Below are 71,586 nucleotides of genomic sequence, written 5' to 3'. Positions count from 1 at the left end.
TTCAGTACATTCTGCTCCTTACATTCCAGAAACATCGTATATAGTGCCAAAGATACCCAGCATAAGCGAATCCAGTTTTTCTGCCTAATAATAAGAAATTCACTCACTGTTTCCCCCAAAGGTGTGCCCATGTGGAAGCCATACCTAGATACTGCACTGCAGAACTGTATAAGTGTTCAAGCTTAGGGTTCAGGAAGTTGTATGGTTAACAAAGAGCCCAGGTGATTCCTGTGCAGCCGGGCTTTGGAGAACAACTCAAAAAAATTATAGAACCAAACCAAATTTTTTAATTATTAAAAACTATACTAATGACCATCTTCAGAAAAGAATATAATGAAGAGGAATAATCCTTCGGTCTTCAAACATTTCACTGATCACTCAGAAAAAAATATATATGCACATTAGCTTTTGCTCTGTTCATGGTCATAAATTCATTCTTAGAATATTGCTACCAATGTAATGCTCTTGCATTCAGCAAAAGTTCCTGTAGTATAGTAGGATGACTCCAACCTTTCTTACCTGTTATCCTCATTCCCATTTTGCCAATGCAGATGCAGAAGCTGAAGTCCACAGTCCCATCGCTGGTAAATGATGGGAATGGATTCCTTTGCTCTGGTCACCTTGGTCACACAGGGCATGACTTTATATACTATTTCTCTCCGGGCCCCCATGTGTCCCAAGAATGCTATTGAGCGATAACACCCTGGGTCCAAATCAGGTGGAATAAAAGAGAAATTCAGATTTGGCGCCCTTTAGTGGCAATTTTATGAATATACTAAAGATACCCTCAAAGGGAAAGCACTAGACCTTCTTGTGGAATATCTTATTTAACTTTGGTATGATTAGAAGTGCTGTTTGACTGTGTGCACCGAGGACCTCTGTGAAGTTGTAGATCCCCACAGTTAAGGTCCAAAGCTAAGAACTACTGACTTTATAAAAATCAATATACGTATCAATACACTTTGAAGAGTGGCTATTACTAATGCAAAGTTTGAATAACCTCATTAGAAGATAACCGTGAATCATGTAGACTTCACACCTGGTCGTAATGATTTGAAACACAGATAAGCCAATTGGCACTTGGGCAAAGGATGTTTTATTTTATTTACTTCAAATCAAAGCTAATGACCCAGGCAAATTTAAATGAACCCAAAAACTTTCATTAACCATGGTGAGGCTTGTCTGGAGAAAATTTACGTGTCTCTCTGTAAATGGGCCAATTCCTCCATAAATGCTACATGTGACTTAAACTCCCAGGGTGCAAATAAGAAAAGAGGCAGCCAGAGAGGAGATAGGCATGGATTTTGTGGGTGAAACTCTCAAGTTAGATCCAGTTTCTAAGCTCCCCTGTAAAGAGGAATGGGCTTCTTTCTCAGATACTAAGGCTGTTCTGAACTTGTAGACTAACTGGTCCCTAAACACAGAACATAAACTCCCCTCTAAGATAAGGCTCTCCTCTATTTAAAGCCAAGACTTAAAAAGACATTCCCAAGGGTAAAGTAATTTCAGCAGGTACTGAAATGATGGGCTGTCTGTCTGGGTTTGCGTTTCCCCCAGGTCACCTTTGCTGCTTGGGGGAGAGTCCAGCAAAAGGACCACTCCTGGGATTCCTCTTGTAAAAACCAAAAAGCCCCTTTCTCTTCGGAGGACCAGCCCAGATGCCTTCTTAGTATTTGCATATGGCTTTGGGGGCAAGACAGGACAGGGTTTTTTTCCCTGCCATATCCCTGGAGCCCTGCACTGTGTCCAGCATATAATTCTACAAATAATTTCTGATTGATGGAGATCCCCCAACCCAAGGAACTACACTCCTGACCAGCTCCCACTACTTTGTCTCACCCTTTTCCATTGCTTATGACCCCCGAGACTCAGAAGAAACACTGACACGAAACGACACGCCTGGGTGCTATCCCTGCAGTTACTTTCTATACCAGAGAGCAAATACACACGCTGACCAGAGAGGCTGGCTGGCAACACCATGTGAGTGGGTCCACGGGGGAGGGTTCCAAGCAGGGAGGTCTGGTGTCTCCGACCCCCTGAGAGCCGCTGGAGCCTCACTCGTCAGAAGCAGAAGGGATGGGCTCCTCCTTGCAGGCGCCGTGCTTGGCTCGGTGTCGCTGGAGGTGGTTGGAGCGGGTGAAGGCCTGGCCACAGTCCCCGCACTGGTAGGGCCTCTCCCCGTTGTGCACGCGGACGTGCTGGGCCAGCTCCGAGGCGATGCGGAAGGCCTTGCCGCACTCGGCGCAGAGGAAGCCCTTCTCCCCCGAGTGGATCTGTTGGTGCCGCTTCAGGGTGGAGGAGCGGGCAAAGGCCTGGCCACACTCCGCGCAAGGAAAGGGCCTCTCGCCGGTGTGGATGCGCTGGTGGCGCACGAGGCGCGAGGGCTGCGCGAAGGCCACGCCGCAGTCGGCGCACTTGAAGGGCCTCTGGCCGGTGTGCAGCGTCTGGTGCTCGTACAGGTTGGAGGACTTGGTGAAGCACTTGCCGCAGGTGAGGCAGGGGAAGGGCCGCTCGCCCGAGTGCACGCGCTGGTGCTCCACCATCCTGCTGGCCACCGCGAACTCCCGGTCGCAGGCGGGGCAGCGGAAGGGCTTCGCGCCCAGGTGCGTGCGCTGGTGGCGCAGCAGCGACAGCGGCTTGTTGAAAGTCAGGCCGCACTCGGCGCACGGGAAGGGCTTGTCGTTGCTGTGCATGTTGCGCTGGTGTTTGCGCAGGTCCGAGGAGCGCACGAAGGCCTTTCCGCAGTCCGGGCACGGGTAGGGTTTCTCGCCAGTGTGGGTGCGGATGTGCTTGCGGTGGTCGGAGGACCAGGTGTAGGCCTTGTCGCAGAAGGGGCACCGGTAGGGCCGCTCGCCCGTGTGCAGGCGCCGGTGCTGCTGGAGCGTGCCGCGGTGGGAGTAGGCCTTCCCGCACAGCTCGCACGCGTGCGGCTTGGCGCCGCCGCGCGTCTCCGCCGGGCTCGGCGGTTTGCGGGCCTTCTGGAAGGCCTGGCCGCCTCGCAGGCACCTGTAGGGACGCGCCTCCGCCTGCCCGCCCTCGCGCGCGCCCGCTTGGTTCTGGCCCTTCCTGCTAAGACGCGCTTTCGCCAGCACTGCGGCTGCCAGGCTGGCCGGGACTGCCGAGCCCTGGGCGGGTGTGTGCGTCTCCCGCGTGGGGAGGTCCCAACTGCGCCCTGGCCTGGGGAAACACGCTGGGGAAGAGATGTCTGGGGACGCTTCGATGTCTTTCTGCGCACAAGAATACTTTCCAGTGCCCGGTAAGCTGGATGGGACATCCACAGCTGCATCCTGGTTTGCACTCCTGCATCCATCGTCGCCCGCAGGTAGCGAGTCCCTAGGAGGTTGCATCTGACCTAACAGCTTATGAGAGTGGCCGCTGGGAAGGGCACCCAGGGTCTGGGTGATCTTTGACACCTCTCTTCCCCAACCGGCCTTCCCAGGCATCGCCGTCACTTTCTGCCCCAGGCCCTTCCCACTGAAGCAGTCAGATAATTTCTCTTCCTCTTTCCCGGGTGGATGCTGGGAGGCCGGATTGTCATGAGTTGCTGGGGAGCTGCCCCTTGCACGGGCCGCCACGTCCCCAGTGCCCTCTTTATCTCCTGTCTCCCCACCATCCTCCTCCTCACTGGCTAAGTTCATGCGCAGCATCTGGCCGCCACGCGCCCCCTGGGTCAAGCTGCCGAGAGGGGACACTTCGCCCCACCTGTCCTGGGAGTCCACTTGTGCCATGGTGTTCGGGCACTTCTGTTGCCCACTCCTCCTAGGAAGAACCTTTGCTTGGCTCAGGATACCTGAAAATAGGGGAGTGAAAAGAGGAAATCACAAATAATGTACTTAATTACATTCCTGAGCAGAGGACTGAGGTTCTCACTATAGCCGTTTCCCACTGGTCTCCCTGCCGGGCATATGGTCGAGCCTCCCTGGGGAAGGTGGAGCTGGCCCTACTGAAAATTCCACACTCATCCTTAGTCCCTTTGGAGATCCCACTTGCTAGGGTTAGGGTTAGGGTTAGGGTTTTGATAGATACTATTGTTATTATATTATTATTTCCATTTTATAGACTAGGAAACTGAGGCTTAACAAGAGCACTTACCTGCCCAAGGCCACACAGCTCATCGACAGCAGCCCTGGGGTTTCTCTCTAGTTTCAAGGCCGTTATGTTAGGCCCTGAGCCATACTGTCCCCCAGCTCTGGCCTCCAGACGGAGGCCTGCCCGGGGCTGGGCCCTGCCCAAGAGCAGCCGCAGCACGCTGGCGGGGAGAGCTGCTGCTTTCTGCAGGCATCAAAGCCCCTTGTGTTTTCTAGGCCAAGGAACCCTGGCTATGAGGCCTCACCGCTGGGCTCCTCCCTGCCCTCATTGACCCAGATTGCCCTGCAGGAGGGAGAGGCCAGTGGCCAGCTGTCGGAGCCAGGACCCACGCTGCAGAGGCCACTGCCGGGGTGGTCGACAGTGTCAGTCACCCAGTATTTACCTTCCAACAGCGTCCTCTCTGCCTCCGCCCACCTTCCACTGCCTTCTCAGGAGGGATAGGGGGAGTGGGCTTGGTACTTGGTGGGTCCTCTTACCCTATCCCCATCTCAGCAAGCTGTCCTTCCCAGCCCCTGCCTGATCGCAAGCCCAGTTGTAGCGTGTGGGTGGAGTGGGAGGCCGTGGGGAAGAATCCGCACTTTCTGTTCTGGATATAGAATCCGTAGATGGAGGGAGGACACATTGCAGTCATGACAGGCATTCAGCGTCTCATGTCCCTTCGTGCCCTCAAGCCCAGGGGCCACTCCTCTTCCCTTCTGCTCTGTCCCTGTCACATATTAGAGGGTGGCTGCCATGCCTTTTGACAGGGACCCAGGTTTGACATATTTTCAGCAGAGTGGATCTTAGAAATTGGATGTGTGTGTGTCGTTATTAATAATACAGAAGACACACCACTAGCCAACTTTACATGACTTACACCAGCTAGCCTGATCAGGGCTGTGGTCCCCCAGCAGGGACAGCGAGGGATGCTGGATTTGCGTGGTACTGATTTCTGAGGTCTCATTCTCTCTCTGCAGCAACATGCTGTGCATGTTCTTGTGGCCCTGTTGACAGGTCACTTACTTCACCCACTCCCCAGCCCACCTCCGGCGCACATGCCCCATCTCCGCAGCCTGGGTCTCGTTGCCTTCCTCTGGGCCAACGGGTGAGCCTCCGCAGGGCAGCGGCAGCCCTCCGCCAGCTAGCCAGCCCCTCTGGGGAGCCTGGGGAGACTGCCTTTGCAGATGGGGAGCCCCTCCTCTGTCTGGTGCCACATCCCCAGGGCATATGTCCTGCTTTCCTCCTTCTGTAGCTGCCAGCAGCTCTCTCTCAACTGCCAGGAAAACCTGGAGGTGGACAGGGGCCCCGGGTGGGACTTTCTGGCAATGTCTGTACAAAATATACCTGGTCTGGAAGAGGAACCCTGATGCCGTGGAGTGGCTGGCCCCTCTGCTCTCCAGATGTGCGGGCCCCAGAAGCTGACAGAGCACTGCCTTTTCCTGGAACTTTGTCTGCGCTCACCAAGTGCAGGCTCCAGCTCCCCCACCGCACACACGGCACTTTGCAGAAGTCTAGACTTCGGGCTTGTTCCAGCTCTGGCCCCTGCCCCTCTTCCTCGGTCCTTCCAGAGTGTACCAAGTCCATTGCAGGGCAGCCACCTCTCACGTTCTCCTCTGCCCACCTCCTCAGGCCTTGCTCTCCACCTCTGACTCAGACACACACAGTTGCTTACCTGGGAAATGCAGACAGCAGCAGTGTGGGGCTCCTGCCCTGGCTTCTGTGACACGCGGCCTCCCAGCACCAGGAACCAGAGTTGGGTACAAATCAGCAGAGATGGTGTCTCTGTCTCTTATGCTTTTGTGTCCAGTCCAGCAGCTGCAGAGAGAGCCTCAGGAGGTGGGGCCAGTGTAATACACTCAACCTTCCTGCCTGCATCCAGAGAGCAGCCTGGGAAATGGAGTGGGGCTGCCCTCTCTCACTGCCTGAACCGCTCCTCGCTCCCTCTGCTCCCGCCTCCCCTCCCTGCCAGAGCCAGCCTCCCTACTCCCTACCCCCTCCCTCCCTCCCTCCCTCCCCCCCTCCCTCCCTCCCCCAGTCCTCCTGCAGGTGGCCCTATGCCTCCTGTTCATTCTCACTCCTTCCTCCCACAGAGCAAGCAGTCCATCCTTCACTTCAGCCCTGGTATACCCATGGGCCACTTGTCACATGTGAGCTTGCCGAGCAGCTTTTTCTCTCCCTGGAAGGCAGAACAAAGTCCTTGGCCTAGACGTCCACTTCTCCTATTCTAGTACCTACCCTTTGCAGAACTGTGCATTGAGCAGGGGTGAAGGTTCCCAGAATTCTTTGCAGCAGCCCAGTCATTGGCTCAAAGATGCCCACAGTCATTAACTGGGAGTAGGGGTACAGGGAAATCGTGTTCTGCATTTTTCAGACAGATGCCAGGTATGTCAGGGTCCTCTCTTCATCTCTCAGCACTGCTTCCCAGGCAGGTTCATTCTGAAGGGAAGGGTTGGCTCAGGATAGAAGACTCACTATGTTCAGAATTTATACCCACTCAAGTCTAGTGAGCAATTTATTAGGATGACCATTCAGGACATTAAAATAGGAAATGGAAGTAAGGTACCTAAGATGTCACTAGGTGGCCAAAAAATATCCTGGTTGATTGCAGGGCCTGGGTCTATGTTTGAACCTTACTACTCACCAGCCACGTGTGGCCTTGGGCAAGTTACTTAACCTCTGTGTGCCTTAACTGCTCATCTGCAAAATGGGGCTCGGGATAGTAGCTCCATCATGGAGGTCTTGGGAGGACTGAATGAGGTAAAGAGCTTAGCACAGTGTGTGGAACAGAGCAAATGCCCAGAAAAGTTAGCTGCCATCATTGTTATTATTGATATCTTCACTATATCTAGGGAAGACAGGGTTCCTGGGGCTCCTTTTATATCCCCATGGCCCTGTGTGAGCTGAAACTCTGATAGGAATACTGGCACCCAACACACTTTCCTGAACAGCAATTTTCAGAGTGTGATCCCGAGAAGCAGGTTCCTCCGCCCGTGGGTGTTTTGTGGGCATGGCTTCAGAGGGACGAGGCAGGCAGCAGGGACACGCCTCAAGGTCTGTGAGTCTGAACATCTGGAACAGGGTTCAAATCCTGATGAACACAGAGCCCCCAGAATAAAGTGCAGAGTGTAGCAGATATGTGAGCGTGCACTCTTCTAGCAAGAGGATCCTTAGCAGTCATCTGTTTCTCAAAGGGCCATGATCCAAGAAAGGTTGAGAACCATTGGCACTGAGGGGGCAGGGGATCAGAAGAGCAGGTAAATCCTTAAAATAATTCCCATAGCAACGTTTCAGATGGTATTGCAACCAACCCATGTCCCAACGCTGTTGTTCCAATGTCCCAGGTGGCCAAATTGTACAGGCTTTGGGATTCAGATACCTTTGGCAAGAAAGTACCTAATTCCTCATGGATTGGTAGAGGGGCCCGTGGAGGTGGAAGCTGGAGCTGGGATGAGTGTGTGCGTGTGTGTGTGTGTGTGTGTTCACCCCACTCGCAGCAGTGGTGCGCCTTCATTGAGCATTCACGAGTGCCAACACTGTGCTTGCACACCACACTCGATGTTCAGTCTGCACTTGAGCCACTGCAACCTAAGATTCCCAAACCCTGTCCCTCAGAGCCTGCATCCCTGGCTCTGCCTGACTTCCCCTTCATTTCCTCCTGGAAACCCTTAGTCCTTCCACTCCAAGGTTGTGTGGCCTGTGTACATGTGGTCACTGTGGTCACTGCCTCAGAAAACATTCTTCTCCCAAACAGAGGGCTCCCACACATGCCTACCCATTCTTGTCCAGCCGTGACAGCCTGTTTTCCACCGTGCTTTCTTTCTAGAAACCATAACAGTTGACTAGCTATCATATATATGTCTTGAGACCTCCATGTTAAATTGCCCATGTGACTCGTTGGTTTTCCAGACACTCTGGTGTTTCCATCTCACTGGTATGGGATGGGCCACCTTGAGACAAATGGGACCAGGAGTGGCCTGGACACTGGCCTGGCTCACTGGATAACGTCTCCCTGAGTCACCTACCCTGAGAGGTCCCCCAAGCCATCTTGCAAACCCTGCTTTGAAGTGTCACATACCTTTTCTGTCTATGAGGCGTCATTGTCCTCACAAGTCACACTCAGGGGGCTGAGCAGGCCGCAGAACTGAACTCCGGGTCTTGCTGGGACCAGTGGTCAACCTACTGCTCAGATCCCAGAGGACAGGAATCCTTTTCCTTTCCTGGGTACTTTTCGCTTTTGACAGCATGAAAACATCCACCATCTCATTCAGTTTTCCCAGCAGTCGCTCTAAGGCCCACCAGACGTGGAGAGCTGAAGGGCCTCTCCCTAAAGGTCATGCCATTTTCCTTTCTTTAATAACTTTTGGGATCTGTGTCATTCTGCCCATGCCCTTACATGGAAACAAGACAGGTGATTTATTTATTTTTTAAAAAATTTTAAGATTGGCCGGGCGTGGTGGCTCACGCCTGTAATGCTAGCATTCTGGGAGGCCGAGGCGGACGGATTGCTCGAGCTCAGGAGTTCAAAGCCAGCCTGAGCAAGAGTGAGACCCCGTCTCTACTATAAATAGAAAGAAATTAATTGGCCAACTAATATATATAGAAAAAATTAGCCGGGCATGGTGGTGCATGCCTGTAGTCCCAGCTACTCGGGAGGCTGAGGCAGGAGGATCACTTGAGCCCAGGAGTTTGAGGTTGCTGTGAGCTAGGCTGACGCCATCGCACTCACTCTAGCCTGTGCAACAAAGTGAGACTCTGTCTCAAAAAAAAAAAATTTAAGATGTTAAATTGCCTTAATACATACCTTGTTTTGTCGTGTTTATTCATCTGTTGTGATGTGCAAGTCTGCCTTTAAACTCTGGCATTTCCCCTGTGCTGCCCTGGCTGGCGGTGATGAAAACAAGGGCCTACCTGCTGGGCTTAGAAGGGGAGAGAGGAGAGATTGAGCGAGGAGCCCAGGCAGGGGGGAGAGGGAAGGGCATCCGGCCCCTGCTGAGCTCCATGGTGCCTGTCAACGCATGGACTGGACAGGTGGGGCTCAGGGACATGGTGGAACACGGGCCACACTGGCCCTCCCTCGTGGGGGATGCCTTGGGCTCCGGGCTGAGTTTGCGAACCGTGGCCAAGTCTGGACACTGGGTGGAGTTGTGACGCAGGGGACCTGAGAAGCTTCCCTCATTCTGTTGATGAGACTCTGAAGCCAGCCCTCTCCCCTGAAGTTTCCCAATGCTCTGCTGCCAGCGGTCACTGTCGCGCTCTGCTGAGCTGCTTCCCAACAGTGGGAGAGATTGGTGAAGTGCCACCCAATCTGTCCCCTGCCCCATCCCTTCATCGTCCTTGAGGAACATTCACTGAGCCACTAATACTGTTGTTTTTCTCTTAGGCATTATAGGCATTAAACTTTGTCGAGTAAGAATATACATGCAGAAGGCAGAATTGTAGGGGAGACAGGAACTCAGTACACAATCCTGAGTCAGAAAGGCCTGGCTTTAAACCTCAGTTCTATTTGTTCACTGACCTTGGTCAGGTTACTTTCCTTCTCTGAGCCTCAGGCTTCCCGTCTGTAAAATGGAAATAGGAATACCTTCATGACAAGGTTGTTGTGGAAATAACATGAAACACTATTTTAAAAGCATTTAGCCCAGTGTTAGCCATATGGTGGTTTTTCAATAGATTATAACCCTTATTATTTTTATCCCGTAGGTAGTGGGAGCTTGCTGATGTCTTTATCCCAGCCCTGTTCTTCCAGAATGCTTGCCCTCAGTTACTGTGTTTCTAGAAGCATGCCATTCTTCCAGGTCTGATTCTGGTCTCCTGGCCCCAAACAGTTGCACGGAGGGACTAGCCAAGCAGCCTTTTTTGAGGCCAGTAATGTTCCCAGAGGAGGAACGTTGTAAACCTGGGCCCTGCATGGTGTGCACATATGGCAATGAATGACAGGATGGAAGGTTTGTGCTCTAGACGGGATGACAGGACATGGCCAAGATGACACACGTCAGTACTCCCTGGCACCTCCTGCAGAACAGTCCAGGCAGAGGGCCTTCTCTCCACTAACGAAATGCCACCAGCCCCAGTGGAGGTGCACAGTGTAGGGACCGAGCCTGCAGGCTTCTGGAGTTGGGCTACTTGGGTAAATCCTGTTTCTACCACTTGTTGCATGAGTGGGCAAGTTACTTAAACTTCCTGTGCCTCAGTTTCTTTATCTGTAAATTATGCTTCATAATAGTATCCACTTCACAGAGTGTTTGTGGGGATTAAATGAGATGATGTACTTTGCAGAGTATGAGGGATGGGCAAATACCCAGTCAATATTAGCTAATAATAATATAATTTGGGGTGGGGGACTCACCTGTACTTCTAGTCCAAATAGCAGAGCACCCCCTCTGGTGTCCATCATCCCCTCAAGTTGTCCTAAGGCTTTACCCTGTGGGTGAGCTGTAACCAGGTCCCACTGGGGCAGTGATCACTAGAGCCCCTTGGGTGTACCTGCCCTCTCCAAGCTCCTCAAGATCCACATTGTGCCGTGTGGCCCTCCCAGGCGACCACCCTGGCCCATGCCGCAGGAGGATGAATGGCAGGCAGCGGGATAGGCATCTCTGGAGTTCATGGAGCCCTCTGGGTACCACAGGAGGAAGATTCCCGTTCTCTGTTGGCATAGCAACACATTTCCTTGGCCCAGGGAATAACAAACCTTTCCAGGCCACAGAGAGAGACTTCAGGCCTCTCCTCCTCCACATTCCACCTCAACCTTGAGACCTTGGAGAAGTCAAAGAAAGAATACCACAAATGAGACTTCTGGGAATCTCCTGTACTTCAGGTTTACTTTCTGTCTTTGCTGGTGCTTCTTGGATCAGAGACGGGAGACCTGGGGAGGTTAGAAGCGAAGACACTTCAAATCTTTAATTAATGAACAAATTGCAACAGAACCCTCAGATCTCTTGTATCAGTGAGAATCCTTTAACTGAGGATTACCAGAGCCCAGGGGCATGATGAAACTGTTGGAAATTGAAAAAGAAAAGAAAAGAAAGGCATCAATTTCAGAACTTTAAACAAAGAGATCTTAGAAATTATCTGATGCAGAGTCTCTGTTTATCCAGTGTTGAGAGACAAGTACTCATTTATTTGTTCCATCATTCATTCCTCAAAAATTTAGTAAGCTTTGCTATGTCAATATTTTTCAAACTGCAGGACACAACCTGCGAATAGGACAGGGAATCAATTTATAACCCCATACATACGTGTGTGGGGTAATAATGAAAACTGTATTTCATACTCTGGCTTGCTTTGTTTCCTGGTCAAAAACATTTGAAAAACGCCGTACTTTGCATCAACCCTGTAGCACGTAAGAGTAACGTGGAGACCTGGTTAAATGTGACGATTTGAGGGCCACACTCCCAGAGAATCTTCAGGTCCAAGTGGGCCCCAGATTCTGCATGACTCCGAGGCACGGGCCCCGACTGTACCGAGAAGCACTTCTCAGGTCCAGACGCCGAGCCACCCGGATACAGAGGCACCGGGCGGTGTCATGCAGGGCTTCGCGGCGTGCTGGGGCACTCGGACAATGCTCCAGCGACAATGGTAGCAAGCAGAAGGAGGAATGGGCTTTGCTTGGGCTTTGGGGAAGTCTTCCCAAAAGAGATTCCCTTTGATCGGCCTTGAAGGACGAGTTTGAGCTTGTCCAGCAAAGAGGAGGAGGGAGGGGCCTCGCCGCAGTCAGGAACCCCCCACCCGGGTCCTTGATCCTCGCCGTCCTGCCCCCCGCAGGTGCGGCCTGCGGCGTGCGCGACTCTGCGCGGGGCTGCGGCCCGGCTCTCGGGCGCCCCCTCTGGCCCGCTTGAACATTGCCGCCGGGACCCCGGCTTCTGCCGCAGCCGCTGCCGAGCTCCTGGCGCCTCTGTCCTCCCAGGTCACACCACCTACAGGCGCTGGCCAGGGGACAAGGGGCCTTTTCTTTCCAAGGCCCCCATCGAACACACACGCCTTTCCTTGCAGCTGTCTAGCTCGGCTGCCTGAACACAGAGGCAATTCACAGGAGACGTGGAGGGGCGTTTGAGGTTTCCACTAGAACACACCTCCCTTTTCCCTTTGCAACGGCCGCCCTGATCATAACCGGAGAGGACCCCTCTCCATAGTGCTCTGGCCGTGGCTGTGAGGCCAGGTTTCTTGAAAGAGATTTTCTTCAGGGCTGCGGGAATGCGGTATTCCTCTGTACGCGTGGATTCCCCGGCCAGGGGGAACCGAGGCCCGGGCCCGCCTCCTACCAGGCATGCGCGCGTCTGCTCTTTGGAAAGACCGCGAAAACCTCTGCAAATCCAACTGCAGTGGAAGTGGGCGTGGAGATAAAAACGTGAACAAACACAACTTATAAGTAAGGTATAAAAAAATAAGGGCACACTTTACACAATTTTATGTCATTGTATTTGAAAACAGTGAAACAAATTACATTCTTCTATCTATATAAAGTTAAAATCTTAGATTCAAAATAAGAAGGATCAACAATCTGCTAATGGTGGGGTCTCATCAGATGAGAGTGCCTGCGCCTGCTGCCACCCCTCCGCCTTGCAGAGACAGACTCCACTTGACAACCAGCCACCCCCGCCCCAGGGGCTCGGGCCAGACAGGGAGGGACAGAGGAGTGATGGCACCAGGCGGGGCTTCTCTGGGGAACTCGGGGTTTCCAGGCTTCTGCTCTCCAGCCAGGTTTCTTCCCGCAGGAGGGCGTGGAGGGGGAGCGAGGGCAGAGGCCCTTCGCAGAGCCACCTGCAGTCCCTCTCTCCCAGGAAGCCCACACCGTGGTGCAGTCTCACCAGCCTGCCTCTGTGGGCAGGAAAGTGCGGAGGAAGAGCTGAATGAGAGCCCCAAGGGCACTGAGTCAGAGAGGGGGGAGTCACCTGGGGCTGGTGTGGAACCTGCCACCTGGTCTCCACCCCAAGGGTGCAGCTGCCCAGGGGCCCAGTTGGGTGTGCCCTGTCGCAGGCTGGCTCTCACATACTCTGGCGCGGGCAGTGCTGAGGACAGACGTGAGTTTTCACTCTGGGGAGGCCCTTTCTCCGGACCACAGCAGACCATTCTCCTGTTAACACGTGTTTCACTGTAAAGGCTGCTCCTTGGTTAGGACCCAGCTATAGTTTCATTCCAGTCCCAGCGACACTGTCTGAGCACCTTTAGTGGAGTTGTGGGCTTCCTAAGCCTCTTCAGCTACGTGTTTCCAGGCCGTGCACCATCTCCTTGGGTGGGTTAACCTCACCCAATCGGATACTTCCTCTTAAAAGGGGAAGGCGTCTCCAAACTTTAGAACAGGCTTACTGTAGCCATCTGTCTACTCAATACAAGTGGAGCATCCCTAATCTAAAAATCTGAAATGCCCCCAAATCTGAAACTTTGGAAGCACTGACATGATGCCACAAGTGGAAAATTCCACACTTGACCTCACGTGACAGGTCGCAGTCAAAACACAGGTGCACAACACACAGTGTATTCAGAATGGCTCCCCCTCCCCAGGGGACCTACTTCCTGGCCCCTCAAATGCTTCAGATGTTTCTTGTCACCTAAATAAAATAGAATGCAGTGTGCAGTAACCATTTAATCACAACACACAAAACGCAGCATCGTAGGTGGGGACTGAAAGCCCGCTGCTGTTTGCTGTTGCTATTGTTTGACAACTGATGCAGGCTACTGTGCTGTTGTTACCCTGAACACATTCATTTTTCATTGTTTTACTAGTATGTCAGACTTTTTATTGTAAAGTACTTATGTGTGAATAAATATAAGAAAACGATTGCTTAGCAGTAGCATATAAATTCAAGGTCAGGAACGATGGTGATGCCACACAACCACAGATTGTCCTTGTTGGGATAGTTGAGCTAGTGCCATCGCATCCACAGCGACAGGAGGAAAATCAAAGTCCACGGCCACAGGTGCAGGGGCGTGGGCACAAGCAGAGGCGGGAGCTCGAGGAAGCTCTCTTGCTGGGTTGCTTTTTCTCCGAGAAATAGGAAGCAAGGTCGTTGGCTGGGGTGGCACACGGGGGAGGAGGTGTGGGAAGTCTGAATAGGAAAAAGGCATGAGATGTTCGTCCAGCAGAGCGAATGGGTCCATAATTGCCGGCAGCATGAAAGGCCCGCCTGAGGTCAGCGGTCGTGAATTAAAGTTAGGCCAGCCAGGAAGATGGTGTGCTCTCCTCCAGCCGCCGACAGCGCGTGGGTGCAACTGTGTGGAGCAGGCACAGAACCCGGGTTAAGCAGGGTCAGAGTTTTGCCAAACAAGTGCAATGAAACGACAGAAAGGTACAGAAGATGAGGGTGTATGAAAGCGAAGTGATTAAAGCGACAGCCTGTGGAATTTAAGCCAAGTAAGATGGGGACGGAGAGATCCCAAGGGGAGCGGGACCCGTCACACGGTGCAAGCGTCAGGTGTCCCCTGGGGTGAGGACTGAGGGCGGTGGGATTTCGTAGGCCGTGAGCTGGGAAGGCAGGAGGTGCTGGCCAGAGAGGGAGGTGCCCCAAAGTGAGACCGTGCAGAGGGCGCAGTTGTGACTGATGACAGGCTTAGAATCTGGCCGTTTGAGTGTTTGATGGGGGAAGGAGACAGTCATCGGAGGAGAGGTATTCAGGGACTCAGAGCCAAGACTGTCATCCCAAGAATGATGACAAGGTGGGCTGGTGGGGTGGGGGTGGGCCATGCTGGGGTGCATGCACGGAGCGGGGAGTGGTCTGGGGCTTGTGGGAGATGCACGGATGAGCAGCGGATGCTGCAGGCTGCTTGCTGATGTTCAAAGCTGGGCAGTCTTAAGGGAGAGCCAGAATGATCTAAAACAGCACGGAGGAGGGAGGCAGACACCTGCCCCCGCTGGTGGGAGGAGGGGCGTGGAAGAGAAGTGTAAGCCCCCCTTGAGAAGGCTGCAGGGAACTGTTTTCACAAAAGAGCCATGTTCTATAAGAGCAAAAAGGGGAAGAGACGACATTAAAGACATAGGATGATGTTTCTGTCCAACCTAACAAGTCTCACTCACTTCCCACTATGCTTTGAACCTTACACCGAATCCCAGGCCACCTGCTACCTCTCTACCCACCAGCCACACGGTCCTTACCATGTTCCTTGGATGTACCAAGTTCTTCCCAACCCCAGGGCCTTTGCACTTGTTGGCATATTCTTTCCTTTCTTGAAATTGCACCTCTGTCCCCACCCTAGTCCCTTAGGTCCCATGTTGAGTGTCACGTCCCCTAAGAACCCTTGCTGAACATGCTGGTTAAATCAGGGTGCTGTGCTCAGTGCCACAGAAGCAATAGCCGTCCACACAGTCTCTGCCCTTGAGGGGTTTTCGGTCTAGTGACGCAGACAAAGGGCCGAGCAGGTGCGTGAGAGTGTGCTGAGGGCCACAGCCAGGTAAACCCGGGGACGTGGGTGCCCACGGGAGAAGCTCTTAACCGAGCCTCGGTGGTGAGGTGGAGGGTTCAGAAAATGGCTAAATGGAGGCCCGGAGGACGAACAGGAGCACTTTAGGAGAGCCTGGCAGGCTTCGGGGAGAGTAGGGGGAGATGCGAGCCCTTCAGGATGGTCAGCGTGCTGGGGGTGCCGGGCGGACCTGGGGGCACGCTGAGGGGTGTGGGCTCTTTCCTGGGGCCCACGGGGACACGGAGGGAAGACTCTGTGTCTTCAGAAGGTATACAGCTCCTTCGCTGAAGAATCATGAACAGGAGCAGAATGTTACCACTCTGGCCCCAGAGCAAGCGCAGAACCGCCATTTGGGAGCCAGGTGACCACAAACTCTGGGGCACAAAACAAGGACGAGTGCTGTCTGGGGGAAGAAGTTGGGCCAGGATCCCAGACCGCCAGAGCTACAGAATGTTCTGGTCTATTGTCCTCCCACCCACCCCCGCCCCAGACAGTTTCATTAATGAGCTTTATAATCGGTACACCTTCTCCATTTTATTCTAATGCCATGGAGTCAAAACCCAAGAAAACAGTGGATTGGAATCATTATAAATTTGTCCCAGTTCCCTCCCAAACAATAAGCTTCCATACGCCCTCCCTCTGACTTTACGCCACAGAACGAGGCCTTGGTGCTTTGCAAGACGACGGTGACTTATGTTTACAGAGTGTGTACCAGGTGCCAGGCCCACCTCACAGCCACACAGAGAGGGAGCTGCCTTCATATCCATTTTACAAGAGGAAACTGAGGCACGGAGCTCCCTTGTCACATAGCTAATAGGTGACAGAGCAAAGATTCAAAGCCATGCAGGCTGATGCCAGAGCCCAGGGGCTAAACCGACACCTTTACTGCCTTTAAATCTGGTGGTTTGGACAGTGTGCAGGTGAGGCATGTTTCACTGTGCTCAAGACTTCATATAGGCCGGGCACAGTGGCTCGGGCCTGTAATCCTAGCACTCTGGGAGGCCGAGGCAGGAGGATTGCTCAAGGTCAGGAGTTCGAAACCAGCCTGAGCAAGAAAGAGGCCCTGTCTCTACTAAAAATATAAAGAAATTAATTGGCCAACTAAAAAAAAAATATATATATATATAAATTAGCTGGATACGTGTGCCTGTAGTCCCAGCTACTTGGGAGGCTGAGGCAGAAGGATTGCTTGAGCCCAGGAGTCTGAGGTTGCTGTGAGTTAGGCTGACGCCACGGCACTCTAGCCTGGGCAAGACAGTGAGACTCTGTCTCAAAAAAAAAAAAAAAAAAGACTTCATATGGCAGACACTTGCTCCAGTGAAAAAGAAAGTAAAAAAGAATAATAATAATAAATAAAACCCCAACAAGATAAAAAAAAAAACAAAAAAAAACCCAAAAAACCAAAGACTTCATAAAACTGCCTTTCAGCATATGACATGCCACTGACCAGAACGTTCCACGGCTCGGGACCCTCGTTCCTGCCCAGGCATCTGAAGCCAGCCCTGCACAAGGCTGGCTGCTTCCCCGCACGCACGCTCACACCCTGTCAGTGAGAACACACTGTCACGTGCTGGGTCTCTACCGCCAGATGGTGGAAGTGCAGGTGTCTGAGGACAGTGTCAGGAAGGGCTTTGGGGAGTGTCTGGCTCAACATGAAGTTCTCTAGAAACGCAGTTGGGATTCTTGGGAGCTGTCTTTCCCGTCTCCTCCCCTGTGGACTCTCCTGAAGGGAGCGCAGCTCTGACGCCCCGCCACCCTCCTGCGGGTGTCCTGCTGTCCCTCCCACCGGCCTCCCTCCCCGCTGGGCAGGGCTGGTGTGTCGTCCAGGCACGCCCGGCACTTGCCCACACCAGCACCTTGCACGCACCATTCGCACCACCCCAAACCCTCTGCCTTCATCATTCCTCCGCTTCTTTCCACCGTGCAAAATCACATTCACAAAGCCTTTCCTGGCCATTGCAACAGAGCCCAGTGGCTGCCCGGATCTGTCACAGCACATGTTGTCTGTAGTCCCATAGACTCTCACAACAGGAAGGGGCTTCGAGATCAGATGTGCACCCTCCTCATCCTGTCCCCAAAAATTAAACGAAGGCCCAGAGGACAGACTAGTGGTTTATCCCAAACCACCCAGAAACTTTACTGCTCTTTCTGTAATTGTCTCAAGAGCAATTGTCCTGACCCTCTTTGTACCTATGAGCCATATGAATCAGCTGCAGACCCTGGTGTGCAAGAACATTGAGTTCCCTTATTTTCTCATTGTGGTTTGAACTTGTATTTCTCTATTTCTGGGACTATGTCAAGGTCCTTGAGCTCCTCACAGGGCCAAGGAGTCTGGTCCTTGGGCATTTGTTGACATTGGTTGCCATGGTGACATCTAGGGCTCTTTGAGCCTGGGGTTCACAGGTCTGCTGGCTCCAGGATGCCTCTCTGCCGTTCTCAGGACCTGAAAAGTCACTGCAAGGCTGGACTTCCAGAGCATTCTGACACTATGCAGCCATTTCCCTCTGGGGCACTGCAGGGACCAGTGTGGGGCAATGAGCTAGAGTCTTCTCTCCACACTAGCCCAGGGAACTCTCAATTAGGGGGGAAAGCCTTCTCTACCTCCTGCCTCCTTCAGTCACGCTCCTTTTAATCTTTAGACCTGCCAGTAAATGGAGGGGGAATGTTTGAATTCCATCCTTCTGAGGGTAGCAAAAAAGTATATTAAAAAAATATAGCAATTAAGTTTCTATATTAAAACAGCCAGGATATTCTATCTTGCTAGTCCTTTTGCCTGGAATCCTCTTTCCCATTTTTCAACTGGCTGACGCTGGCTTATCCTTTACGGCTCAGCTCGGACGGACATCACTCTAGATAGAAATCACCCATATTCATGAATAAGCCCCGCGTCTCACTCCCTTCTGCAAAAGCAGGGCCTTGCATTATTGCCAGCCCGTGCCTAGTTCCTATCAAATGCTTGCCCTACAGTGCATGCCAGAGTGAACTGAATTCGAGGAAAGGTTGTGGGTGAGCGAGGTCTGCCTGTTGACTGGTGGCTGCCCAGGGAAGATAGGCATAAATGAGAGGCACCAAAAAGGCACACGATGAGGGGGACACTGCAGGTCTCAGAATAGGACATTCAAGGGCAGAGCCAAAGAGGGAGGGCAGGGCAGCCCCTCACTGCTCCCTGCCTCTGTTTGAACCAGGCGTTCAGAGAATGCGGACCGTTTTTTAAGACGAACCAGCAGGTGGCAGCATTGCTCCTTGGATGAGGGCCTCCCTCTGCAGGACAGAGCAAAGGAGCCGTTTCCTGCTCTGGGAGGCGGTCGCCACCTCCCGGCCAGACCCAGAGTGGAGTGGAGCCAGGCAGGGCCAGGGCGCCTGCTGCACCACGCACAGCAGGGATCCAGAACCATGTGTGATCCAGTTTTTTTCTCATTCTAAGCCTTCTAGGGGCCGAGCATGGTTGAGGAAGGGAGGGAGGGAAGGAAGAGGAAGGGAATGGACTCAGGCCTCAACCTGGAGCCAGCGAAGTAGAGTCTCTCGGGTGGTACCGGGAACACCCAGGGGGTTCTGATGGAGGCAGGCCGAATTCTCCTTTGTGTGACTAGTTTCCGCAGGCCTTCTGATCACAAAATTGGATTTATGGATCAGGAAAACCTAGCGCAGCCCACAGTGCGCTCCTTCCGCCCTCCCTGGGGGTCTCCCTCTGGGGAGGCTGAGCCAGGTGTCTGTGGCCGCCGGGTTGCAAAGACAGCCTGTGCCCCAGTGGGCACTCCCCTCGCTCCTGGCGTAGGTGGCCGTCCTGACACAGCCCCCATCCCTCCAGCTGCTGTTCCCCAGGTCCAACTTTAACCCCCCTCCCTGATGAGTGCGCAGAGGCAGCAGGAAGCTGAGAATTACTTCGTGGTCAGCTCTGTCACCACTCAGGCAAGCAGTATTTTCATTAGTTCCCCATGAAATCGAGGCCAAAGGGGGCATCCTGGTGTTGATGTGGGGGCTCTAGTTGCATGGAAAATCTGGCCTGGGGTAGCTGGCTTCTGGTTTTAACAACAGGTGACTCCATGTTGCTCTTTCCGCCTGTAGCGTCCCTAAGTCCCTGCCCGCAGATGCCCTGGGAGAAAGCTGCAACGAGAGGGGGGCCTGGAGGGGGAACGCCCAGGTGCCCGCAGTGCCTGCTTGGAGGAGCCAGCTGGACTAGGACCCGTCTGGTGGGGCCAGCTCCTGCACATCCATCCGCCATGTCCCATCTCCACTCTGCAGGGAAGTCTTTTTCTATACTGACCCCACCGTCCCAGCCCTGGATGTTTCAGGAAGTCATTTTCCAGATGCCACTGGGAGGCCCCTCCGCTGCCCCCCTCAGGCCAGGGCAGTGAAAGCCACTGCCTCCACTCCTGCAGCCCCTGAGCCTTTTCTCTGAAGCTCTCGTGGACCCACCTGTGATGTTTCTGTATATCACATTCATTTTCTTGACTGCATCGGAAGCAACTCCGAGGACTGGGGGGGACCCTGTGACATGGCCTCCCCCAGCCCTGGTGCAGGGTCTTGAGCGGGCACGACGGGAGGGGTGCATGGCGAGGAGCGAGTGCATTACTTACTGCTGCCCGAGTGAGCAGGGAGCGATGTGGGGGTGACAGGGTAGGCTTTGTCATGGAGGCAGGGGGCGGTCTGGGCCCTGAGGGATGGATTACTAGATTAGGCAAAAGGTCGCCAGTGTATTCTCGGAGCCTTCCTCTTAGGTGAAATCAGTGCTGAGATATGAGTCTGGGCACAATGACAGCGGTCCATGAGCGGGGACAGGCCGGTCCTGAGCCACAGTCAGCCTTGCTTGCTGATGCCGCTGGTTGGTCCCCAAGACTGCTTCCTGGAGGGTGTGGGTCTGCCGGGGGGTGGGCAGCACGTGGATAGCAGGGCTTGCGCTTCTCTTCTGGACCCAGTTCACACTCAGAAAGGACACAGAGCACAAAGCCGGAGAGGGGGCTGGAGGCAGACATGCCCCCAGAGCGGACGCAGGACCCCTAGCCCAGTTCCTGTGCTGTGATGCAGCGGATGCTGGGCGCCAGCAGAGCAGAGTGACAACTGCGAGTCAAAGTGGGGACATCATGAGGGAGGAGTCTTTGGGGACCTCAGAGGTGGACCCTCTGGGCTGGACCCTGAGGACTTTGCATTCTCCTGAACTTCCCGACCCTCTGTCTCCTCCCCTGCCCCCAAGGTCAATATTGTTCCTAGGCTCGGGGGCTACAGCAGGCTCTGCTCCCCAGGGGGAAGTTCGGGGCCTTTGCTCCAGGAGGCCAGGGTGTTTGGAGGAGATGACAGGCAGGAGGGAGGAAGGGGAAGGCCCATGGGTGGGTCAAAACCTTGCTCCTGCCTGCTCAGCTCCACCTGCAGGCCCTGCGCACACCTACCATTCTTCCTTCTACCTTGGCCTAAACGAGGAAAGCATCCACCAGGGGATTCCCCTCTCAGCCACCCCACGCCCTGAGAGCGGGCGTGGGTGCACACGGACGGTCGGGATGCCAGCTCACGACACTGCCAGCGTTCAACCCCTCCATGGCTTGTCTGGTCTGGTCTTGCCCCTGTTACCTGCGAAAAATGGCACCTCAAGGACAGAGTGTGGCTTGCTTTCTCCTAGGAGAAGGAGCTCTTTCTCTGCTGTCTGTTGGGGCTCTGGCCAAAAAAATTTGTATCTGTCTGCTTTTCTTCTCTTCCTCCTTGGGGGCCTCGCTGTAGCTTTATCAGGACACGGTTGAGCTCAGACAACAGCAAAGTTATGACTACCTGGGAGCCGGCACCTTCCTCCTAGTGCCCAGTAAGATCTGGGGGCCTGGGGCAGCAGCCCTGATCTGAGCCCCAGGTTGTCCGGTCTCCCTGGAGTCATTCAGGTAACCAGCAGGGCAACCACAGAAGGAAAACAACAGCCCCGTCACCCCAGGTGGCGGTCCCAGCCCAGGGCAAAACGGGCACTACTTGAAGTCGACCACAGGCACGCCCAGCCCCGGGACTGTAGGAGGCAGCTGGAGGGACGCTGGGCGGGGCTGTAGGAAGCCTCCTGGGGTTCAGTGTGTGTCCTCACTTGCCATTTCTGACAACAACCTCTTTAGATGTCCTTTCATGGGGTAGGAACCAGGAAGGGCAGAAGTAGGAAGATCAGAACGGCGCTGGGTGAATTCCCACGGAAGGCAAGTTGAGCCCATCAGTGCCTTTCGGTAAACAAGTGGCAGCTCTTCCCTCCTGGCCCATCCCGCACTGGCACCTCCCTGTGGGGTTCCGCTGCCTTGTCTACATCCTCATGCTCATCCTAAGCCTGCGATTTGTTGATGGGTCTGTCCTCCCCGCCTGGAGCCTTAGGTTCCAGGCTCTGACATTGGGTGGGATGCTTGCCACCTGGGTGGCACTCAGCGAGTGCGCTGTGAGTGCGGGAACGAATGCTCAGGCTCCAGACAGCACCCCATGGTGCCGGGAGCGCCTGGCGGCTGCTGGACTCAGGGTGCTGCTGACTTGGGTGCTCACTGGGTGTTCCTCCAAGTGTGAGGGAAGGGACACAGGAACTGTGGCAGAAGGTGGCTTCCTCTGAGCTGCTGACCTTAAAGAGAACAATGCACCCACCTTCTGCAGGGGCCTCCTGCCTGCTGGGTGGGGTGGGCCGAGCTGTCTCTGTCTGTAGCTGGGGGGGGGGGCTGCTTCCTCCCCTTGACTTGTGCCTCCCGCAGCCAGCCCAGGTTTAACTCTGAACCCTGGCTCAGAGCCTGGCCCGTTCCAGGTGCCTGTTAGGTGAAGCACGTGCCCCTGCTCTCTACGTGGGTCTGTGTGCGGGGCCATCTGTCACTCGCTGTAAGGCAGCTGTTTGAGCAATGTTCTGATTGTCCTGAGCCCAGGATGGGTCCTCTTCCTCCCTCCCTCCAGCACCTGCCTCCGAGGCTGGCTGAGGTTGCTGGACTCCTGGCAGCCACGGCAAGTCTTTAGCACACAGAGATCACATTTGTAGGGGCTCTGATGAGTGCAGGAAAGGGAATATGAGGTGAGCTGGCGGCTAACATTCAGCCCCCACCATGCCCAGAGTGTCGCGTCCCTGTCCCGTTCCTCACTTCCCCTCTGCAAGCCACCCCACGCGGCAGGGCCCACCCCCTGCTGGGGCGCACGTGAGAGAAATGCTCTCCCCGCCTCCCGCCGGGAGCCCGGGTCCGCAGAGAAGCGGGTTCTGGAGTCTGAGGCCGCGTCTTGCGCGGTGTCCCGGGCCAGCTGAAGCAGCGAGAACTAGCGCTGACTCAGGAGCAGACTCGCGCACAGAAAGAGGAAATCTCCGGAGTCAGCCGCAGCGGCTCGTGGTTTCCTGCCAGTCCTGGGTGTGTGCCAAAATGGGCACTGGTCAATGTGACCGCCACCTCTGGCGTCTGTCTCGCAGGAGCTCGCACTCACCAGGACCCGCCCCTCCCTGAGCCCTGAGCCCTGAGCTCTCTGCTGCAGCACGGAGAAGCCACCCACATGGCCTTCTGGGCTCAGGGCGGAAGGGGGCATGGGCCGGCAGAGCACGTACTGTGTCCAGAGAGTCGGGACCTCGAGAACAGTGACAGCCCATTGGACAGATGTTGGCAGGACTGGGGACAAAATCACCCACAGGCTCAAACCCCAAATGACATGTGAACATGAAATCCACAAAACCCCAGGTGGAGGCCCAAAGGCTAACTAGGTCCCATCTCATCTGCCCAGGCCGGGGCCTGTTGTCCCTTATCCTCGTAGCAAGCAGCAGAAGTGACGACGATTACCAAAACAAGAAAGAAAAAGAGAAAAGACCTTCTCAGCTCCACTTCTGGGGTTTGACTGTGGTCTCCGGGGAGTGTTCAGGGACTCGTCGTGCAGCCATGATTACCCATTAACCCAGGGCGTGCATGTGAGGCAGAACTGCAGGTTCCAAAGCCCCTTCTGAGATACAGACTTCAGGGCTCGTCCTACACCTCCAAGCTGAGCAGACGGGAGCCAGCTCTGCCCAAGTGAGGCCGCGTCTCCCTGGTCATTTGGCCCTGCTGGAGGCTGCTCAGGGACGGTAAGATTGTCTTTCTTAAGGGTTGGAGCAGATGATGGCCCAGGTGCAACGACTTCTTGGATGTCAGTGCTCTAATTGTCATTGCTGTGCTGCTCCTCCCGCTCAGGGGGCCCTGGCTGTCCATGGTGTGTCACCCACCTTGAATCGGATCCTGGGTCAGAGCCGCACGCAAGTGCCACTAAGTGCAAAGAGTGGTAATGTTAGGCCTCATGACAGCCCTATAAGAGGGGCATATATTCCTTTTATAAACACAGAACTTAAGACTGAGATTGCTTAGGGGACTTGCCCAGGACCACAAAGATGGAGACACAGGTCTCTTGACTTCTCAGTCGGTGTTTGGCCACTGCACGAAAGCTGCCTCTTTGAAACTGGAATGGTGCCAATTGCCCTCTCAGTCCCAGTGTGGAGACGGGCAGGAAGGGAAGAGGCGAGGTGTGACCAGTGCCCGCCGCGTGCCAGGCCTGGTACGGGCATCTGCCTCCCCGCCCTCCTGCGGTGAGTGGTGCTGGGCACTGTTCTCCGGGGCCGCCGCAGTGGGGAGGAATCTGGACTTGGGAGCCAGACCCCTGGGTGTAAATCCCAGGCACTGCCACAGGCTACTTGTGTCATCCCAGACAAGAGAGGTCACCTCTGTGGACCTCAGTTCCCTCATCTGTAAAATGGGATTAGAATAGCACCTACCTCACAGAGGCTGTTTAGGGATTAATTGAGTTAATTCCTAACAAATTAACTTAATTTGTGTAAGGCACTTAGAACAGTGGTTGGCACTTAGGAAATGCTCCTTGTTTATCGCTGTTGTTAATATGTTATTTTTGATATTTAATATTACTTCTAATTGGGGTCACCTGGTTTCCTTTTTTCAATTTTATGCAGGAAAGAAAAAGGTGATGCCAAATGGCCAATAGCTGCCCGAGGCCCCAGGGCCCCCAGCCACTCTGCCCGTCCCGTGAGGCTCCCCCGTGAGTCTCAGAGTGGACAGGTGCCAGGACGCCGGACCTGGGCCTTCCAGGAAGGAGTCCAGCCAGCTGGTTTTGCTTTCTCCCTCCTTCTGGGCTCTGCTCTTATTCACCCATCTGTTCTGGGAACACTCAGACTGTCACCGCACCATTAAGGTGGCACAAAGCACAGGCCAAGCCACTGAGTGGCCAGGCTGCCAGCAGCTTCTTGCTGCCTGAGAGGCAGGATGGACAAGCGCCTGCTGCTTGGCCTGACTCCGGGGTCAGGGTCGAATGAGAAGTTATGCACACAGCTGGGGTTTGCTCTAGGCTCCGTCACAGGACGAACTGAAACACTGGCCGCTGCTCCCCCTACTCTCCCCTACTCTCCTCTTCCTCTTGGCAGGGTGCAGTTGGGCCCTTACCCCAGCCAGCTGCTTTGAGAGCTGCCCCTACCTTTCCTCGTTTCACTTGTATTGGACAGTGTTCTCTCCTGGAAGGGACACTGTGGTGAGGGACACCACGAGGTGGGCTAGGTGTGACGCAGGACGGCTGGTGGAGGGGAGGCTGTGGGCTGTGGGGTGCCCGAGCTCGGCGCCTCACTCCAGAGAGGAGATGTCAGTAGGCTCATGGAACCATCAGCAAAGGGGCTGTACTTGTCGAGGGATCCTACTATTGTCATATGCAAATTCTCAAATCTCAGTGGCTTCACGCCTAGAAGTTTACCTGTCACTCCTGCAAAACACAATCTGGAAAGGAGTCACTCAGGCACCCAGGCTGGCAGCGGCACTGCCATAGTCCACGTGCAGCTTCCAAAATCAGCTGGAGTGTAGACATCCAGCCAGCAGATAGCTGGTAGCAATGGAGCCTCTGAGACGTGATCTCAGAAGCAGTCGCATTCTGGGTAGAAGCAAACAAATTTTGCTAATGGGGTTGAATGAGGATTCTGGCCTGATCGGCTGGAGTGCTGGTGTAGACATTAGCTGACGTGGGACAGCTACAGGAGTACAGGCACAGGTTTAGCGGACAGGAGGAATTGAATGAGGAGCTCATTTCTGGGTATGTTATGTTCGAGATGCCTATTTAATATCCAAGAAGAGAAATCTGGAAGGCAGTTGGACTCATGAGTCTGGAGATGAGAGAAGAGGTCAAGGTTGGAACAGGACATCCATGACAGCACTGAAATTAACAAAGGATTAAAGCCACTTAAAAAAAAAAAACAAACAAAAAAAAAACGAGGAAGTCCAAGGTCTGCCCTCCAGTGCATTCCAAGGTGGAGACGTTGAGGAGGAGGAGCCAGCACCTGGAGACCAAAAAGGAGCAGCCAGTGAGACTGGAGGACAATGAGGAGAGGGCGGTGAGCTGGGCCTGGTAAAGACAGAGTTTCCGGGAGGAGGGAGGAGTGGACTGCGTCAGCTTCTGCCGAGAGGTCACGTCAGATGAGGACTGAGAAACGGCCACTGGCATTGTTGGTTAAAAGGTTTGTCAATAGATCCTTGAAAAAGAAAGTGGTGATGACTAGGATTCAAGATTGGTTAACCAAGAACAGGTTTTGCCAGATGAAGTACATTCTTTTATTTAGAAAATGTCCCCAGATGATGCCAATAGTCTGCCTAGATTTCGACATGGTGTTTGAAAAAAAAAAAAAAAGCTTCTTCTAGCATCTTTGAAGATGATGGCATAATATGGTCTTATAAAACAGTTGTATTGAATGTATAAATGGCAGATTCCAACCCTCTTTCCCCTTGGCCTGTTCAAAAATTTTATCGAGGACTCAAGTAAGAGCATCACTGGAATGATGAGTCCAATTTGCAGATGTTGCAAACCTGGGCAAGATAGATGGTGGATTGGATGAGTGCACAGAGCTAAAAAATGAAATGTAACAAGAATGAATGGGAATTCCTGCATTTTGGCACCAAGAACTGAATATGTAAATGAGGGAACCAGTGTTTGACCACAGTACATGATAACGTGACCTGGGAATTTGTGTTGATAATAAGCTCCACATGAAGCAGAGCTACTATGTTACCAAAAGAGTGGTGTCTACAATAATTAATCATCTTAGGGCACTCTGTGCTGGTCAAGCCACACGTACAATATGCATTCCATTCTGGCATCATGAGTAGGGAGGGAAATTGACACACTGGGGTCCATATGGAGGAGAAAAATCAAGACCCATGAAAACCACTGCAACCTGCTGGTCTTTCCACCCCCATCTCTTTCTTCCTCAGTCAGTTCCCCACGCTGCTCCCAGACAGGTTTGCCTCTGACAGAGATGGGATCACATCCCTCACTTGTTTAAAGTCTTCATGCTCTTTCCCTGTCGCCTAAGGAATAAAACCCGAGACTCCGCTCCCGTTCTTCCCAGCCTCATTTCCCTCGACGCTCCTGGCGGGCTCTGTGCTCCAGCCACCCTGCTCCCCGAGCTCGCCGCACGTTCTCATCCAGGCTTCACTCGTGGGGTTAGTGCCTTCCTCCGGGCTCTCAAAGCAGCTATTTTTCCCTGTTGTCCTTGTCTCACCTCGCTATGTCACCCTTGCCTCTCTTCTCACCTGTATCCCAAACTAGACTGAAAGCTACCCCAGGGCAGGGACAAGGCTTCTCCTTTTCGCTCTTATTTTCCTAGTTTGGACAGATCTTGCCACAAAACAGATACTCAGTAAACACTGCTTGAAGGAAGGAAGGAAAGAAGGAAGGAATAAATGAATTGGTGCTAGTTCCTCTGCCGAAATGCCTTCCCTTCCTGATTGCTCATTGGTAAATCCCATTCGTCATTCCAAGCACCCAGCTCAGACAGCAGGCACTGTGAGCTCCCGCCTGCTGCCCCAGACCACGCCTTTCCCTGCACTTGCCATGGCACTTGGCATGTGGCCGCATAAAGCACTTGGGACATTATACTTATTTCCCCACCTGGTTATTCTGTGTTACTCATCTTTGTATGCCCAGGCCCATGGCTGGCCACATGCCTGGGTCTAGTGTCATATCTTACAAGGAATGCCTAAAGCACCTGAAAAGGTATAGCCCAGAGAAAGGGACACATGATGCTTTTTATTAGGAAGAGAAAAAAATGGCCCGTTGGCCAGGTGTTGCAATGCTCACTCGCATCTATGAAGGTAGACAAGGATGGCCTCCACAGTCTTTTCAGTTCCAAGATCCTGTGGCTCAGAGCTCTGAACTTCGATAGAGTTTCTGTATTACTTAGCTGATAGCCTTGCTTCCAGGCTACATAGCCCCAAGGAAAGGTGGGGAAGAAGTGTGGCCCGCTCTGCTGCAGGTGAATTGTGGCTGAGGATAAGTAAGATGGTCACCCTCTTCTGGAAGCAGATAGGCCAAGGGAGAATTTTCTAATCTGTCCCCACGCCTTGCGGGAGGAAGGCATCCTTGGCTGCAGCATCCCATAGGGGTTGGGGCAGGGAGCACTGTTCACACCCTGCCCGTCCGACTCTCAGCCCTGGCTCTCTCCGAAGCCAGTCTGATTCAGGCAGCTGTGGTCACTCTACCAGACGACCTTTGTCTCTGCATTTGGCATATGGAGAGTCAACCTTGTGTCAATGTCACAGTTCATTCTGAATTCTCTCAGAGATCTGGCAGGATGTCATCAGTGTGGGCAGAGAAGGGTCACAGCAAAGACAGAATGTCCCTCTGGCTCTCTACAGCAAAGACAGAATGTCCCTCTGGCCCTACAGCAAAGACTGAATGTCCCTCTGGCCCTCAGCTGTGTGGCCACTTTGCCCTGGGGTATGAAGAAGAGAGGAGAAGGAGGCCAGAGGGGAGCTGCCCACACAACCCCTCTGGCAGCATTCTGCAGGCAAGACAGCAGCTTTCCAGGAAATGTATGGGTCAGTGTAGCAAGAGGCTGGCCTGGCTCCAGCTTTCAGCACACTGATATGGTTTCAGAGGACATCATACCTTGTCCCTGCAAACCTGGCTTCCTGGAAAGTACGTGCAGAAGACGGTCCTGTCTGTACTGAACCTGCCTGGATCTGCTCAGGTATCTATAAGTCTGAACACTGTAGGGCAAGAGCCAGGCTGGCCAGCAGGGAACATTTCTAGGTTTGTTTCCTAAGAACAGACGTGATAAGATAACAGCGCTCAGGTTTTCTCTTCCATTCACCTTATCAAAGGGACAAAGTTTGTAGGTGCTGCTCTGCCCTTTACAACCATCCAAGAAGACACTTGACAAAAGTTTTGATGTCACTCTGAAATGCCCCCCTTGCCCGCCCCTCCTTCCCATTTTTCTAACACCCTGTCCCTCCCATTGCTCTTTCTCTCTTCGGTCCCACTACCAGAATTTCAGAAAGTGATTCAACTCATAATGAACTAGCGAAACCCTTAAGCCTTGTCTTTGACAGCCCTGGGCGTCCACATTGGTCTACACAACTTAGAGCAGTAACTTGCTTCTGGCCCGTCAGGGTCCATGCAGGTCACAGATCACTTGGTCAAGGACTGGCCGGATCCACGGTGGACGCTGGACTGGAGCCGTCCTGTGCGAAGGCCGAGAATCGTGCCCTCCCCTGTCACTTCCAGGATGCAGCCATTCTAGGGACAGCTACCGATCTGATGGGCTGTTTCTGAAAAGCAGTGGACAACAACAATGTCTTATTAGCAAGCACCTGCCTGGAGACCGCCTCGGACCTCTGCAAACAACATCTGCTTCTGTTAGCGCAGTGCCTGTCACACGGGAGCCGTCCAGGAAACGCTCGGCGGACGTCTGCTGCATTTATTCTATGGGCAAGAATTTAATGAACACTCGGCATTAGTTCCAGGGAGAAGTAGAGGAATAATGGCAAGTCCCTGTTCTCAGTGATCCTAAATTCAGTAGTGGGGAAAAGACTTACATATTGGAAGGGCTAAGTCGCCCTGCGCGGCAGTCCGTGACCAGGGTACATCTGCGTGTTGCAGCCCTGCCGGGAGTGAGGGCTTGGAAAAGCTCTGCCTTGCTCAGCTCCCCAAGTCCCACCCACGGTGCCCTTGAGCGTCCATGAGAACCTGTGCAGGCCCACGACTCTGCTTCTGGAAGGAGATGGCCTCGCCTCTCTCCCTCCCTGCTGTCATTTGGCTGGAAAACGTTTGTTAAGTATTGAAGATGGGGTCCTGGGGAAGGGTCGCAGAGACACGTTAGCGTCACACTACCTAATTTGGCAGTGAGCATAAGGGTGATGGGATTGGAGTCACTGTACTTAGTGTTCTTGCCGCTCTGCAAATGAGGACATTGTGGAGGAAAGCAGCTCGCCAAGGGTCATGCGGAGGGACCCACGGCGGAATCGAGGCCGGACGGTGCCATCCTCCCGGACGTCTCTGCTGCCTCCGCACCAGTGCACTGTGGAAGCCACACTGTGACCAGCCCAGCAGGTCACGGGGAAGAGGTGACCTGGGGGGATCTCTTACCTGCTTTAGACGATGTGGACATCACACCTCAGCTCTCTACCCTGGAGCAGACTAGCAACTGTGTCTTGCTTAGCCGTCCTCTGGGTAGGCAGCCTGGCATCTGTCTGTCAGCAGAGTTTTATTTTCTCTTCTTTTTAGTTCTAGACCCCCTGGAAAAGGATAGGCAAGTGTCTGTGGTGTTACTCTGCTTGTTTCTGCCATTTTGCAAGATGGCTCAGCTCTGGCCTTTAGCTAATCTTCCAGGTTCTTGACACATTTTCTACATTTATGTAGATGACCAATATCCCCAGCTGTATTCCTGCGTTCCTTTTTTGCCTTGTCCATCTTTACCATGCACGGGTGGGGTCCTCGTGGATACTGGCCTTCTTCTCTTCTTTTTCTACACTTTGCTCCCCTCTGCCAGACTTCTGCAATAGAAATGGAGGAATTGGGTGTCAGTTCCCTGGCCCAGGCAGAGCCTGCTGTGTGCCCACTGCCCTCCTGTCCATAGGCTCCAGGGAGTGAGGGACAGTCTCTGTTTTTCAAGGCTGACTCCTATACCTGCACAGCACAGGTATTCCATATGCCCTCAATAACGGTGCACTGAGTTAATTATTAGTAATGCATGACCGAGTCCTCAGAAGTCCAACTTCTGCCAAACCAGCAGATGCCTCTCGCCTAATTCCACAGGTCTGAGAACAGGGGATGCTGATGTCCTCTCCCAACTCCTTCCCCTCTCTCCTGCCTCCTTCCCAGTCCACAAGGAATTCCAGTCTGATCCCCCTTGCAGAACAAATCTCTGCTAGAGGCAGAATTTCCTTTGAGGTCACAGGAAAGAATTTCAGCATCAGCTGAAAATAAGCCCCCAAGGTCCTTTGCAATTTCACTTTCTGGCCCTTTGGACTTGTTGCTCATTTTCGGGCCCAGAAATCTCATTCTTTCATCTCTTCCCGAGATTGGTAGTTTTCAGATGAACTGGTTGTGTGTGTGTTGGTGGGGGGTGGGCAGGAACCCAGGGAAAGAGAGAATGTTAAGTGGTCTTTGGCACCTCTTGGTTTTCAGGTGTCTGATTTCTCATCTGATAGAGCGGAAGTAGTGTCTCCAAGCATCCTTAGCCTTTTGCCTAGTTCCAACCGTAGGTAAGGAGCTGAGGCCTGGGAGGGAGCACTCACATCCTGCCCAGTGGGCGCAGGCTGGAGCATGCCTGCCCGAGGACTCCCTGCCGCCCACAGCTTGCTGTGCCACCACCCGAGCTGACCCAGCCCCACACTGCCCTGCGGCATCGCGGTCCTATGCAAGACAGTGCCTCCGCTGCTGGCCTCTTGTTTCTCTGACGCACAAAGAATGTCTGGCTCGATAAACATGCACCCAGTGATTATAGGATTAACTGCAACCTGCAGCAAAGGTAAGCCTTTAAACAAAGGTTTTGCCTTGTTTTGGGAAGGGAAAATAAAATATAAAGCAAACAAACATATTATCCATTAATGGGCACTTCAGGCTTTGGGCTTCAGCAATTCGGTTATTAGCAAGGATTTCCTCATGCGAGGGTGTAATCAGGTTCAGGCTGCCCACAACCCTCCTTCTCTTCACAGGCTTCACCTTTGAGTGCCGTTGCCATGGCAACGAGATGGTTGCAAGAGAGTGAGAAAGATTGTGCCTGTATTTGGAAAGCGAGATGTTTATTCACATTTTTCTTTTTTTTTTTCTTTTCTCTTTGCTGGAAAGAAAGAAGGACTGGGGGAAAAGGAGTGACCCCACGTTCTTTGAGGATCTATTATGTGCCAAGCATGAGGCTAGGTACTGAACACATACAGTGTTAAGTGTGTGTGTGTGTATGTGTGTGTGTGTGTGCATAAAACCCCTTTTCTTGTGAACTATAACTCACCTACCAAAGAATATATGGAGTAAAAAAGTTAAGCTCAATGATTCATCACTAGCAAACACCCATGTGGAATCAGGTAGACCTTGCCCGAACCCCAAGAGTGGCACTTACGCCCCCTTTCAATTATTACCTCCTCCTGCCCATTCAAAGGAAAAACTATCCTGACTCTTATGGAAATCATCTGTTTACTTTTCTTTTTACCATGTGTGCACTGATCCCTAAACACTATAGCTTCATCTTTTTTTTTTTAACTTTATATGGATGGAATCATACAGTGTGTGTTCTTTTTGTATCTGGCTTCTTTTGCTCCATATTAATTCACAACTTTTATTCATGTTATTATTTGTGGCTATAGTTTTTCATGTTCATTTCTTTAGGGTACTTCATTGTATAAATAGAACCCAATTTATTTATTCGTTCTACTGTAAATGGACTTTTTGATTGTTTCCAGCTTGGGGTTCTTATAAATAATGCTATGATGAATGTTCTTGTACAAGTCTTTTTGTGCTCATCTTTCTGTGGGTCTGTACCTAGAAATGGAATTCCTAGGTCATGAGATATGTTAATTGATAGTGAATGCCAAGCAATGTTCCTTAGTAGTTGTACTCCCATCAGCAACGTATAGGTTTCTGTTTCTCCATGGTCCTTATCAATATTTAGTATTCTCAGTCTTTTTAATTTTAGCCATCCTGGTGGGTATGTAGTGGTATCTCAATGTTTATTTGTCATTTGAATATTCTATGATGTAACTGTCCCAATTTTCTATTGAGTTGTTTTTTTCTTACTGATTGGAAGTAATTTATTATGTAATTTGTACACAAACAAGTTGTCTTTTAAATGTGTTGCAAATATCTTACTCTCTGTAGCTTCTTTTTTTTCACCGTCTTAATAGTGTCTTTTGGTAAACAGAAGTTATTCATTTTGATGTGGTCCAATTTATCAATTTTTCCATTGTGATTACTGTTCTTTGTGTTCTGGTGAAGAAGTCCTTCCTTTGTCACAAGATCATAATGGTGTTCTCCTATAATTACCTTCTAGAACGTTTATTGTTTTGTGTTTCACATTTAGATCTAACTTATACCAGAAATTGATTTTTATGATGATATGAAGCAGGGGTTAAATTTCTCTTTTTTTGTTCAATATGGATATCCAAATTGTCTCAGTACATTTGTTGAAAAGATCATCCTCTCCCCACGATTCAGCAGTGCTACGTTCCTAATAAATGGGGTGTCCACATACCAGCTTTTTCTTCTGCTTCATTGGTCTGTTTGTCTATCCTTGCTCCAATTCCACAATCTTAATTACTGTAGCTTTATAATTAGTCTTAATTTCCAGTACAGCAAGTCCTCCCACTTTGTTCTTCTTATTTAAGAGTGTCTTGGTTGTTTTTAGTTCTTTGCATTCCCACAAAAATTTTAGAATTGTAGAATTTTAGCTTATCAACTTCCACAAAAGAAAACAATGGTTGCTAGTTTCTTTTTTTTTTTAGAGATTGCATTGAATTTGTAAGTCAATTTGGGAGAAATTATATCTTTACATTTTTGCTTCTAATTTCCATGATGATTTCTTCTTTCAATTTTCAAGCATATGTGGATTTTCTGGTTATTTCTTTATCATTTTTTCCCAGAGAAATACTTTAAATTACTTCAACATTTTGCAGTTTATTGACACTTACTTAATGTCCCAGCATATGATAAATTTCTGTGATTTTCCTTGTGTGCTTGGGAAAAAAAAATTATAACCTGCAATCACAGTGTGCACGTCTTATGAATATCCTTTAGGTCAAGTGTATCAATTGCATTGTTCAAATCTGTATGACTAATGATTTTTGTCTGCTTGCTATACCATTTACTGTGAGAAGTATGTTAAAAGTCTACCAGTTGTGATAGTGAATTTGATTTTCTCTGTTTTCTTTTTTCTATTTTGAGGCTATGTTAGCAATGCATAGAAAATTAGAATTATTACATTCATCCTAACAAATTCAATTTTATTATAATGAAATGAGTCTCTCTTGATCTCTAATAGTGCCTTTTTATTATATATATATATAAGGTGTACATGCTTTCTTGATATACATATGCACAGTGAAATGGTTACTTCTATTAAGCAAATTATCCATAACCTTCCATAGTTACCTTTTATATGTGTGTGTGATAAGAGCACCTAAAATCTACTCTGTTAGCAAATTTTCAGTATACAGTATTATTAACTATAGTCCCCAGGCTGCACATTAAATCTCTAGACTTACTTGTCTTACATAACTACAAGTTTGTACCCTGTGATCTACTTCTTCCTATTTCCTCCCCCTCCTTGCTCCTGGTAACCACTGTCATACTCTCTGTTTCTATGTACTCAAGTTATTTTTTTAGATTCCACATACAAGTGAAATCACACAATATTTTTTCTTCTGTGTCTGGATTATTTTACTTATCATAATGTCCTGTGTTTACCCACAATGCCACAGATGGCAGTATCTCCCATTTTAATGCTAACCAACATTCCTGGTGAGGGATTAGAAGTATATATCACAATTTCTTTGTTTATTCATCTGTCAGTGGACACTTAGGTCGTTTCCATGTCTTGACTGCTGTGAATAATGTGACAATGAACATGGGAGTGCAGATATCTCTATGAGATGCTGATTTCATTTTGATATAGCTTTCTCCAAAACCATTAATAATCTGTTTTTTTTTCATTTTTATTTGCCTGGTATACCTTTTCTATTCTTTTACTTTCAATCTTTCTGCATTGTTATGTTTTAAATATGTTTAAATAGGAATAGATGACTATGTAATTTTATTTTCTTTTAATCCTGCCTGACAATCCTTTTTTTTTGTAAACTGGAACACATTTATAATTAGTGATATATTTGCATTTAAATCTACCATTTTATGTAGTATTTTTTTATCTGTCATCTGTTTTATGTTTCCCCTTTTCTTTTCTTATTTTGCCTTCTTTTACATTGATGAGCTTTTATTATTCCATTTTTCCCATTTATTAACTTGGAAATTACATATTTTTAATTCTTCTAAATGTTAATTTCATTGGCTCCCTCTCCCAACCATTGTTATTGTGAATTTTGATTCTCTATATATTTTAAACTCCCCATACTTTGTTATTATTGTTCAATATGGTTGATATTTATTTAGATTAAAACACATTAGCCAAACACAGCTGGAAGCCAGAAGATAAGACATAGCAAAATAGCTATTGGTCTTCATTCTTTCCTTAGTCTCCAGCTTCTACCTAAAATCATGTTCTTTTTGTCTGAAGAATACTTTTTAATGTTTTCTTCAATTGTGAGTCTGTTGGTGACAGTTCTCTAATTTTTGTTTGTATGTAGGTTTTATGAAAAATTCTGTTTGTAACATTTATTCTTGATAGATTTTTAAAAATTCTGGACATAAGATTTTAGATGGGCAGTTATTTTCTTTCAGCCTTTTAAGATGTCATTCCACTGCCTCCTAAATTCCATTGTTTTCGTTGAGGGGTCAGCCATAATTCTTACCATTGCTCTAAGGAGGGAAATTTGTCTCTTTTTCTCTGATTGTCTTTTAGCAGATTTAAAAATTCTTATCCATGACTTCTTCAGATATTGCTTTTCTTCTCTCCTCTTTTTATGTTCCTTCTTCTCATTATATCTACTATATCTCTGTAGATATGTCATGTAGCCATGTAGAATGGTTTTAACATTATATCAAGGAAAGAAGCACTAAAAAGGGCAGAAAAGAACCTTGTATTGCCTCTGCCACCCCACCACCAGTTGACAAAAAGCATCTTGGGGCCTGGACTGGATTTGTAAGGCAGTTTGGCCACAAAGGCCTCAGTCCTTGGACAATTCATGTGGCTATGCTGGCTTGGAGCCAACAGACATGGGATGCACCTGACACAATGAGACACCAGCAGTAGCAGCCAGGCCAGTGCTATGTCACCCCCTCCTCCCAACTGCAGCCAGTGTGGCCCAGAGAGTCTTCCTCCACCTGGGAAAAGGAAAGGGTAAAGTTCAGAGGACTTTGTTTTGGAACTTTGGTACCGGCTCAGCTACAGTACAATAAAGTACCAAGCAGACTCCTGAAGCCCCTGAACCCAGGTCTTAGTTCCTGGAAGGCATTTCTTGACCCACACTGGGCCAGAAGGAAACATGCTACCCTGAGAAGGATGCAGACCTGCCAGGATCCATCACCTGCCGACTAAAGAGCCCTTGGGCTGTGAACAACAGTCACCATGGGCTTTGGATGAGACAGGGCTGGCTTCAGGTGTGACCTGGTACTGGTGGCCATGAGGGAGTGCCCATGTCACTCCTCCCCCAACTCCAGCAGCCCACCATAGAGAGGGAAGAAAGTGAAACTATTTGCCTGGAAATCCAGGGAATTATCCCATATCTTACTAAAGTCCACAAAGGCACTGCCACTAGGAGTCTGCAAGAGTCATTACTGGGCTTGGAGCATCTCTAGTACTGATACGACTGCAGTGACCAGGGACTTAGATCACAGTACTCAATTCTGTTTAAGTACCTGGAAAGCCTTCTCAAGAAGGACAGGTCCAAACAAGCCCAGACTGTGAAGATCAAAATAAATACCTAATTCTTTAACGCTCAGACATTGATGAACATCCACAAGCATCAAGGATACCCAGGAAAAACATGACCTCACCAAACAAACTAAATAAGGTGCCAGTGACCAACCCTGGAGTGACAGATATGTGACCTTTCAAACAAAAAATTAAAAATAGCTGTCTTGAAGAAACTCAATGAGCTTCAAGACAACACAGAGAAGGAATTCAGAAGCCTATCAGAAAAATGTAACAAAGAGATTGAAATAATAAAAAAAATTCAAGAAGAAATTCTGGAGGTGTAGAATTCAATTGACAAACTGAGAAATGCACCAGAGTCTCTCAACAGCAGAATTGAACAAGTAGAAGAAGAAACAGCTGGAAGACAGACTATTTGAAAATACACAGTCAAAAGAGAAAAGCAGAATGAAAAACAATGAAGCACACCTGCAAGATCTAGAAAATAGCATCAAAAGGGCAAATCTAAGAGTTATTGCCCTTAAAGAGGAGATAGAGAGAGATTATTAAAGAGGAGGTAGAGAAAGTTTATTCAAAGAAATAATAACAGGGAACTTTCCAAAGCTAGAGAAAGATTATCAATATTTGTGTACAAGAAGGTCATAGAACACCAAGCAGATTAAATCCAAATAAGACTACCTCAAGACATTTAATATTCAAACTCTCCAAGGTCATAGATGAAGAAGAGGTTCTAAGGGAAGCAAGAAAAAAGAAAAAATAACATACAAAGGATCTCTGATATGTCTGGCAGCAGAATTCCCAGTGGAAAGCTTACAGGCCAGGGAAGAGTGGCATGATGTATTCAGAGTGCTGGAGGACAGAAATCTTAATCCTAGAATCTGATACCTGCAAAAACATCCTTCAAACATGAAGCAGAAATACTTTGCCAGACAAACAAAAGCTGAGGGATTTCATTAACACCAGAGCTGTCCTACAAGAAATGCTAGAAGGAATTCTTCAATCTGAAAGAAAAATGTGTTAATGAAAAATAAGAAATCATCTGAAGCTATGTAACTAATGTAACTAGTAACAGTAAGTACACAAATACAGACTACTCTGTTACTGTAATTGCAGTGCATTATAGCTTATATATCTTATATCTTGAGTAAGAAGCCTAAAAGACAAACCTATCAAAAACAACTACAACAACTTTTTGGAAGATGGTTAGTATAAAAAGATATGGATGAAAACAATAAGAAGTTAAAAAGTTGGGGGGGGAGGTGGAGTTAAAGGTAGAATTTCTGTTAGATTTCTCTTTGCTTATTTGGTTTTTTGCAAACAGGATTATCACATATTTAAAATAATTGGTTATGACAATTTTTTGCAAGCCTCACAGTAATTTCAAATTAAAAAATATACAACAGATACACAAAAAATAAAAAGCAAGAAATTAAAACACACTACCAGAGAAAATTCCTTTTAACAAAGGAAAACAGGAAGAAAGTAAGAAAGAAATATAGGACACAAAGCAACCAGATACCAATAATAATATGGTAGTAGTAAGTTCTTATCTATTATTAATAACATTAAATATGAATAAACTAACCTCTATAATCAAAAGAGTGGCTGAATGGTTAAATAAATAAATAAACAAACAAAAACAAAAAACAAGAGCCAACAATATGTTGTCTGCAAGAAACACACTTCACCTATAAAAGCACACATAGACTGAAAACAAAGGGATGGAAAAAGATATTCCATGCTAATGGAAGCCAAAAAAAAAAAAATAGATTTCAAGAAAAAAACTATAAAAAGAGACAAAGAAGGTTGTTATATAATGACAAAGGGTTCAATTCAGCAACAGGATATAACAATGCTAAATATATATGCACCCAACACTGGAACACCAAGATATAAAGAGCTAAAGAGAGAGTGAGTTAGATCTCAATACAGTAATTGCTGGAGACCTCAACACTCCACTGTCAGCAATGGACAGATCATCCAGACAAAAAGTCAACAAAGAAACACTGGACTTAACCTTCACTATAGACCAAATTGGCTTAATAGATATTTATAGAACATTTCATCCAATAGCTGCAGAATACACATTCTTCTTTTCAGCTCATGGATTGTTCTCAAGGATAGACTATGTGTTAGGCCACAAAACAAGTCTAAAAAAAATTCAAAAAACCTGAAATCATACCAAGTGTTTTCTCTTATCACAATGGATAAAAAATGGAAATCAATAACAAGATGAACATTGGAAAATATACAAACACGTGGAAATTAAACAATAAGCTCCTGAAGGCCAGTGCATCAATGAAGAGACTACGAAGGAAATTTAAAAATTTCTTGAAACAACTGAAAATGAAAACACAACATATCAAAACCCATGGGATACAGCTAAAGCAGTAGTAAGAGGAATGTTTATAGCAATAAGTGCCTACATCAAAAAAGTAGAAAAGCTTCAAATAAATAACCTAATCATACATCTCAAAGAACTAGAAAACAAGAGTAAGCTAACCCAAAATTAGTAGAAGAGAATAAATAAGGATGATCAGAGCATAAATATATGAAACCAAAGAAACAATACAAAATTACAATGAAACAAAAAGTGGGTTTTTTGAAAAAATAAGCAAAATTGACACACCTTTAGCCATACTAAGAAAAAAGAGAAGACCCAAATAAAATCAGAGATGAAAAAGGAGACATTACAACTGATACTACAGAAATCCAAAGGATCATTAGAGACTACTATTAGCAACTATATGCCAATAAATTGGAAATCCTAGAAGAAATGGATAAACTCTTAGACACATACAGCCTACCAAGCTTGAACTAGGAGGATCCAAAATTTGAATAAACCAATAACAAGTAACAAAATAGAAACAGTAATTAAAAAGTCTTCCATCAGAGAAAAGCCCAGGATCCAATGGCTTCACTGCTGATTTGTACCAAGCATTCAAGGAAAAATTAATAGCAGTCCTACTTAAACTATTTCAAAAATTGAGGAGAAAAGAATACTCCCAAACTCATTCTACAAGGCCTGTATCTCCCTGATTTTTTGATACCAAAATCAGACAAAGACACAAGAAAAAAAAAAGTAAAAGAAAGCTATAGGCCAATATCTCTGATGTTCATAAATGCAAATATCCTCAACAAAATACGAGCAAAGTGAATTCAACAACACATTAAAAAGATTATTCATCATGATCAAATGAGATTCATCCCAGGGATGCAGAGATAGTTCAACATCTATCAAAACGATATATCATATCAACAGAATGAAGGGAAAAAAACATATGATCACATCAATTGATGCTGAAAAAAGCATTCAATCAAATTCACATCCCTTCATGATAAAAACTCTCAAAAAGCTGGGTGTAGAAGGGACTTACCTCTACATGACAAAAGCCATACATGACAGACCCACAGTGGGTATCATACTGAAGGGGGGAAAACTGAAAGGATTTCCTCTAAGATCTGGAACAAGACAGGGATGCCCACTTTCACCACGGTTATTTAACAGAGTAGTGGAACTTCTAGCTAGAGCAATCAGACGAGAGTAGGAAATAAAGAGCATCCAAATGGAAAAGGAAGAAGTCAAATCATCCGTGCTTGCAGACAGCATGATCTTATATGTAGAGAAACCTAAAGATTCCTCAAAAAAAACCGTGAGAACCGATGAACACACTGAGCAACGTTGCAGGATACAAAATCAATGTTCAAAGATCAGGTGGCGGGTCGGTCGGTCCACCTGCCCCTTTCCTCCCCCCACAACACCCCCTCTCTCCAGGCCTCTCTTAGGCTGTGCAAGATCATAAGTGGTGGTAGAAAGAGGTCGGCCATGGCGGGTCCCCGGGGGAGGGGGCAGGAAGACAGGCTTCTCCGTGTCCCCATGCTTCGCAGTGGCCCAGGTGGCGGCTGCGGTGATGTGGCGAGGGAGATGCCGCCTCTGGAGCTGACCTGTGCTCCAGTCCAGCCCTGTGTTTGCTGTGTGACCTGGAATCCTCGAACCAGTCCCTGAGTCACTTTCTGTGACTTGCTCGTCTGTAGCAAGAGTTCAGGCTAAGAGCGTTGTTATGAGGACTAAGTGACGGCGTGATGTATTAGAAAGAATCTCGTAAACTGCAAAACGAACGAAGGGTTTCTCTGTTCCATGAGGGCCCCAGGACGACAGGAGAAGTGGTCAAGTGCTGAATCCAAGGGGCTGGCGGAGGCCGCAGCGAGGAGGGGGCGGAGGAGAAGGGAGGAGAGAGGCCTCCCCTGGCGGGTAACTGGGCAGAGGGAGGACGCGGGCTCACCTGGAGCTGAGGGAGGGGCCGAGAGCAGGGAGGGGGGAGCCATCGTGGTGACAGCGGCCAGGTGCCCAGCCGGTCGCTGTGCTGCGGCTTGGCTTGCTCATTTCATTTTTATTGGATTTTTTATAACAAGAAGGATCAGGGGAACATACTGTGAGGCATACCCCAAAGCCAAGGGATCAAAGTACCAGGACAAGCAGAACCGAGTGGGTAGGGCACAAGTCAGAATACGGCCTGTGTGCCCACCAGAGATGGGCACACGCCATCTTCCCTGGAGTGGCTCAGGGTGGCCTGGACACCTGTACAGGGCTGGATGCAGAGCTGCCTATCCCTACTGAGGACCAGAAAGTCTTCACCTTGGGTCCGCCTGTGCTCTCGTTCTCCTCTTGTCATTGTAATTGTGATAGGATTAGGGAATGGTGTAGACCAGCATTCACCAAAGTATGTTCTGTGGGACGTTAGCTCTGCAGGGTTAATAGATAATGACTTGAAAAGAAGATTCCACTAAATTCACTGCAACTTAATTTAACACATTTATGGAACACCCACCATAGAGTTATGTACTACAGATTCAGTCATGAGCAATACAGGCATAGTCTCCGTTTTCATGGAGTTTGTAGACTAACGGTCAAGAAAGTTTGGGAAATGTTACACCAAAGTGGTATAGGTTTCTTTGCTTCAAACACCTTAGGGTGTTAGTATGCTCGCATGCATTGTGACTTTCTAAGAGTGGTATAGAGTATGCAGCGTTCTTCTAAAGTATCTGGCCATGGAAGGCTCTTTTACTTGTTGTACAGTCTCTTCTTGTGGCACCAGGGTGGGTGTCTGCAGAACAGGCCTGGGGGAGACGCCGGCAGAGAAAGAATGACAAGAACCTGTCTTCCTTGCGCCACAGTATTCATAGCATGGCCAAAATGGATGATGGAAGACACTTAATCCCAGAAAGTGGCATCCAGGCAATACGAGTGTGAGGATAAGTGCTCCATTCGTGGATGCCAAGTGACAGCCACCTCTTGACCCTGAACTTGAGGAAGAGTTAAGGGAACCTGGGAGGGCCACACAAGCCCAGGGAAGGTGTGTGCTTCTCCAAGCAGGACTGAGAGGCTCACTTGGGTCAATGATGTAGTAGGAAGGGGAGGAATAGAAAGTGGAGCCTGAGGAGGGGAGAGGTCCCTTCCTCCTAGGCCATATGAGAGGGGGAGGATTTCCTGTCAGAGTCTCGTGGGAGGCCGTCGGTGGCAGCGGCACCGGGGTGAGGGTACAGCATGTCCTGTCTCACGGATATAAACAGAAGCACTCACTTGAGCCAGCCGTGGGGCTCTGTATGCCAGCAACCAAACTTTATCACTCCGGCGAACAAGCCAGGGGAAAAGAGCTGACAAGTGGCTAGCGTTGTTTCCTCCTGCTCCAGGAAGACATGGGTCTTGGTCACCGTCCGGGTTTTTCCTCTCCCTGATCTCTCTTGCCCTCACGCAGCGTTCCCTGCCCGGCGTTACATAACAGCCGGGCTGCAGGGAACACCTACACAAGAGGCCGTGACAGCTAGACAATGGGCAGGCAGAGGCTGCCCTGAGAAAACGGAGTCATTCATGAGCTGTGAGAGGCGGCTCTGTTCCCAGCTTGGCTCGCTGGTAAATGAAGTGCGCGGGGACAAAGAGGGAAACTTTACACTCTAGCAATTTTCCCACAGTGGCAGGCTCGCAGAAAAACAAGGCACTAGTTGGCTTAGAGGAGAAAAGGCAACCATAGCCACAGACTTTGCTCTCTCCCCCAGATTGTCGTCTTGTGCCAAAGCCGCAGAGTGACCTCCCAGGGAGGGAATGGCAGGGCTACCCTCGCACTGGGTCTAAGATGGCAGAAGCCAGAGAACGCGTTTGGGTCTGCCTTCTGCTGCTGTTTCCGACACTGCTCAATGGGTTTTCATTTCTGAATCGGCTCGTGCTTGACCGCTGAGCCAGCTCGCCACGTTGAAGGGCAAGAATGTGGTCAGTCAAGGTGGTCACTGGGAGAAAGGACGGCTTCCCCTAGCACAGGTGTCCAGCGGGCTCGGGGAGCACCTTCCTCGGCACGGCCAGCTGGCTCACCTGCCCCCGGGGGCTCTTCAGCCCGGGGACAGGATGGGCCGCTGCTCAGGGCTGTGTGGAGTCACACCCAGCGACACTGAGCTGCTGGCCCAGGGGCTCCTAGCACGGGAGTTTAGGTGCAGAGACAGTGCAGCGTGACCGATAAAGTGTGAAATGCTAAAACTTTAACCACTTATGCGTGTCCTATAGTGGGTGTTCTGTTGTATTTATGTATTTATCTATTTTTTTTATTTCAACACAAGTGCTCTTTGTTACATGGATGGATCGCGTAATGCCGAAGTCAGGGCTTTTAGTGTACCCCTCACCAGAATAGTGTACATCATACCCAATAGGTAGATTCTCATCCCTCATCTCCTTCCCATCCCCCTTCTTGGTTTTCAGTGTCCATTATACCACTTTATGACCATATATGATCATATCCTCATTTAGCTCCCACTTACAAGTGAGAACATAGGGTATTTGTTTTTCCATTCCTGAGACACTTCACTTAGGATAATGGGTTTTATATAAGACTGAATTTCATGCCAAGAAACTACCAAAATTTTATCAAAGAACCTCATATATTAAAAACAATTCGCAAACCCCAGCAACGACCTACTTATCTATTTAAAGAGATACGAAGCTCTTATCCAACCTATCCATTTAAAGAGACTTTTGGTGTCCATTGTGGAGCTATTGACCCATGGTACTCATCTTACCTGTGGGACTTCTACTGCAACCCTCAGGTGCACAGTAGATCCTGCTGTGGGGTGGGTTATAGTATTATAAAGCATAAAGATCCCTCTTTATCCGCCCTGGAAACCTGCCTTCCTACCCGGTACCGGAGGGACTCACAGATCAAGAAGAAGCGGGTGGCATAAATGCTTCCTGGGTGAGAACGGGCACTGATGATGCAGTCAGGGAATACATGCACATGGAACACAGACCTGGGCTTGCCAGCTCAGCCTCACCCCGGGAGACTCTGTCCTTCTGGGAACCAAGCCTACAGTGTGAGCAGGTGCCAGCTGCTGAAGAACACAGTGGTGGGACGCCTTGGAATCAGACAGATGGGCCTGGGTCCTCATTTCAGTACTGGCTAGCTGTGTGACCTTGAAGAAGTTACATTACTTTCGTTTCCTCAGCTGTACCAATCACAAGGGTCACGGTTTTTAGGAAGGTGGGCAGGGGCCAAGTGTCTGTCCAGGGAGAGTTGAAGGACCCAGGCTGCAGGGCACGCCTGATCTGAGGCCATTCTTAGCTGGGAGATCCTGCCGCCAGCACTCAGTACCCTCACGGGACAGGTGGGAGTTGTTTAGAAAGATCCTCATTACCTGGGAAAACTTCATGACAGGCCAACATAGTTTCATGCACTGGGGCCTGGAAACCACCACCCCAAACATTTTATCTGTTATTGTCTAATCCTACACTGGCTTTAATTATATTTTTTAAAGACAAACCTTTCAAGTTTTCTCCTTTCTGCTTCAGGTGCAGATTTGCAACTTTCACCAAATCTATGTGCCTCCCCTAATTGCTTCCGCTTCAGGGTTTGAGAGAAGAATCAAAAGCCCCTGGGCTTGCAGATGATCAGAGACTAGGCACCAGGCGATACTTTTTGAGCACTTGTCATACCATGGGTGGGTGCCGTGCTTGACTTGAGTACCTAGGGTATTCACAGCGGAGTGAGGCAGGGACGTGATGAAGTGGGTGCAATGCCTGAGGATGGAGCCGGAGCCCATGGGAGCATGTGCCCACCGCAATGGCAGTGGTTGGGGAAGGCTTTCCAGGGACATGACACCCGAGCTGAGTCCTGATGGCTGTGTTCGCTAGGGGAAGGTGTGGCGGTGCACCCGGGCAGAAGGAGTGGAGCATGCAGGGGCCTGGCGGGCCTGGGAAGCCTGTGTGTGGGACGGACGCATTGCAGCAGGTCCACCGGGCTGGAGCACTGGAAGGCGTGGGGAGGTGGAGACGGGGACTAGGAAGGCAGGAGCCGGAGCTCCACGTGACTCCTGATTCTCCCTGCAACGTCATTTCTCCCTTAGCAATGCCTGCAGCAGAGATCGCTGCTGCTCCAAACATGTACTGATATTTTAGTCCTTCAAGCAGAATGGTAAAGTAGGAAAAAAGCCCGTGGGTGGCTCCTCTCATGTTTTCACATCAGTAGTCCCCATAATTGCCTTGTTCTTTCCAATTTCAAGAGAATTCCTCAGGCAATTAAGTTTATGCTTTTACGATTTCTCTTCTCTTGACTGACCTTTGAAGCTGATGTTCGTTGAAAAAGGTATTTTTCACCAAACTGATTTAGATTACTCATTGACTAATTTGTTGACCACAGTTACTTCTCAAGAAAGCCTCACCTTTTAACCTTAACGGGAGCTGCCAGCATTGAATTGCTATTACGTGTCTGGCACAGTGCTGAGTGCTTATTCAATACTGACAGCAAATCATATTATTATTTATATGTATGTTATTACTAGATTATCTCCATTTTACAGATGAGAAAGATGAGGCTGGATAAAGTAACAGTTTATTAATGATAGAACTGGGATCCAATCTATTTGATTCCAAAATCTAGATTCTTAGCTAATTTATTTCCCTCCTATGATAAAATGTTTTTGAGAAGACTTAAAGATGTATGGGGGTTGCTTCACAATGGACAACCAAGTTTTCAGAAAACATTTTTTCCCCTTGCAGAAAGAACCCAGGAAAGCAGTGAACATTCCAGAAGGTGACAGGGGAGATCAGAGTCAGCAAAGGGCTTCTCTCTGCCACGTGAAAGCCTGAGTTAACCCTTTGCACACGGATGTCGAGTGTGGATAATGTCAAGTGGATAATAAGAAAAAAGCAAGCGAGTGCAAAGGGTTAAGATGCCTCTGAGGAATTTTAATGCCAATTTTCTGTAAAATCCCCGTTCTCTAAAGTATGCGCTTTAGTTAATAACAGTGTATCAATATCGATTCATTAATTATAACAAATGTTCCATACTCACACAAGATGTTATCCAGAGGGGAGACTGAGTGAGAGGTACATAGAAACTCTGTACTATCTTCTCAATTTTTCTATAAATTTGAAGCTTTTGTAAAAAACAAAGCTTTCTTTTTTTTAAAAAAACTTGTTCTTCAAAGCCAAGAATTTATTCTTAGAAAATTCCAAAAACAATTGATTTACTATATACATACTAGATTAAACTGAACAGTAATTATTAATGATTAAAGTTTAGTGCAGAAGTTCCAAAACTGTATACTGGAATGTTTGTGATCTAAATCTTAAGATATGTTATATCAGTGATTCCTGATTTTTTTTTTAATTTTATAGACAAAGCATGATTGACAAAAATGTGTCACATACTTTTTAACTTTGTTATCAGTATCTTTGGGGATTGTAGCCATTCGAACCATATGTTCCTGACTCAGGTCCCTCTGTCCATCCTGAGAGTTGTTGAATGATGGTCGTAATGCCTGGGGTTAAAGAAAAGGTTTCGGAGGGGCTGTTCTCATGGGCTCAGGCTGAGTCTGGCCAGTCTTCTCACTCTGCTCGTTCTCAGGCATACGAACATGTTCTCTGGTGCTAAACATCCCATTCTAGTTGTGCCCTAGTGGAAGGGCAGCGTGGTTGATGTGGCCTCCATGTCTTAGCTGGGCTGCTTTTCCCTGTTATCTGCCCGTCCCAGCTTCCTACCACCACCCAGATTAAGAAGAACATATTTAATGAAGAAACCACTTCCTGTAGTCAAGATAATTCAACTTCATTTTACTTTCATCCCCTTTCTCCAGGTGGAGATCTGAGGGTCCAAGGAGGGAGACTCCTTGTCCAAGGAGGTATTGCCAGGAAGGAGGCCAGCAGCCCTCAGCAGGTAAGGAGAGCAAGCTGCTCAAAAGGCTTTTATTCTCAGAGTCCTGTGCCAACAACATCTGTATCACTTTTTTTAAAGACAAAAATGTAGGAAGACTGGTCAACAGAAATTTAATGATTATCCAGAGAGCCATAAGGGCTAGATGAGGACTCCAGAGGCCCCTATATGTCAGGAGCAGGGATTTTTATCCCTCTAGACCAGGAAGAGTTGAGTAGAATGAAAGAACCCAAGCTTTACCTAATTCAAACTCACATTTCAATTCCCAGCCAAAGGTCTTGAAGCATGGTGGGAAGCAGAGCTTCCTTGAAGAAGGAGTTAGGATCTGAGGTTGAATAGGTAAGAATATATCAACTCCTGAACATCATCAACACCCTATTTAGATGCAGACAATGGGAAGTTGGCTTATGACTCTCATAGCATGGTGACAATGCAATACTTGATAAAAATGGTTCTTAGAATATTTAGAGTTTGTTCTGTTTCTCTGCCATGTGCTTACAGGGTACTCCTATAAATTCCTTCTCTTATCCGGATTCAGAGACCTATTGACTAGTCCTGCTACACATTGGAATCTAGAAAAGGCAATTCCTTGGTTTGAGTTTTTTCAAAATGTCTGTGCAAGGAAAATGAAGGTGCTGGCCATTTTCCCAGGAGGAGATATCTGACTCAATGACTAGATCTGACACTTTGGTGATCCAAGGTGAGAAGGAGTTGAACAGCAACCCAGGTGTCTGGGCTTGGAAGGGGCCCCCTCCACCATTAATGGTAAGGAGATGAGGTCCAGAGAGGGGACTGAGCCCCAAGATTTCAGTCCAACTGCTCACTTCTGCAGCAATCTCACCAAACAGCAAAGGGTTTCCCACTCAGCTGTTCCCTGGTAGAGCAAGTGAGAGATGGAGATGTCTGGCCATTCTCCAATGCTAGATTCACCTCCCTTAGGACCCTGTGCTTTTCTGAAATAATGTAGGAAAATTAAGGGAAATCAGGAGGTTCCAGGGACTTAGCAAGGTTTAGGTGACAGCACAAGGTCACACAGGCTCTGAAACACCAAGCTATTGCTCCAGTATGGGTTTTATCTGATTCCAAAGTTCATTCTTCTACTTGAGATCTGAGCGCTTCACACCAGCATGTGATTAGTTAAGGCTGGAAAAGGGAGAGTAATGAAAGCTCCGTGTTGAATAGATATGAATATATGAACACCTGAACATCATCAACGCTAAATCTCCTGAAACCTTATTTCAGATATAATTATAGCTGAGCCAAAAAGCCACTATTAGCATGTAAAGCCTCTAGTGCACTTGCTGTATGAGCCACTGAGTATTCCCAGCCCTGTGATGCAGAAAGAAAAAACCCGAGAATTCAGCTCATTCACTCAAGTCACTGACACACCAAAGGAAAAGCTCTTGTAAGTCCATTTAGGTGGTTTAAGACTGAGGGACATGCCAAGAATCCATAAATAGAAATAAGCATTGGTCATCGGAGCAGTGTGGTCAGGCCCTTTCTGGCCGGGAGGTCATTTCGGGCCCCAGCAGCTACTTGTTCAGCTCTGGTGTCTGAACTACCAAAGTGAATTATTCACTTAGGAGAGTGAAAAACATCCAGCTCCCCCAGATTATCAAATGGAGTTTTCTAGTACAAAATGTCTTAGTCACTTGGAATCTGACCAAAGTAAACTCTTGGTCCCGACCCACCCATACGTTTGTGCTGGGTGGGAATGGATAAAGGGAAGTCCCCAAACAAACGGAAAGGTGAGTTGTCAGCCACCGAGAGTGTGCATGGCCCCACCTGGGGCAGGTCCACGCCAGGTAAGAGAGGGTGTGAGAAAGGCTGCAGGTGATGAGCAGGTCATAGAAGGGCCTTCAGTGGCATCTCTGTTCGGTTCCAGGCCTGAGCGGGGCTGTGGCTTGCATAACAGTTTGGCAGGGAGACGCAGCCAGGCGGAAGCACGCGGGTTTCCAGCAGCGTATAATCATCTTTGATTTCTCTGTTTGCTCAGCAGCTTTCATGTTGTGGGGGAGGCAGCGGTGCAGGAGGGGGGGCAGGATTCCGACACACTGCAGCCTTCTGTTTCCTTCTGCAGAACAAACAGCCCCAAACAGATCCCTACGGCCAGGGAATTAGCGAGGGGACCACACAGGTCCCGAGGCAGTCTGGGGGCGGAGCTGCCCCGGGGCATGGCCCAGGGCTAAGAAGGCCAGAGACTGACCTGAAGTCAGGTCCTCACCCGGTGCACAGGAGCCCAATGGGTTGCTGGCAGCACCTGATGTTGTTTGTCCCCTTGGCTGTGCGGGCTGTGGTGTCCCCCTCTTGTCACGAAGGTCACAGCCCCACACCATGCCCATCCAGAAAGGAAGCTTCTCAGGCCTCTCTCACTCACCAATGCCTCTGTTAGGCCGTCTCCTCCTTGGAGGTGCCAGGCTGATTATGCTGGAATCCGGGACAGGTGGGTACAACCAACTTAGTAACATCTCACTTGATTAAGAACACAGATTCCCAGCTTCTTTTGATCCTAGTCGGCCTAGAGTCGAATAGCGACTGTTCCCCTTCAGAATGGGCATGTACTCTCCACGCATATAGTCCCCACTATTCCCTATTCAGCAGGTGTCCTCAAACTACGGCCTGCAGGCCACATGCCAGTCACCTAGCACATTTATCCAGCCCTCCGGGTGTTTTTGCCACCACTGCCTGTCCTGCTTAGCAGACGACTCATCCTGGGCCCACAGTGCACACTCTCCAACGGTCTGAGGGACAGTGAACTGGCCCCCCTGTTTTAAAAGTTTGAGTACCCCTACATTGTCTTACATCTGGAGATCTCTTCATTTACTTACTCTACTTGCCTGGCTCTTGGAGACATTTCTAGGCTGTATTCCCTGTCCCATCCTAAGTGTAATCATTTGATATATAATAATCTGCTTACCTCTCTGATTCTCCCACTAGACTGTAAGCTTCTTGGACAGGCGCCTGAATTGATCATTCACTGATTCATGCAATAATAATCTATGGAGGGCTCACCTTGGACAGAGTGCTAAGTGCTGGTCATTTTGTTAGGAATATAGAACTCATCATGGGGCTTATAGTGTCTGGCAATTAGCACATGCTCTATATATGTGTTTAGACTGAATGAATAAATCAATAATTCTTCCTGTATGCAAACTGTTGACTTTGGCAGTGTGGTTTGGTTACCCACACTCTCAATCTTATGAACAGGTTTAGTGAAAGGATACACCTTGTTTTGCAAATGATATGCATGAAGTTGTATAATGTTGTACTCAGATGTTTCTCTATATTCAGATATTTTTCTAACCCCTAGCTTGCATCTCTGACCTCATCTTTTGCTGCTTCCTGCCCTATCCACCATGCTTGACTGCTAGTGTGATCTCCCTGCACTCACCTTACTCCTGGGCCTCCATGCCCATGCCGTCACTCTGTCCCTGGAATGCCCTTCATCTTGTTTTTACTTTATCTCATTACCACATCTCTCCTGGCCAGCTCCCAGGTACTTCATAACCCTCAGCTCAACCATCACTTTCCCAAGATCCCTCCAGCCTGGGTTAGAGGCCACTACTCTTTGTTCTAATTTCTTGTCTGTTCTTCTATGAATCTGCCTCCACCACCACTCTGCAAGCCCCTGAAGGCAGGGACTGAACTTTTCATGCCTGTATTCTCAGGGCCAAGCCCATAATAGGGACTTTATATATTCAGGTGTGCCCGTAAATGAAGCCTGAGCCAGGGCTAGCACCTGTTGGGGTGCTACACCAGTGCGTACACACCCTCAATCTGCAGAGTCCAGAGTACTAGCCAGGGAGCCAATTGGATTCCTGCTTTTTACAGAGTCTAGCTCTCTGTTGACATATCATGTTCTTTCTCCCATTATAATGACTACCCATGCTCTGTGTGTTTTCTTAAGTTTTCATTGTTTGAATACATGAAATTCTTTTGCTCTTTATATGAAAACAATGCCATCTGTTCGCTAGATGGAAATTCTGGATAGCTTCAGAAAAGCAACCAGGTTTCACTGTAGAACAGTCCAAGATATACCTCATGGGATTCCGGGTGGGAGGTAGATAAGAATAGGACAAGAACAACCTAGGGTTCTTAGTTTTGTGTGATTTTTCCTTCTTTAATTTTAGAATTCAGAACTTCTCCTTCAGATTCATTTCCATGGGATTTATGCCCCAATGAAAACTAACATCCTTTTTAAATTTCAGCCTAGCAGATCCAGGGGTGATAATAGTCTTTACGAATTCATGGTTCATCCTATATATCAGAGTCCCACAAACAGGTGTGCCTGCTGTATACATGCCTGCTGACAGCCACTTGGAGATCTTGGAAATCAGTAAGATACTTACAAGACTTACCTTGCAGGCTGGATGGAGGAGAGGTATGTGTATAAACCTCAGCAACACAAGGCAAATAGAAACAAGTGGTGTGAAGTGGTCAAGCTAATTAATCACTGTGGAAAAGTAGGAAAGGTGGTTAATTCTGCTAATGCCATCCCCTGCTTAAGGGCATCCAGTGCTTCTCTATTGGCTTCCAGGTAAAGTCCAGATGCCTTCATGTGGCACTCAAAGCCTTCTGCAATACAGGTAGGATCTGTACATTTAACTGGAAGGAAACTTTAACTCAATTTTTTTAAAAGAATTATTTATTGAGTACCCACTATGCCCCTAACACTCATTTAGGTACTGTTCTGATACCGAAATACAGACCATTTATGAAAAAGTCACAGCTAACATAATAATCAATGGGGAAAAACTGAAAGCTTTACCTCTAAGATCCGGTATAAGGCAAGGATACCCACTCACACTACTTTTATTCAACATAGTAGTGGAAGCACTAGTCAGAGCAATTAGGCAAGAAAAAGAAACAAAAGCCATACAAGTCAGAAAGAAAGAAGTAAAATTATCTCTATTTGCAGAATATATGATCCTTTATGTAGAAAATATCAGGCTCCAGAAAAAAAACTATTAGAACTAATAAATGAATTGAGTAAATCTGAGAAATACAAAATCAACATACAAAAATCAGTTGTGTTTCTGTACACAAATAATGACCTATCTAAAAAAAAATCAAGAAATCAATTCATCATCAATAAATAAATAAATGAAATACTTAGGAATAAATTTAGCCAAGCCTATAAAATATCTGTCCACAGAACACTATAAAACATTGATGAAAGAAATTGAAGGAGACACAAATAAATGAAAAGATAACCTTCATTCATAGATTGGAAGACTTAATATTGTTAAAATTTCCATAATACCCAAAGGAATGCACAGATTCAATGCAATCCCTATCAAAATTCCAATGACATTTTTCATAGAAATAGAAAAAACATTTCTAAAATTCATATAAAGCTATGAAAGACCCTGAATAACCAAAGCAATTCTGAGAAAGAAAAACAAAGTTGGGGGCATCACACCACTTTATTTAAAATTATACTGTGAATTAATTTATTATAGTAATTTTTATTGAATTTATTATAGTAATCAAAATAGTACTGGCATAAAATCAAGCACATAGACCAATGGAATAGAGTAGAGAACCCAGAGATAAACCTAAACACATATGGTCAACTAACTTTCGACAGGGCACAAAGAAGACACAATGGAGAAAGATTAGTCTCTTCTATCAAATGACACTGGGAAAACTGGATTTCTACATGCAACTGAAGGAAAGTGGACCTTATCTTACACATACACAAAAATCAACTCAAAATGAATAAAAGACCCAAACATAAGACATGAAACCATAAAACTCCAAAAACACAGAGGAAGAGCTCCTTGACACTGGCCTTGGCAATGATTTTTTTGGATATCACACCAAAAGCTCAGGGTACAAAAGCAAAAATAAATAAATGGGACTGTATCAAACTAAAAAGCTCCCATACAGCAAAGGAAGAAAAAAACAAAATGAAAGGGCAACCTATGAATTGGGAGAAAATATCTGCAAACTATATAACTAATGAAGGATTAATAGTCAAAATACATAAAGAACTCACACAACTCAATAGCAGAGAAATAATTATCTAGGTTAAAAATTGGACAAAGGACCTGAATATACATTTCTCCAAAGAGGACATAAAAATGACCAGCAGGCATATGAAAAAGTGCTCAACATCACTAATCAACAGGGAAATACAAATCAAAACCACAATGAGATATCACTTCACAACTGTTAGAATAACTATTATCAAAAAGACAAAAGATAACAAATATTGGTGACTGTGTGAAGAAAAATGAACCTAAAACATGATTGGTGGTAATGTAGACTGGTGTATCCACTGTGGAAAATAGTATGGAGATTCCTAAAGAAATTAAAAATAGAACTATCAGATGACCTAGCAATCCTTTTTTTCGGGTATCTACCCAAAGGAAATGAAATCACCACCTTGTAAAATACCTGCACTGCCATGTTCATTGTAGCATTATTCACAATAGCCAAGATATGGAAACAACCAAAGTGTCCATCGATGGATGAATTGATAAAGAAACTGTAGTATATATATGCAATGAAATATTATTCAGCCTTAAAAAAGAAGATCCTACCATTTGTGATAACATGGATGAACCTAAGGGACATTGTGCTAAGCCAGATAAGCCAGACACAGAAAGAAAAATACTACATGATCTCACTTACTTATGTATGAAATCTAAAAAAGTAAAAAGCTAAATACACAGAGATAGAGAATAAAATAGTGATTACCAGGGCTGGGGTAGGGGAGGAAGGAAATGGGGAGATATAGGTCAAAAAATACAAAGTAGCGGATACATAGGATGAACAGTCTAGAGGTCTAATGTACAACACAGGGACTAAAGTAAATAATATTGTATTATATTTGGGGTTTTTGCTAAAAGAATAGGTTTTAAGTGCTCTGCTTCACACACAAAAAATGAATAACTATGTGAGATGGTGGATATGTTAACTTCCTTGACTGTAGTAACCATTTCACTATTATATATCAAAACATCACATTGTACACCTTAAATATATATCATAAAATTTAAATAAATCATAAAAAAATTAAGATTCATTTACAGAGCACCTACTATGTCCCTGGCACTCATTTGGGCACTGTTCTGGTAGCATTTCAGGTGTATCTAAGGGATACATCAGAGAGCAAAGCAGATGAAAATCCCTAGCCTGGTGGAATTTATACTCTTACAGATCAGTTTTACCTGTTCATTGCAAAAGAACACGCTGATATTTATCCTCATTGAAGTTGCTGACCTCCTTCAAGGGCTTGTCAATGCCAGGACTGATGCTCAAAACAATTAGCCAGGTGACCTGGACTGCATTGGAGTTTCGTTAGGGGTACTTTGAAACATTTCAGTGGTATTTGCCTTGCCTAGAGATAAGCAGGCGCTTGGCAGAGTACGGAGCACAGGGCTTGCTTTATCTCAGAACACAGGCGCCAGGCACTGTAGGAAAGAGTGCTGTGGAGGGCAGGGCCTGGGCAGGACCTGTGCTGGGAATGGAATGCAGACTCAGGGCAGAGGAGGCAAGTGCAGGCGGCTGCTGCTCAGGTCTGCAGGTAGCACAGATGGAGGGCAGGGGGCTGCAGCTCCCTTGTCTATTTTCTTTCCTCTACTAGACACAAGGTGCTGATGTAAAATGTTCTGGCCTCCATCAACAAACATCTTCCAACAGCAGAGTGGAGAAGGTAGCAAGAAGGGCTATAAACCCAGGAAAAAAAAGAAAGCAGTCAGCAGCTGTGGAAGGAGGATGAAATCAGTGGCAAGGGACCGTGTGAAGCCTGCACTCCAGCTGGAAGGCAGCACATGGGACCCTGTGGGAGTCAATCTCGCAAGCTGAAGACACCATGTGTGTGTTCCAATGATGTTAACGTTAGCTGCCCCTCAAGACGAGAGCCCCAGCTTAGGTCTCTTACAGAAAGTCTGGTAACTGATGGTTCTTTGAGAAGTCCAAATGTCATGAAACTTATCTTCAAACTGAGAGTCATTCATAGTCCCAAATGTGATGTCCCTTCCCAATCCTAGCCATGTTGGTTAGCTTGAGATCTTTCCAGAAGGTAAATTCTTGGGGAAAAAAAATGGGTAGAGGAGTTGGTCAGAAGTCCTGGGTGTGAGCCTTAACTCTGCTGACCATAGATAGGCAAATAATCTGCATGCAGATTCAGTTTCCTCATTTGCAGGATGGGAAGTTTACCACCTCCCTGCCTGCCTCCCTGGGTGGTATGCGGATGGGATGGGAATGCAGTGGATGAAGGAGAAGGTTGTGCCTGGAACCAGGGCTGGCATTTCCCTATGCATCATCCGTGATGCTGTGCGCAGGGCAGGTGTGCCGACAGGTTACGTAACAAGCAGAGTGATCATAACAAAGGCGGGGTTGCTCTTTCTATGCCTGTCCTTAGCAGACTAGGTTGCAAAACATGGCTCTCATTTCAGTATCTAATCCTTTAGGTGTCAAGAAACAAGACCCACAGCATCCTTTCTCCACATTAACCCGGTCACGCACCAGGCCTGAGCTCACCCTGCCCATCGTGCACAGCCCTCAGAAGAATCTTGGACAGCCACTGCCGGTGTCCATACAGCTTGCCTTGTTCTGCTCCATATCGTGAATACAGCAATCAAAGGGGCATCTTGTGGTTGATGGCGGATTTTCCCAGTACCCAACTCCTGGGAGTACGTGCACCAGGAAGAGCTGTTTGGGGTCAAGCACTTATTAGTTTAACTGTTGGAACAGCCATGGTTCTTCCTGCCAAATGTCCCAAGACAAGGCTTTCCATTTGGCACTGGTGGTTGAGGAGCTAAGCCCTGCTGGTGCACACGGGGCTGGAGCTGAGGACCTGGAGGTCACCCTGACTCATGCTCCTGGGGCCATCACCTCCTTGTCCCAGATCATCAGACTTGCATTTCCATGTGAATGAGCCAAGGAAAGAAGTGTTTGTGAGTTTTATGGGGCTTTTATTCTCTTCTTTTCTTTAAAAATTGGACTAGAAACCCCAGTCCTTTCAGCCTTCTTCCTCTCCCTGGAGTCCTCCAGTGTGCATTACTGCTAATGGGGCTTTGGGCGCTGCCAACTCAAAAGGAAGAACAGGTCCGTGCTACATCTGTGGCCTAATGAGGAGCCCTGAATGGAAATGAGAATCAAACGTGCATTGAAAACTCAGTTCTCAGTCAGCCGTGCCTCCCTCGCCTTTGCCATCCCAAGGTCCCTGAGCCCAGTGCCAGCAGAAGGTGACCTGCCAAACTGATACCCCATGCGGCTTGGGGAAGGGCCCTGAAATGGGACCCAGAAGCACACTCTGAACTCGTTTTCTCTCCACTCAGCAGCTGCCAAGGCAGGGGCAGGCTCGGAGGCAAGTGGGAACAGGAACAGGGTCCGCATGACTGAGCAGAATGAAAAATCTGGGGACAGGGAGCGGGGAGTCAGATACTGGGCGACAGCCTGAAAACTGTCATGAGGAAGTTCACTGCGCTCTCAGCAGGGATTGGGAACTGTTATCTCAGCATCCCTAGCGGAAAAAAACAGGGATGCAGGTAGCAGAGCAAACACGGCCCCCAGTCAGGAGTCTGTCCCAGGTCCCCGTCCTGGCCCTAGGGCAGGTTAGCAGCTGCAGCGTGGATAAGTTTGCCTTTGGGGCCTCAGCTCCTAGTGTGTAAAATGGGGGTAGTAATACATGCTCTGCCTGCCTCCCACGCCCCTGTGAAAGCTTTGTGAGACACTGAGGAAGGGCTTTCTCCATTAGAGTCCCAGCAGATGGGAGGCACTATTCATTGGTCAAAGGTCTTCTTAGGCAAATGCATTAGTAAAATCTAAAGGTGGCGAGGTTAGCTAAGCAGCTAGCAAATGGGCTAGGTTGGAATGAGAGTGGGGATCCCCTCAACCTGCAAGGGTGCGGCTAATAATGATTAACGCTCCATATTAAAAGGCACTTGTTCAGATAGAACCAAATGGAGGAGCTCTACGGTAGCCGAGTGGGATCAGTGCTGCTGAAGGCACGTCAGCGTGAAAGCCAGCAAAGGTGGGAGCCTGGTAATGCTCATCCAGAACAATCCAGGGGAAGAGGAGAGGAGGTGGTCCATGTGGAGATGGGCCACCACAGCTTGAATGCCTTTGGATCGCACAGGCAGTTTCCAAGTTGGGGTTCCTGTTCGCCAAACCCTCTTCTGATGGTGTCCTGATTTGCATGGAGAGTCCTTACCAGGGACAAATGTGCAGCTCCAAGGACTTTACTGTTTTCTGTAGAACTGGCACATTTTTTGCTGTGTAGCTTTCTATATCAGTTTCCTAGGACTTGGATTCATAGAGATCATCTCCCTCTGTCCAATCTGGGGCACTGACACTATGGAGCTTTTAGACCTGGAAGGCTGGGGGAGGACCGAAGCTCAATATGGTGAGAGTCCCAAGGTTTGCCAACTGTGGGGCTTTTCCTGGACATCCACTTGGCCTCCCCTGGACTATACTACTCCCCTCTAAATGACAAAAGCTCTGATCATCTAAAAAGCTGCCCTGGACCAAGGTTAGGGGCTGGAGAAATGAAAAGAGAGAGATTTCAAAACAGCTTTGTTGATAACATAGATTTGAATGGAGATAAAGAAGCAAATGAAATCTCTAAGCTTTAGATTTAGTGAATTGGGGTGGAGGTAAGGAAGAGAGTGTTCCTACTGAATAACATGAGGGGTATAAGGTTGACACAAGGTTGACACATGCATGGTGTTCACCCTCCCCCCTCGGCTCACAGAGCTGTCAGTACTTAATGTTGGCATTCTTCCCTTCAGAGAAGGACCAAAACCTTAGAGTCTTTCTCAACCCCAAACATTCTAGGAACCACTCCAATAGGTCAGAGCTACTATATAAGATGAAATCATGAGATGTCATCTTGGAGCTGATATGCAAAGGAGTCACTCACTAAATAGTCATTGGTTCCTTGTTGATAATCCCAGTCAGGTTAGTTAGACAATCCTTGACTTCAGGGAAAAAAAGAAAGAAAAGAAAGAAAGAAAGAAAGAAAGAAAGAAAGAAAGAAAGAAAGAAAGAAAGAAAGAAAGAAAGAAAGAAAGAAAGAAAGAAAGAAAGAAAGAAAGAAAGAAAGAAAGAAAGAAAGAAAGAAAGAAAGAAAGAAAGAAAGAGAGAGAGAAAGAGAGAAAGAGCAGTAGAGCTTCTCTGGTATCTAATCTCCAATAACAGCCACAATAAAATACGGAAAGTTATGACAATCCCCGGTTGTGCCTTGTGACCATATTTCCTGCCTCATATAGTGGAGAAGGAGAGAGAAAATTTTCATTATGATGTAAGCAGAAGCTAGTGATAAGCTCAAAATACATAGGAATCCTTGTCCATTTGAGACCCAGCTGTCTTCCTAAGTTAAAACTTAGGAAGTTGTATGATTCCTCCTACTGCCTCCGTACACACGTCTCTACCATCATCCACCCCATCTAAACCAGACAGGAAGCTCTGAGTGTCCGCCATAGGCGCCTACTGAGAAAGAGACCCCAGGCATTTCTTTCTGCCTGAGTCACTGTGGTTCATGTCATCTGCCATAACAGATATCAACCCTGCCAGAGCTGACTGCAACAGAATTTGGGCCCTAGTCAAAGGCAATCAGGTATGGGATGCCCCTGATGCAGGACATACCTCCACATGGTACCGTGGGGAGAAATTCTACCCCGTGGTGGTCCTCCACATTGGATGGTGACTGTGCAACCACATCCTCTCTCTTGAGGAGCGTCAAAGGTGCTCACAGAGAAAGAGAGTCCCAGGAGCTCTGCAGTAACAAGAATCATGTCTGTCTATTCTATTTCTCCCCAGGTCCAGTCCAGGCCTTCTGTGCATTCCATTCTGTAAACCCTGGACCAGTATGTGGGACCCAGAATGGCTGCAAAACTGCTGAGCACTGGGCCCACCTACTCACTCCCCTGTGAATTCCAGCAGTCAACCTCTATCACTTAGCATAAGCTGAGTGTGTCTCTTTCTTATAGCCTGAAGGAGCAAGAGCCTGATTAATATACCACTTGTTGAGAAATTCAGAGCATCGAAAGATTTCAAAAATATTTGAGAGGTCATTTGAAAACTATAAACTATTATGATAGTTCTACTCTGCAAAACGCATCCAAAATTTTAAACTTCACCTAAAGCAATTAGACATTTGGAAAAACAAGTAAATCATGAGAAACATATAAATATTGATATATAGACATTTGTAAAACTCAGTATTCCATAAGTAAAACCATGTGGTGTTTCATCACTTGGAGGAATGAACAGAGGCTACTTTAGGGAAACGTGAGCATGTGGCATGTATTCAATATGTCCCTTGAAATGTCTACCGTACCTGTAACTCCCTTTCCATTTGCACTGGGACACTCGATTCAGACCCTTGATGTCTTTTACCTGTATCCTGCAATGTATATGTAATGGCTGCTTCCCATGATTCTAGTCTGTGTGTCCTCCACTTTGTCCTGTATGCCCTGTAGACAACTACATTCATGTCTCACCTCTTTGCTTAAAATCTCTCTGTGGCTCCCCATTCCTATGGTGGCTCTCTCTTTATGATCCTCTTTGCAGGTTACCAGGAACTGTATCATCCAGCCTTATCCCTTCCATTCCACATCCCCGTCCATCCCGGTTTAATCCTCTCTTCATGAAGATGCTTTTCGTATTCCACATCTCTGCCCTCACTCTTCTTATTTCCTTCACTTGGCATGGGGACCCCATTTATCAGATCTGTCCCATTCGACCCCGAGGTTGACACATGTCCCATCTCCTGCAGGAAGCCTTCCCTGGTCGCCCCTACCTCTCGCTGATCTACCCCCTCCAGGAACTTCATGGAGCTTGTCCTTCTAGCTCACAAATCAATTCTGCCTTCCAGAGTCACTGCTTCTTTCTATGGACCAGTCTTCGCTTCTGGACTAGATCAGAAACTCCTTGATTTTGAGTATGAGAAAACTGTTTTCCTGTTGACATTGCATAAATATCCTGAATGTTACCCACTGCCCACCGAGGCAGCTTCAGAAAGCAAGATTGTATTAGCAATCTCATTTTACCAACAGGGAAATGGAAAACATGTATATTTGAATCTCCTATACTCAGTGTCCAGCCTGAAAAATAAAAACTGGTGAGACAGTTCTTACCACCAGAAAGGCATTAACACTGCTGCTATTAACTACTAGTAGGATTTGTAACAAAAGCACTCATGAGCCATGGTGCCACTAGGAAACTAGAACTCCCAGAGGACATACATTAGGAACCAGACTGTGTACTAGGAAAAAACACGGAACTGTGGGCACATAGTCTGGGATGTCCTAGACCTGTCACTCAATAGCTATATGACATTGGTCAAGTTCCCTAATTTCTTTTTTTTTTTTTCTTTTCTTTTTTTTTTTTTTTTTTGAGAGAGTCTCACTCTGTTGCCTGGGCCAGAATGCTGTGGCATCAGCCTAGCTCACAGCAACCTCAAACTCCTGGGCTCAAGCGATTCTCCTGCCTCAGCTTCCCGAGTAGCTGGAACTACAGGCATGCACCACCATGCCCGGCTAATTTTTCCCATATATTTTTAGTTGGCCAATTAATTTGTTTCTATGTTTAGTAGAGATGGGGTCTCATTCTTGCTCAGGCTGGTTTCGAACTCTTGACCTTGAGCAATCCACCCACCTCGGCCTCCCAGAGTGCTAGGATTACAGGCGTGAGCCACCGTGGCTGGCCCCCTATTTTCTATAAGCTGTACTTACCCCATCTGGAAACAGAGCAGATCAGACTAGGAACCTCTGAGGTTTGTTCTAGCTAGCACTCAAATTCTGGAGATGGTTGTTATGCCTGGGGTAATTTCACACTGAGTTAGAAGGAAACACCGGGATATTTAGAAAATGACTTGGCCTATTATGTGTATGTCAGGATGCTGCTGACCTTTTGTCCTTGGCTATTGGTCTCCTATCTGGCTAGAGAAGCTGCTCCCTGGTAACCCACTGGGAGGCCTAACTTTAGCTCCACCCTCAGCCTTGGAATAACATTGCCAAACCGCTGCCTAGTTCCTGCAAAACCTGCCAGTTGGCTTATAAAACTTTCTTACGCATGTGCTTTTTTCTTTTCAATTGGTTAACCTTGAAATTGAACTCAGTTTTGTTTTGCTACTTTCGTTCTTAGCTGACTGTCAATCGGTTTAAGTCTCTTGCAGCTTTTTATTTAGCTGAACCTGGATTGTTCTGTTCTGGGAATTGCACTCACCCCCACAGCTCCTGCTGTGGTGCCCCTGCTAATTTGGGTGGCACCCTCTCCTCCTTCCTCTAGTGACATTGTAGAGCACCTGTGATACACACAGCCTTGTCTTATGGGATTTAAATTCCACAAGGGCAAGGAGATTATCAGAGAATGGAGTGGCTGAATGCCTGTACTCACTCATTGGAGACTTTGTGAGATTTGGGGCATTTTTTCTTCTTTTTTCTTTAGCAGCGCCCAAAGCCATTCTAACCACAAGAAGCGTGAGTGCCCTGTTTGCCTCTCAAGCGTATAGAAGCCTGCTTCTAAAGCCACCACTGGGCCAGCTTCCTATGTGGGCCTGTTGACCACGTGGGGGATCTACGTGATAGTGCCCGCGTGAGGATGGAGTGTTGGAACGCACCTGAATCTCAAGCATATTAGGTCCACTGCCAACATGGACTCGATGACCCAAAGTGTTTCAATACGAGTCTGGGATGCAAGTCAGTGCTCTTGGGTGGCTGCTGTGAACCAGGGGTTCCTGCAATGATAAGTTAGGCTTGGAAAAGGGGTGGAAGAATGTCTGGGCCCCAAGAAGACACTACCAATGAGCGAATGGCCCTTGCAAGACTCCTGTGACATAGTAAGACATCTTCACCATTGAATAAGAGATTCTCTTTACTAAAATAAAATGATCAAAAGAAACAAATAAAACCAAACTTACAAAGGCAATGAGTCTGCCATCAGATTAGCAGTAAAACTGAGCACAATCTCCCTCTGAAGTTGGAGTAGGCTCTGCTGAAAATCAAAGTCTCAAGCATATGAAAGACTTGGTGTCAGTCTTTCTTCTGCTTCCTGGGGTACATAATAATGAGAACCCTTTGCTTCTTTCTTGCGAGAAAGTAGAACTGAAAGAGAAGGGTGTCGGGCTCTTAGTATCTTGCAAAGCCCAAATCAATATTCAAACAGCTTCCATTTCTCAAATATCTTGTATGTACTGAGTGCATACACATGGTTAAGGCGATTTACATGCATACTTGCTAATCCTCATAGCAATGCTGCAAGGTAGGTATTCCTCTCTCTGTTTTACTTAGAAATTTTATAGTTAGAAACCTAAATAATTATCATTTTTCTAGATATTTCCAATTTAAGCACAAATTTCTATTGCACTTATAATTTTATAGTTTTCTCAAAAGATTTCCCTAAGATATTTTGATAGTATTGTGATTATGACATAAACTGATTAATTTGGATAAAAAAGAAAAAAAGCTATAATTTACCAAGGCTGATTTAAAAATATAGATAAAACATGATCAGTTTTTAACCAATATAGAAATTGAATCTGTAATTTTGAATATCTTCGTAGTCTCAGATTGACTGGAAAGTTCCACCAAATATTCGAGGAATAAATAATTCCAATCTTTTGTAAACTATTCCAAGGAATAAAGTTTAGATAGGGAAATGTGGAGAAAGGCATTCTAGGCAGGAACAGCATGTTTAGGGCAGTGAGATAGAGAAGAACATGATGGGTTTGGGGAATAAGTTATTCAGAATAGCTGGAACTCAAAGAACTTATTAGAAAGAGTCAGAATAAAACTTCTACCTACATCAACTGAAAACCTCTTGCTCATATCCTAGAAAGGAAGACGTTCCAACTATCTCTACAGGTATCTTTAAAAAGTGTCTTCATCACAAGTCTCTCCAAGGATTCACGTAAATCTGCTCTTGGATGGCAGATATACCAAACACAAGCTGGCTTGCCTGCATCTGGGCCCTGCTATTTATGGTCATAACAGCTGGTATTTATGAGCACTCTGTGCCAGTTACAGTGCCAAGCACTTGACATGAATTATCTCAACTAATCCTCACCATAACCCTGTGAAGCAGGTGCCATAGGGAAAAAAAAATCTATTTGCATTTTCCTGATAAGAAACAAGCCTGAATGTGTTAGGTACCTTGCTCGAGATCACTCTGCTAATAAGTGGCAGAGACGGGACTTGAACTTCTCTCTCTCTCTGGCTACAGCACCCATGCTCTTACTACTCTACTAGCCTGCCCATGGCAGACATCATTAATCGATCATTGCATTCTTTTTTCACTTAGTCCAGACTGGGCCACCCAACTTCTTTTAGTATAGTGCTCTCCGAAGCCGCTATAGATTGAACCGAGTTGGACCATAAGATGGGAGAATTGCTACCCTTGATTTATACTCTAGTGATGTCGTCTCGGATGCAGCCTCACATTCTGATCCTGTAAGCCTGAGTATGTGACATCATGCTGATCTACCCCCTTCTAGCATGTTTACTTGGAGTCTCCAAGTAAAGGCCTCCCCAGACGGCTTTCCCAAGCTGATCCATTTTGATCATTTTGTTGGGGTGGACAAACTACAGAAGGAGTTCATGCCATCCACAAGCTGTCGATATGAGCTTAGTGTCTATAAAGAATGCTTTTGATGAGAAAATTGCAGAATAGATTCCAGAAAGAGGTAATGGCCCCATGCGACATGCTCCACATGTCTGGATTGTTTGAATTAATGCAGAATCTGGAGACACTGTTGAAAACTCAGAGTTGATTTAGATTTTGGAAAAAGATACCTGTATTCCCAGGTATCTCCTATAACACACGAAAGCCACCTCATCATTCCATACAAAGTGGTGAGAGTTCACGTATCCAGATTACTTTTATGGAGCCCTTCCAGGCAGACTGCTGCACCTTCCTGCCAGTGCTGTCCCTTTTGTCTGCAAACTCCAAGACAATCACGATTTGTCAACAAGTATTTACAATGCCCCAATGGTGTGGTGGCTTGAGATGGTTCAGGAATGAAGAATGATGAGTCTGGGGCTGGGAGGAGGAGAGAGATCTGACTGGAGCAAGCAGGGACCTGATCCCTGGTGAAGAGAGGGAGAAACAGGAATGACCCTCCCAGATTTGAGGCCAGCCCTGGCAAGGGCAGCCGGGTGTTCCAGAAGTGGTGTTGACAGCAGCATGGACATTTCCATCTCAGCGCTGGAGCAGGAGGGTAGGTGAAGGAGCAAGTTGATATCCAGGAGCCAGTGGGTGTCAGGTAGGCAGATGCTGACTGTAAGATGTGCCAACACAGTCTAGAAGATGTGCCAACACAGCCAGAGCTGAGACTTGAGGGCCAGACGCTGATTTCAGGGAGGAATAATAACAGGAGTCAAGAGAGGGCCCAGACTGGACGCTCAATATAGGTCTCCCTACAGGGAGGACTGACTAGAGAATTCCAACTATAGTTAGCTCAGGTCAGAAGCCCAAACATGTGGACTGGGAGAACATATGGAAGCAGGGAGAGGCAAGGAGAAATTTAAGCAACTTTCAGGTAACTTGGGCATCCAGATCCTTAGACCCTGGACCCTAGGAAGTGCTGATGGTGAAACGGACTTTGGGACAAGCAAGAGCTCAGCAGCCATGGTTGGTCTCCCTTCCAGGTCTGGTGGTGGAAGTTCATGCCCAGCTCCCACAGGATGTGGGGTGATGGCTCTGATGCATAGCCCATTTGTTCTAGGACTATCTTAGCATTCCTTAGTGAAGGCCTATAATGGAACCTATTTGTGTGGTGACAGGGTAGGGAACTGACATATATTCTAAACCTACGAGATACTGCATGCTTAAATATCCCATCTCATGCAATTCTTAAAAGACCTTCAGAAACATCAAATCACAACTATAATATTAATAGCAAGTGATATAGTCAACACCCAAACTCATGTGTGGCTCCAAAGCCTTGGCTTTCTCTACTCCATCAAGCTGCTTCTGGAAGGATCTGATCAGGTACAGCTGGGAAAGACAGAGGCAAGAGACACAGACGACCAGATCTGATTCTATCATCATCTCAGTGGTTGCAATCTTGCCTACACATTAGACTCCTCTGGGAAGGTTTTAAAAAAATGTTGGGACCACTCCCAGATATAATGGTTTAATTGCTCTGTGATGGGATCTGAGCCTTGGCATTTTGTTAGTTTGTTTGTTTGTTTGTTTGTTTGTTTGTTTGTTTGTTTGTTTGTTTTTAAGCTCTGCTGGTGATTCTAAGGTAGAATCAGGGCTGAGAACCATTGATCTTGTTTCTGGGCCTTTAAACCAGTCTGATGCACTCAGGAGTGCTGATCCTAAGAGAAAAGCTAAACCCCCCCACTGGTATTGGCTACCCTTGCCAAGAACCCAATTCTTTCCTCACCTGTTCTTAACTAACTTTTACTTTGCTCTCATCCCTCTTGGCTCTTAGGTCCTGTGCTGCAACAAGTAGAAACACCCAAGTTACTGTGCAAGCTGTGGAATCCACCCTTGATCTTTTCTCTAGACAAGCAGGAGCCCTAGGAGCTGCACACGGGCTGGTGTGCTATGTCCTAAAAACCAGGCATTCTGGGGCTCCAGGAACCTTGCAAAGGATGCAGTCCGTGGAGGTGAGGGAGAAGTTCAAGGGAAAAAACAGAAGTTAAATCCAGGGAGAACATTCCAGAAAGTCATCATCAAAGCAGAGGACCTAGATAAGGAGATTCCAGGAACAAGATCCAGGGGTAATAGCTCAGAGAGGAGAAGGGTTTGTAGCAGAGGTCAGGTTGTGGAGTCTGGGGAACTCCCTAAGGTGGAGATACCACCTGCAGCTGCTGTTTTCTGGGAACCTGTGACCTGAGGCTGGGGGAGGTCACCCTGCAGCCTGGCCTAGACCCGGATCTTTACCTGCCTAAGCTCCAGGAGTTTGTGTCTAGGTATCCTTATGCCACCACAATTTCAAACAAAAGGTTTGGTCTGGTGAAGACTAAAGCAGAATATTAGAGATTAGCCAACGAGACTGCACAGATGTTTTTGTTGCTCAATATGTCGGTCCATGTTGCCTAAGATAGTTGATCTTACTGAATTGCCTAGATTATGTCCATCCATACTAAGCTGAGAACTGAAAAGACAAATACACCACTTTTTGCTTATTTTGTCATGAGAAGTGGTCTTTTGCCAGCATTTGGAAGCTGACCTACGAGGACTGTACCACTGGAGTGCTTGAATGGGGAATGCCCTTCTCCGGGGCCAGGATTCAATTCAAGTCACTTCTCTGAGTTCATAACTTCTTGCTGACGTCACTTCTCCTTGTTTCAGTTGTTTTTCACTCCTAGCCATGATTTGAGTTAAACTGACCCTCCCTCCCTGGAGAGGCCAGGCCACAGAATCGCAGAGGTCCTTGGGAGGTGTCTACTTCAGTTCTTCCCAAACCTTAAGGATCCTGGACCTCAAGATGGATTTACTGAAAAGAATTTTCAAGGTTGTGCCCCTACTTGTCTGGTGTGGTTTATCATCCAAACCAGTATCTTCATTAATCAGCCTGGACAGAAAAGAATCTACCTTCTGTATATGGAGTGTACAGTTTCCTTTCATGCTGACAAATGTTTTATATGATCTCTGACCCATGTGCAATTTTGGTACATAGGAAGAATCACAACAGTGACTGATATCTGATGAGCTTTCTACCTTCTCAATCATGGTTTTTTTTAATATCAATTCTACAGTGGAAAATTGATTTAAGGCATTTGACTAATCAGCTATTGTGTCTTTCTCTAAGGTAGCACCTTAACAGCCAGTAAAGAGTAAAGGAAAGGACACTGAATTTTGAATCATAAAATCCAGGTTTTGAGTCCCAACTTTCTCCAGTATTATCTGGGTAAACCTGGGTCAGTTATATTGCCCTTCTGAACTTCTAATTTATCATAATCATAGAGCTAAAATTCATAAAGCATTATGATATGCTTGGCACAGTATTAAGCACTTTACTGACATTTTTGGCTTTAATGCTCCCAAAACGCCATCAGGACATTGCATGTCCATTTCACAGAAGAGAATACTGAGTCTCAGAAGGATAGTCACTTTGGGTAAGAGATCATAATAAAGCAGACTCTGTGTCCCTCACAGGGTTATTGGGGGAGTATTGGGAGTTAATGATGTGATAGCTGCAATATGAATGTGTTTCTTTCTGCAAAACTATGAGTTGCTGTAGTCAAGACCACAGCTCATTTCCCTTGCTGCCCCATTACCTAGCACGTACCTAGCACATCAGTAGACACTCAAAAATGATTGAGTAAATGATTAAAGAACAAGTTAACAAATGAATGAAGCCCTATGCAAATGAAGACCCTACTGATCAACCTGCTATAGCCATGTGGCAAAGGCCCCAGAGATACCTACGTTCTGTACACGCCATGTGCATTATGGCATGAGGCTGGCTTACTGGGGGTCTCTGTGGGTTTCCTAGGGGAAACAGTAGCCAGACATCCGGGGAGTGTGTTTGGCTCTGTGAATCTGGGCCAGTTCTGTGGACTTTTAAACCTGCCCATCTGAGCCCACACCACACAGCAGGGCCCTCATAAGAGCCCTGACATGCCTGCCTTGCTCATTTACGACCCTGTCCCTGATCTCACTTGGCCTCTTCAGTTGCAGCCTCATACCCCCTCTCCTCTCCATGACCTCTTGCTCTCCTCTATGTACTTGGCCGGACCCTGCCCCTCTGGTTCTGACCTTGGCCCCCCTCCTGTTTTGCAATGAGCATTTACCCTTCAGGACACATCTGCAGCTGCTGCTCCGGGCAAACTCCCTTCTCCCCCAAGGCTGGTCTCCATGTCCATTGGCCATAAGCCTGGTTTTCCCACTGTGCTCGGTCAGGCTTTGTCGAGAGGAATCAGACGCCAGGACTGAACATCCTGGTCAAAACCAGGGGCAAAGGCTCCCACCTGCATTCTCAGGGTGCTCCCAGGTGAGCAAGGACCTCACCCTAGGACTGCACAGAGCTGGTGTGCCAGGCCCAGCCCCGCACGTGGCAAGCACAGATTTAGACAGTATGCGATACTGTGCTGCTCAAGCTCTCAGAAACACGTCCCAAACCCCTGGGGGAGGGCGGGGGGAAGATCCTCTATAAAACTGAGAAAAAAAAGATTCTAATGAAAACGTTGGTCCACTGGCGACATTGTAAGAAACAAAGGTAGCAAGATCTCCCGGATTTGGTGTGGGGTGGGGGTCCCATGAGAATGACACTGGAGGCAACTAAGTGACATGCAGCAGCAGAGAACTGACAAAGACTATAGAAACATGGAAAGATTGGTAATAGTGAAGTTAGAAGCAGAGCAAAAGCACATGTTGGCCCTCACAAAGCTGGGCTGGGTGACATTGACATAGGTGCTATAAACCAGAAACTCCCAGCCAAGTCGCCATGCATTGGCAATGGGTGCCAGCAGGTGGCGCTAGAGCAGAGGCCCAGGGAGGACTTCAGCGGTGGCCCAGCAGATAAGAGAGGACCCTCCCCAGGGGGGATTGGAAGGACTGAGGGTGGCAGCTCCATGGGTGCAGGCTCACAGGCAAAGGCATGGAGACATCCTTTAGTCCTCACAGCCCTGCGTGTCCTCACTTGGGCTGGAAGCTACTGTTTTCCTAGTGACAAAATTCCCAGCTGGCCTCTGATTGACATTTCAAACAAATGGCACTGGTATGATATTGGGCAACTCTAGGTGTCCCTGACTTGGGGGAAAAAAGCTATTTGCTTCCCATTCTCCAATTCCATGAGAATTCCATACCGTGATCCCAAACTCCATGAAATATGTACAGAGAGCCCAGCACGGTGCCTGGCCCCCTGCAGATGCCAGGAGCTGTTAGTTCCCTTTCCTCGCTAATCCCATTGGACTCAGACTCCAGCCTGTGCCCTGGTTCATCTGTGCCCCTCAGAAGTAGAGCTCCTGTCCCACAAGGCCGCAGCCCCTCTGGCCAGAGACCCTTTTGTCCCAGCGCCCCTGTTGTTCCAGATTTCTCCCTCGGAGGCCTCAGCAGCTGCCAGGGGCCACCCCAGGAGCTGGAGTCTCAGCTCAAAGGAGAGCATTATGCACAGTGCTCCTGCCCCCTCCAGGCGGGCACCCAGCCTCCAGCCTCGCTGTCTTGCACACCATCGTACCCGCCCCCCTTCTCCACAATGTGTTTCTAATCTGCCCGGGAACAGTCACCAGCTCCGTTTTCCTGCCTGGTCTAATCAGCTTCGCCTCTGGGCCTGGGCGTCCTGGGTGTGTAACCCAGAGGCTTGCACGGAGGTGATCAGATTGCAGGGAACAGTATGTTTTCCTCCTGCCTCTGCTTGTTTTCTTCAGGGGCCAGGGCGAGCCAGCTGAGCTGCCTTCCTCTTGCCCCACTCCTCACCCTGCCTCCCTGCGGTCTGACTCAGGGGCGGGGAGAGGGGCAGAGCAGGCGGCAGGCATAGAGCATGCACAACTCTGCTTGCAGGGAGTGTGAGTCGCCAGGAGGCCAGGCTGCTGTCGCTGGGGGGAGCAAGCCTGGGTGCACAGAGAGTGGGAGAGTGGAGGAGGAAGCCCAGACGGAGATCTGTACAGACCAGTTCTGGCCAGATCTCTTAAAATGTATTGTTTTTGCTTTGCTGCTGCTGGTGGTTTTTTTTTCCCCCCTTCCCTGTGCTGAGCTGTCATTTCCTAGTCTAGCCATGCTCCTATGCCGAGATGAATTTCTGGTTCCTCTAAGCAGTAAACACCCTGGTTTTACAGGTCACACCATTGCTCCCTTTTCTCATTTCCTTTCGAAATGCAATTTAAACAAAATAGAAAAGTGGCAATATCATTGATAAAGGCAGGGCATGCATTTAAAAAGAACACTTAAATATAATGTTTATTGAGCCTGGTCCATTTTTCAGCTTTATTCTCTCCTTTCTTGTTCTTGGCAGCAGCAGATAAGAAATCAGCTGTGGAGCAATGCATGAAAAATGTTCACCCTTTTAGAGTAGTCTTAAAAATAAATATTTTCAGTAACAACATTAAACAGTTAATAATTAAAACCTAGAAGGGGCTGAAGTCTCTTCTGTCCACATCAAATTGTCCACAAGAGTTGGTAACAAAGTGATCAGGAATGTAAGATGTGAGACTGGGTTTCCAAAGGCTCAGGAGGGCTGCTGCGGGGGGTAGCTGTGCCCTCTCTTCACCTCTCCTTGGCGACATGGCCCCCTCATCCCAGGGCCCATGTCCCTTCCATCTTCCCCAGGATTAAAACCTACCCTCAGCCTGAAACCAGCTGCTTGTATCTTGTGTTGGTAAAGGGGAATCACAGTGCGAGTCATAAGAAGAACTTTAAAATGACATGCCAGTGGCATCATCTGGAAGATGAGGAAACTGAGGCCCCAAGAGGTGACGTGTCTCACCACGTTTCCACAGCAGAGCTAGAAAAGGCCCAGCTCCCTGGGTCCTGGGAGAAGGTCCATTCTACCAGGGTCCACATCCAGTCTGCCCCACTCAGATGCATGAAAGGATGGCCTTCTTCCATGTCACCAGCTGTCCCTATGGGAAGCCCCAGAGGCCCCTCTGCAGGGGGTGGGATGCAGGAAGGCCCTTGTCTCAGTGCTTCCATCTAGCCAGAGCTCACTACGAGTGTGCGGTGGGGACTACAGTCCAAAGTCAGGAGCAGGGCAACAGAAAGAGGAAGGACGGCAGAACTGTCCAGCTTGCTACAGTGCCTGCTCTTCTCGCGGACAGGCCAAACCATCCACGTGTTAGAGGGCACAGTTGCTGCCCATTTGGAAAACATTTAGTTAAAAAGCAGACAGGAACATCTGCCATCTAATAGAATGCCTTGGGATTTTCGTACTTCTTATGTCTTTGGACTGGAGTTTCACTCTTAGACCTCCTTGCCCAGATTTGCCATGGTAATTTGTTATCATATTTGTCATAGTTTTCTAAGATCAATTTGGAGAAATTATGGCATGGAGGGGAAAGAATGCTGAACCTGGAATCAGAAGAGCTGGATTTATGTCCTGCTCCACTTTTTACTAATATCTAATCAAAAGCAATCAAGGTTGAAAGTAAGAGTTAATTTTTTTGTAAGGCGGAATTTTAAGGCTTTCATTAAGCCAAAGATTTATATCTTAAGCGCATTCAAAGCCATTTATTCTTGTAGTATAATTTAAAGTCCGGTAATGTAATGTCTCCAGATTTTTTGTTCTTTTTGCTTAAGATTGCTTTGGCTATTCAGGCTTTTTGGGTTCCAAATGAAACAAAGCATAGAATTATTTTCCTAGATCTGTGAAATATGACATCGGTATTTAATGGGGATTGCATCGAATCTGTAAGTCACTTTGGGCAGTATGGACATTTTCACAATGTTGATTCTACCAATCCATCAGCATGATATGTTTTTCCATTTGTTTGTGTCATCCGTGATTTCTTTCCTCACTGTTTCATAGCTCTCCTTGAAGAGATCTCTCACCTCTTTGGTTAAGTATATTATATTCCTAAGTATTTTATTTTCTTTGTAGCTATTGTGAATGGTATCTTTGATTTGACTCTTGGCTTGACTGTTATTAGTAGATAGAAATGCTACTGATTTGTGTACACTGGCTTTGTGACCTGAGCCTTTGCTGAATTTATTAATCCTAGGACTGTTTTGGCAGAGTCTTTGCACATCCATTCCCAGGCTGTATTTTCTAGATTCTAAGAAGCCATTGGCCATAAGGCACAGCAGTGAGTTAGTAACAGCTTTTAGGGGTAAAGGAAAAGAAACATTTCTATGTTAAACATGTACATTGATTATAAGACACAGGATTTCTGAAATGTCAAACCTGAAGACTGAGCTTCTTGGAATGAAAGAGATAGTAGTACTGCTACCATTTTGAAGGGAGACGGGCCTGGGTAAGGGCAGAGGAAGTTTGTGAACATACAGCTGCTTATCTGAGTTGTAGAACATTCCCCAAATTCTCTCTTTGACTGGTCCACCACGGTCCTCCAGTATTCCATTTTCCTGTCATTAACCTTCTGCCAGTTTGGCCAAGGACCTTTGTGTCACCTGCTACTTAGTTGTTTCCAGGCAAACACTGGCTCACTGACCAGAGACAGCCGTTTTGCTGGTGCAGTGCTCAGTAGGCTTTGAACAGTGAAATGAAACAAACAAACAAAAAAAATTGTTAATTTTAATATCTTGCATGTATCATTTCGATTTATGAAAATAAGTTCCTCAATGATAAAAATGAAACTGTTTGCAATGTTTCCATAAAAAGGGACAGTGACACACAGG

At 47.8% G+C, this 71,586-nt stretch overlaps 1 protein-coding gene and 1 long non-coding RNA gene across 2 annotated transcripts; one reads left to right on the top strand and one right to left on the bottom strand.

Annotated features, from left to right (window-relative positions):
* Positions 1–1,994: 1,994 nt before the first annotated feature.
* Positions 1,995–3,728, bottom strand: ZNF648 (zinc finger protein 648). Its single transcript, XM_012735556.3, has one exon. It carries the CDS (start codon positions 3,726–3,728, stop codon positions 2,055–2,057), a length of 1,674 nt encoding a protein of 557 aa, XP_012591010.2. The 3' UTR covers positions 1,995–2,054.
* Positions 3,729–23,415: 19,687 nt separating this feature from the next.
* Positions 23,416–55,418, top strand: LOC105854936 (uncharacterized). Its single transcript, XR_012914539.1, has 7 exons — positions 23,416–23,479; positions 24,353–24,438; positions 30,844–31,186; positions 46,307–46,386; positions 46,653–46,722; positions 50,921–50,969; positions 54,807–55,418. It is a non-coding gene; the product is annotated as an uncharacterized LOC105854936 (long non-coding RNA).
* Positions 55,419–71,586: the final 16,168 nt, after the last annotated feature.

The sequence above is a fragment of the Microcebus murinus genome, chromosome 23, assembly GCF_040939455.1.
Source record: "Microcebus murinus isolate Inina chromosome 23, M.murinus_Inina_mat1.0, whole genome shotgun sequence".
In the NCBI taxonomy this organism is placed as follows: Eukaryota; Metazoa; Chordata; class Mammalia; order Primates; family Cheirogaleidae; genus Microcebus; species Microcebus murinus.
The sequence above is the reverse complement of the archived record's forward strand: the minus strand, read 5'-3'. Positions and strand labels throughout refer to the sequence as shown.

Excerpts from the sequence above, each read along its gene's own strand:
- ZNF648 (XM_012735556.3), bottom strand. The coding sequence starts at position 3,728 with ATGGCACAAGTGGACTCCCAGGACAGGTGGGGCGAAGTGTCCCCTCTC.